The sequence below is a fragment of the Anarhichas minor genome, unplaced genomic scaffold (genome assembly GCF_050575085.1).
Source record: "Anarhichas minor isolate MPS153535 unplaced genomic scaffold, ASM5057508v1 ptg000026l, whole genome shotgun sequence".
NCBI lineage: Eukaryota > Metazoa > Chordata > Actinopteri > Perciformes > Anarhichadidae > Anarhichas > Anarhichas minor.
Genome location: NW_027466472.1, coordinates 5,208,363 through 5,280,451, shown reverse-complemented (window position 1 = coordinate 5,280,451; position 72,089 = coordinate 5,208,363). Strand labels below are relative to the sequence as shown.

At 41.8% G+C, this 72,089-nt stretch overlaps 1 protein-coding gene across 1 annotated transcript; it reads right to left on the bottom strand.

The window, feature by feature from the left end:
• Window positions 1–29,241: 29,241 nt before the first annotated feature.
• LOC142959305 (uncharacterized) lies at window positions 29,242–58,318 on the bottom strand. Its single transcript, XM_076100550.1, has 5 exons — window positions 58,264–58,318; window positions 56,901–57,004; window positions 39,813–40,342; window positions 31,563–31,640; window positions 29,242–29,434 (listed from the first exon to the last, which is right to left on the bottom strand). Exons 1-5 carry the CDS (start codon window positions 58,316–58,318, stop codon window positions 29,242–29,244), a joined length of 960 nt encoding a protein of 319 aa, XP_075956665.1.
• Window positions 58,319–72,089: the final 13,771 nt, after the last annotated feature.

Here is a 72,089-nt window from a genome sequence, read left to right as displayed (position 1 = left end):
CATTTCAACCATCTGCTGACTGATAACAGACTTGTATTTTATGCATCCCAAAATGGTTGGGTAACAAATGCAAATACTAGAATTTAACAGATACTTTAACGAAAGAATCGAGCAGATTCCTGTTGGCAGTCTAATATAATGTACGCCGCGCAAATCACAAGTCATTAGCTCACACATTCGGCACGTGTTTTTTTTTAAAACAACACTGTGGCTGCCGTTTAGCAAGTGATAATTAGAGGTATGGTAATGGTAAATGCTAAAACATAGTTACAGTAGCTCAAGTAGAATATTTATAGAGTCAATGAACTGACTTAGCAATGCCAGTTATACAGCAATATCTTTTTTTAAGTTTGTTGACAATAGCCACCATAAGTAAAATTATTGATAAATTGAAGTAACTGTTACTAAAACTACAAGACAACATCCATTTACAAACTGTGACACAACTCGTACAGTATAATCCAAGTCGTATACTCAAGTCGTGAGTCAGTAAACATGGCCTATATTTTCTTCAACATGAAGGCTTGCGAGAAAAACAAAGTTTGCTTCAAAAATTCTACGTAACACAGGGTGAGTGATTCATATGCAAAAGATCACTTTGGGGTTGAAGTGTTCCTTTTAAGGGATGACATATAGCTCTACCATCTCTGTGTGTACATATCTAAATCTGGTCCTGGCTGCTCTGTGAGGGGAATCCCCAAATATGAAAGACATGTAGAAATTGTGTGTATACTCTCTTTTTACGATCATACTTTGGGTATGGTTTTCTTTTTATGGGTCTATAATTGTCAACACATGCGTATGTGTTAATAGGTGCCTATATGCCTCAATATCCATGTGCGGTGTGTCACGCCTTATGCCATTGTCTGCAATTACTGTCAGTGTGACAGTTTGCACATACGTGTTTGGCCGCTTCCTTTCTCTGTGTGTATGCAAGACTTGTAGTGTGAGTCTTCTTCCTCTCTGTTTATATGCCGGCATGTGTTACATCCTGCGTGTGTGCATGCGTGTGATGTCTTGCATGCCAGTCTAGCGGTAGAGAGAGAGACAGCCACCATTAGGGGCTCCTAGTGAGAGCAGGATTACAGGGCTATTAGATGGAAGTCACACGCAGGCCCACAGAGCCCTTGCTTTTAATCTAACACTGTAAACCACATTCCAGCGGCAACACACACACACGCACGCACACACGTGTGTTGTGTGACCACAGTGAGAGGTTACAGGTCAGGCGTCTTTTCCCCCAGACACAGTGACCTTTTCCTCTTGTCCTGGTCCAACTGCAATCAGGCCAGAGAGGGAGGGGAGGGGGTGGGAGACAAGACAGGCAGGGGGAGACAGAGACAGAGAGAGAGAGAAACAAAATAAAGAAAGAAAGACAAAGTGAAAGAGTTTGGGAGGGAGCGGACAGAAAATACAAAGCAGGGGAGGGAGGGGAGGGATTGAATGGGGCACCACCAGAATGTGTTTGGGTGTGTGTTCTTGTGTGTGCCCATGTGCACAATTACACACCGAAGCTTTACTAATTTCTAATCACATCTCCATACTGTATCAGCCATTGAATGACAATATTATAAATAAACTTCTTTTGGAGATAATGTTTGCGCTGGAGAGATAGATTGTAAACGTTTGGAACAAAACACAGTAGCAGCGAGCTCAAAAAACAGAAAACAAATGTGCAAATAATCATTTAAACATATCATACACTTTTTTTGTAAATAAAGTCACTGGTAGGCCTGAAAAAACACATTCACACACTTGTATTCCTCTAAGGAAGAGGACACAGGACTTGGCTTTTCAATCATGACTGCATTGATGAACTAGAAGAGCACTTGGAGAGCCAAGGCAAATCTGCTCCATAATTTAATGGGTTGTTTCTTTGGCCACCTACACCCTTTCACCAAGTTTCATGGAAATCGGGTCTGTAATCCCGCTAACAAACAGACAAAAAAACCAAAATGAAAACAGTCCTTGGCAGACGTAATTATGAGAAGTATTGTTAAAGATTGTACAGCATAATACGGCACGACTCGACACGACTCGCTTTGGATTCTTATTATTCATTCTTAAATAGCCAAGCTACCTTCAATTGCGGCAGCTATTTTTGTAATTCACTATCTGCAGTGGAAAACGAACGAGAAAAGTACCTGGTACCAAAAGTGAGTCGAGTCGTACCATGCAGTTGAAATTCTGCATTCGTGGTGACTGGTGTGCTGATTTATTGGATACGACTAGAAATAGGAGCCACATAAGGTCATCAGGTTCAGCATTTGTTGGTAGAGGCGCCCAATGAGATAGAAAGTTTATAGAAAAGTGTGGAAAAAATTGGTAAATATGTCTTTAAATGCTTAAAGTAGTTCTGATTTTTCTTTGTTTGTTTTTTTTGTTCAGTTTTTGTGAAAATTAAATAGACTCTCAGGTCTGATTGCTGTCCTGAAATGACTTTTTCAGTCATGCATCTTTAAAATCGACTGGTTAAAAGGTCACACACATGCTCTAACACTTCATGATGAAAATGGCTCAACAGTGCAACGGTATCTGGGCAACAGAGCGATATCACAAGGTCATGATCAAAACCTGATTATCTCTAACCAACACACACATACAAACATCTAAAGATCAATACAACTATTCTAAAGAACAGGATGATAGAAGCTAGGGTTTGAATTAGATAAGAACTGAGAGGGATCATTAGAGACAGAACTGAAGGACAGTGTTAAAAGGCTGGAAAGAAAGGAAAAAAGAAATAAAAATCAAAGGTCATCTAAAAGGGATTATACTGATTGATCTGCTCTAAAACTACAGACACAGCACAGTAAAAATGGCCCCTTTAAATTAGATGAGAAAGAACAGAAAGAAAAGGGTGGTTGGGGGAAGGAGCTGCTGTGCTGAAGGTCCATGAATGACATAAAAGAGCATGTCAGCTGTGAAATTGGCATCAGGGCACCTTGAACCGGCTGAACCTATCTGGACAGGCAGTCTGAGAGGGAGGCGGTTAAAGAGACAGTGGCTGTTAGAGGGCTGTCTGACTGCAGCAGGACAAAGCTGAGCTAAATGAGAGAGTGAGGTGGAGAAGAAGGAAAGGAGGCGATGAAGAAGTGCTGAGAAGAGAATAGGAGACAGTGAATTGACTTAGTGACCTTTCTAGACTTCGGATGGATGCTTTTATTGATGGGTTTTCTCTGATATTGATTGCCTTGTATATTACCGAATCATCCACCTTCGACGAAGCATCCTATCCTATATAAATGAATAGAAAGACCCAGTGTTCGCAGCCTTCAATGAATCCTCTGTTGTTGCGTACAATGGACAGTATAGTCACTTTTGTGCACCATGATACGAACAACTGTTAAGGATGAAATGCAAAATAAATTATTCAGTGGGATCTTTGCCCCGTCGTTTATAATTCAACTGGGATTGTTTAAGTTTTCTACATAAGATTTGCTCTTACCCACGCGCAAATGTATATGGTGGTGGGCTGACAGCTGACAGTCAACACTGTTGGCTCTGTCAGCACTTTTGCCGTAGTTTACACCGTTTGTGCGGTTAGCTTGCTGTCGAGAGGCAATCGAAATGTTACCCGGAACTTGCGCCTTTAGACATACAAGGTACATTCTAAGAGAAATTAGATTTAAAGTTGAGCTGGAAGGCAAGTGTTTGCTTGTGTGGGATTGTGTTTGTTTGTGTATGTGACTGTATGCATGCTCACTCACTTCCTTTTGCTGTGACCACACTCACAACACACACCGACTAAATGTAATCCAAATCTGTTTGAATAGAATTGGCACAGAAACACACCGATATAATATTTTAAATCAAATCTCATTTTGTTTTTACATTATTTTCTGTATTTCTTATTCTTGTGTGGACAATTGAACACCACACAATGGCGAAACATTGGTAACACACATGCACAGACAATGACACACACCTCTTCTTGAAGTTCAGCATTCCTCTTAGTCACCAGCTGTAGTCCAGCCTTAGCTTGGCTCAGCTGTAGGGCCTCTTGCTGTTGGGAGCGCTGCAGCTCCTGACGTACCTCCTCCTCACTCCTCCTCTCCTCCACCCTGCTTCTCCTCTCTTCCTGCAGCTTGTCTTGCAGTCCTCGTAGCACCTGCTCTCTCTCCTCCAGCTGGAGAAGAATAAACAGTGGATTCCAATTTGTGGATCTTTACATTTTCATTGAATTACGACTATTTAACTGTTATGTTTTGTCAAATGGATATAAACATCAAAGAAACCAACGTTTTTGGATTTGCTCTTTGCTCATTAATTCATGAATTTCATTCATCGTATGTATGTGCATATGTGATTATCTCAAATACCAAAAGAAATGATGCTTTTCAGCATTCTGCTCTTACACTGACTCACCCAAATCTGCAGCAAAGATTACATGGAAATCAAGCTGACATGAATGTTAATAGGTTCTGTGCCATTTGTTGGATGCAACATGTTTTCTGTTACCCAGTTTAGATTCTGCACAGGAAGTGGGTAGATGGGGAATGTGCAGTGCCAGGCACAGTGGAAGCTTAAGGGGTAGTTTCGGTTTTACTACACTACGGAAATTCATGACTGTCACTACATGCCATATTAGTAAATGTAGGTATATTGACACGTCCTCGTGTTTTGGTTGTTACTCATACTGTGCTGTGGGCGGGTATTTATTTCAGTGTGTGGTAACAATAGGAAGCCAGCTCACCTAATGTGTCATTGTTTTCTGTTGTCTCACCCCCACTGTCTAGATTTGATGCTGTCTTTCTTCCTTCTTTATCCGCTCAGTACTTACGAAGACTAACCACAGGGTCATTCACACTGTGTGTGTGTGTGTGTGTGTCACTAGTCTGTAGAGCGTGTGTTCATAATGTTGTTTCCAATAATATGGAAGGCATGTAAGGGAATTAATGACACATATGAAACATAAACAGAAATACAGACAATAGCATAGGCTCATCAGACAAGCATTACACGCAAAAACAAAATTAAAAATCCTGGTCTTAAATTCCTGTAAGGTAGAAAGTCACAGAGAGGAAATGGATAAAGAAGGTGAAGGCAAGAAAAATAAAAAGTTAAAAAAGTCAATAACCTGAGTGACACATGGTCTGTCATAGGCTCTGCAACCACAGGATAATCTATCTTCATGTCATCTTTTTTGATTTCTTCTCAAAATATGGTGATTGAAAGAAGTGAAGAAAGGGGACAGGACAGGAAAGCTGGAGATGAGGGCATAGAAAGAAACATTTTTAATTAAAGAAGCTTTATATGCTAAACATAAAAAATAGAAGCTGCCTGTTACAAGTGCATGTCAATGATATATTACTGCAATGTAATATTGTGTAGTGTTCACTGTCATTTTTATTTTCATTTACAATTAACATGTATGCACCTTCTCCTGAAGCTGTGTGCTGTCCCGCTGGTATTGTAGTAGCAGCAGTTGGTTCTTCTCCCTGTGAATTGTCAGCTCTAACTCCACCTCCCTGCGGGACTCCTCCATCTGCTCCCACAGGTGCAATGCATTCTGGGTTCTCTGCTCTTCCAGGGCGGCAGCGAGCTTCAAAATCAAAGAGGAAGACAAAGGATACATTGACACACCAGTTTAGGAGTGCGTGTTCTTTCTCACACACAGTAATGACAACATTAGGTATTTGACCATTTAAGATACTCCAAAAAACTCCAAGTAGATCCTAAGGCCTGTCTCTGATTCAAAGTCTAAAAGGGGCAGTGAAGTGCTGACTTCTTCATGATTTAAACAGGAAGGACAGTCACACCAAGCTTCTACACAGGGTTTAATAAGAAGCTTGAAACACTCATACACCCTGAAAATGTGTCTGATATGAGACATTGGTTGTATTACAGTTCTAAATACAAACAATGTCTGAACTCTTTTAATAGTATATGAGGGGCACTGTGGTTATGCAAAGCTTTGTCACAAAGTGTGACAATGACAGCTGTGTGACTGGCCTTGTCATCAAACACTGGCAGTGAAAAATGTAATTGTCAGGGACATGAAACACCCGATTTGGCTGTTGACAGAGTGGGGCTAAAGTTGCATGCGACATATTTTTAGTGAGGCTTTGCCAGAGCTACCTTCTTTTCTAGAAGATCAAACAAACTGAGCGTCAGTGCCATGGGCTTAGGTCATGGTTGTGTGTGTGTGCATGTATGCTTGCAAGTGTGCAAAAAGAAAAATAATGCACGAGGGTGTCAGAGGAAAAAAAAGACAGATTGGCGTGTGAAAGCCGGTGTGCGTGTGTATTATGCTTGTGGTTTGAGAGACTGTATGAGAGACGAAGATTGCGTGTGCAAGATCAAATGAGAAAACACCACTTCCTCTTTGCTTGGTGAGCGTGCGTGTGGGAATGGTTTGTGGGTGTGTATCCTTTTGTGTGTGTGTGTGTGTGTGTGTGTATGTGTGCATGTACACAGCTGGCATTTGTATTCAAAAAGTGATCACTTCCTTTCCATGCCAGGAATTAGCCAGGAAGCCCATAATGAACAATAACTTGTATGAACATGTGTCTGGAAACCGTCCTGGTGCAAATATTACACCCATAGAGTGCAAGACTCAAGGGGTGACGTATTTGAGAAGTGATTTATTCAAAATTCTAAATGGAAACTGATCAGTGAGTTAGCTGAAATACAATATACAGTTTTCATATAAAATCATAAAATATAATATCAAAATCACAATATACAGACACAGAGGTGCATACTCACTCACAGACGCACGCAAACACATGCAAGCAATCGCATGATTCTCCTGAGATGATAATAACAAATATAAGTAAGCGGTTAGTTACATATTAATATCCGTGTTTAGATGTGCAGTATGTGCTTTAATGTAGGCCTGTGTGTATATCTGTCAGATGGTACTGCTTGTGGCATTTCTGGATGGGCCGCTGCAAACCGAGGCCTGCTCGAGTCTGTCACTGAAGCTGCTGACTGATGAAGTTACATCATTGGCTGGTAGAGTGTTGGTGTTTCCTCACTGGTCGCTGCTCTTTCAAAGTGAATATGGCACGACAGTATTGCCGCTGGAAACGACTTTGCCTCTGCGATCAATCATGTGATCCACTTCCTCAATACATGCATGGTTGATGTTGCCGAACAATTCTATATTTGTAGGATGTTGACTCAGTTTTATGAGCAATAGCTCAGTGCGTAGAGTGAGCTAATCCACAATTTAAAGGCGGTACGTTATTCAAAGTCACTGCAATTTCCACAACACTGTTCTGCAAGTATTTCAGGAAAAAACAAACATGTGTTAACAAATGTTACCATTTCTTATGCAAAGTGTGTCATGACTGGACAGAATTAAAATGAGTCATTTTAACAATAAAAATTGGTTGAATTTTATTATGATTTCAAAAGGTAAAACATTATACTCTCCTGTTCTATTCACAAAAATTGCATTCAACTGATTCTGTTTGATTGTTTTACGTATAATCTGACAACTGGAGCAATTGTCCTCATCCTCCAATATCATGGTCTTCAATTGTAAAACCAGTAATCGGATCCTGATCCTAAGAAAACGCAGAGCGCTGTTCGATGTAAAGCAACAATGTTGTTCTACTAAGAAGAATTTGTAAAGAAAAAATTGAGTTAACAAGACAAAATACCAACATGAGACAGCAGTGATTTAATGCTAATCTTTTCTCTTTTTTTGGGGCGAAATGTCCTTTTTGTTTAGACATTCAACTAAACCTCAGTCACTGTTGCAGCCAGAGAGGCAGACACTACACTCACTGTTTTACTAATAAAAGACAGATTGATTTTGTGTGTTTGTGTATGTGTGTGCATGTTTTCAGTTTATCTGGTGTCAAACAGACTGGTGGTCTTGGAGCCTCATAATCTTATCCAGATTGCGTGTGTTAGGATCCTCCCTGTTAAACTCCTCTGAACTGTGACAATGGCTTGGATGCCGTCCTAGACTCTATTTTACTTCAACAGACTGGAACTAAATGTTTGCCAGTCATGAACTGATACACCCAAAGTCACTGAGCGTATGAGTAATGTTTGGATCTATTTAAGTTCATCAAACATAATTATGTTACATCTATAGACCGTGTAATCAATATCCAGAAACAATTGTGTTTCCCCTTTTTTTTAAAGGAGCCAAATGTTTTTTATAGAGCAGATACTGTCCATAAAATAAAACGCCTGGATCAGCACAGATACTAAACCTACAAACTGGCTTGGGGCAAACCTACTGTTTGTTTGTCAGTGTATAGTACTGTGGTTATACGTAATCAGCAGGGGAAATAATTACCTTTGAGTGCATCTGCTGTCTGCAGTCTTCTTCCATCTTGGTCAGGGCTCTGCCATGGGACTCTCTCAATATCTCCCTGTAAACACACACACACAAGGAAAATATATGAATACTCAGGGCAGCATACACATATACTGCAGCATTCAGTCATTGGGATATCTCGCTTTGCAATGAAAGTAATGTCCTGTACTTATAACTTAAAGGAAAGCCATTTAATGGCATTTAGCTCGGTTAGGTTGCAGATTGCAACCAACTAACTACCCTTAAGATCACCTCTCTCTTTCCAAGCGCATTGAAAACCTACAATGGCCTCCCGGTAACGTAATAAAAACGTGACAGGCCCCCTCTAGAGCCAGTGTTTGGTTTGTCCATTCCGAGCTACTAGAAACATGCAGTTGCAGCATGGCGGACTCCATGAGAAAGGACCCGCTCTCTACAGTATGTAGATATGAAATGCTCATTCTAAGCTGACAAAAACATGCTTCTTAGTTTCAGGTGATATACAGTACAGAATTTATTTTTGAATATTAGACTCCATTTCTGCCATTAAATCCCCCTAAATCCGACACACTGGACCCTTACATTTCCTCAAAAAATGTACAATCAAAACTGAATCTGACAACATATATATATGAATGTAGCATCAGCCAACAGCAACATCTGAAACCATGTTCAAAGAGTAATTGCCCTAATAACTCCTTCCCTTACGTGACACAGCAGCGGCCAGTCTTCCATCCGTTTCTAAAACCATTACCGCTCTGCTGTTAATGCCTTAAGATTCCCATATGAGAGCAAAATAGCATGCTAGTCACTGGCAGCTTTATCTACTGGGGTTTTACAAATACCCTTTCAGATGGAGGACATTCAACAACAACAACAAAACATAACAAATGCATACATTCTGACACCAATGTCAAAAGTCAGAGAAACAAACCTGCACACCTTTTAAAAGATAGCATGCAGTGACACAGGCAGATATGACAGTCAGTGAGTGAAGGAAGTGTAAAATGCTCTCACTCATACACAAACCACACACGCAGGATTGCATTAACCATTTTGTCCGTGCAGCACTTTCTGCAGTTGAATAGATAAGTGAGCCAACATCACATCTATATCGTCACAATCCAAAAAGCTCTGATAATATTTGCACATGCTTATTTTTTGATGATCCTCTCAGCATGTCTGGTTGCATAAATCATTTTTTTTAACAAGAGCACTCCCAACAGTCTCTGGGGGAAAAAGAGAGAGGGAGATGATGAAGGAAAAGAAACATCTGCAAAAGAAAGAGAGACAGAGTTGACATAGCAGGGGGAATTTTCATTGATTTGCGGATCCAAATCCAAACATAATGTGTAATTTCAGCAGCTGGTCTGGCTGATAAGATGTGAAGCTGCATGGATCTTAATCCAGCCCCAAGTTAAGACATTACGTTTACTACCAATATTTAAACAGTTAGAGTTGGCTGCAAAGGCGGATGACATGAGAACATTTCTATATATGTGCAAATTCCTATGTCATACAGCCACTGCGTTACAGCCCTTTGTGTGAGTAAGTGGGCCCATCTGTATAAGAAAAGTGTGTGTGTGTGTGTGTGTGTGTGTGTGTGTGTGTGTGTGTGTGTGTGTGTGTGTGTACAAGCACACTTGACTCTGTGTATATCTGATAGTGGAGTGGATGATCTGCTGTATAATGAAGAGCAGCAGCTACATTCCATCTCTTCATACTCGGGGCAGACACAATATTATTCACTCCAGTGGCTTTGGCTAATCACATCAGCCTACTCACCACACACACACACACGCACACACACGCCCATGCACACGCACGCACGCACACACACAAGCACACAAATAGATTCAGACAGACAGCCATGCATGAATGCTCCCCAAGAGTTGCAGGTTTGATGCCAAGATCTGACTCCTGAAGCTCATTTAAATGTGTCCCAGCCTTGTTAAAGATGAGATATAAGCTTTAAACATTTTTTGCTGTTAGACAAGCATTATGAAACTATCCACCAGTATAATAACATTTCTGATAGATAGGTTTGAGATAGTTATGTGGCACGATACTTCTACACTGGGGATGTTTTTGGGTCAGCCCCAGATACAGATACTTAGGAACGGCTCGGGACATTTCTACTTTACACGGCCGAGATAATGTCGATTTTTGTCCTTTTTTTGTGTCCAAAGCACAGACTCTTTAAGGGTTTTGCAGTTAAATCGTAGCTGGTGAAAAACCTCTGGAAGTGAGGATTTGATGTTTTATGAAGCTGTAGCTTTTTTAATGTATAACAAACTGCTGATGCATGCGTGTTTGTATCCCGCTGTCATATATAATTCTGCTTCCCTGATTATCAAAAAAGCAGCCCCCTGCGAGGGTAGAAGTTTTAAAATCAACTTTAAGCCTGCATGTGCACATGTGTGTGGTTGTTGGCATGTGTGTCTATGCGTGTGTGCGACCCCCCGGGGAGCGTGAGCGTGCAAATTCAGCCCTCAGAAGGAGGTCTGGGGGGATTACAGGGAGGAATGATGGGAAAATCTGGGAGCACTCTCTCATTCACTCACACGCCAGGCTGCTTTTAAGGACAGGCGAGTGTGTATATGCACAGTGTGTGGGTGCGTGTGCAGTGTGAGCGGCTGCTACCTCATCAAAAGGCACATTCCATTTTCCCACTTTATGCGGATACAATCTGCATCTGCACACGCACGCACACAAAAAGCTGACTCTACTCCATATAACATCCGATTCTTACAGCAAAGCTCAAGGGCAATTTTAAACATTTTTTTAATTGTGTTTGAATCAACAACGTAGATCAACAGGAATCTTCCCTGACATCATCTCATACAGCCTCGATGCTTTTTTTTCAGGGACATAAACTCTCCACCTGGAAAGATGATTAAGAAGTCAAGAATCTTCTCACACTCACCACGCTTTCAAGGCAGGAACGGACTGCCTTGTAAAAATTTGGCATATGAATTCACAGCAAATGACAATTTATGACAAGTGATCAAAAAGGACAAAGCCACAATAAAAGTAAAAACCCAGACAAGTATGATATAATACTTTCCACTACAGAAAACAGAAGAGAGAACAAAGAGCTGTTTGAAAGGGGTAAACTGAAGGAGGTATTCTATAGATGTGCTGCTGACATTAATCTTTTATTAGCCTAATTGTGTAAAGCCTAAGGCATTAAACCACTGCTCTGTATGGGGAAAGACAGACGGGAGAGTTTTTTAGGGATCATAATTTCTGTCATGAAAACATTTCTCCGCTGCTTGAAACCACTTGAAACAAGTCCTCTCACATTTAACAGATGGATGAGGAACTGCACAGATACTCCTGACCTCTCTTGACTTTTAAATCTTTTACTCTCTCCACTTTTTGCCACTTTCATTATTTTTTCCGCCTCTCCCTCCTCTCTTCCTCTCTCGCTCTGTCTCTCTGTTTCTAACTTTGTGTCAGTTATACCGAATCAAGGGCAAGCTGTCATGTTTCATATGTGTGCGTCGATTGTGTGCAGCCCCTGTGACCCAGGCTGTGTGCATGCGACAGCCAGACAGTGTGTGAAGTAACCACTGCAACCACAGTCATGGTCTCCATCCCTCCTCCCTACAACAATCCCTCAACCCCTTGCCTCCAACCCTCTCTCTCAGCCTCCTTCCTTCCTTCCTTCCTTTCCTTCCTCCCTTCATGCGCCTCACTATCCTCCTCCCTGTCCATCATTCTTTTCTCTTTGCCTCCCTCTATTCCTTCCTTCATCCCTTTCCACTCATATGTCTTTCATTCACTTTATTCCCACCCCACAATAACACTGCTCTGCCCTGGGGAGACCATTGTCTGCTGGTAACTTGTCTTTTCAATGTCACTTCACAACTGGTTTTCATCAACATCTGCATTGGTCCACATTATAAGATTCAAAACTGCAGCCAATATAGAGACAATGGGGGAAATTATAATGTGACTGAGTGACTTTCTTCAGTAGCAGTAAATTAGCTTTGATTTAAATTTGTTTTGACTTTAGTATTATACAAATACCTCTCATTGGAAAAGACATCAGTTTTGGATGACAGATTTTGCTCATAACTGAGTGCAAAATAAATCACAATATTTCATTCTGCATGTAATCTTTTTATTTAATACGGTTTATATTTCAAAAGGTAAGATAATTTCTTTCCTTTCATTATATTAAATATTACATTTTAAATCATAGTCACTTGACAACTGATTACAGCTAAATTAAACATTATGAGCAAAATTAAACATTATGACGGGTATGAAGGGGGAATAACGCTATATGTTCAATCTCCGCAGCCTCCTAGAGATAAACACGTTTTAAGTCCTAAACCCTAAAGCCTAAACCCCTATTAACCGGCAAAATGCCTATTACACAAGTGATGTACAGTATGTATTTTAAATCTACAGAACAATCTACCACATTTATAAACATATCGCATAAACGGGTCCCGGGGGTGGAGAGATGACGCTTGTTTCTGGTTAGATCATGCAACAGAAGTGTTGGCACTGTGCGATGTGCAGTGACAGTTTGCCGTTGCACAAAGGGTGGAGTCAGTGTGTGTGTGTGTGTGTGTGTGTGTGTGTGTGTGTGTGTGTGTGTTTATGTGCGAATGAGATAACAGGGGTTAGAAGGGGACAAAGATGGAATTGGATGGGATTAATATTGGAGACATGGCAAGAGGAAGCACGGGAGCATAAAGTGTATAAATGTAGTATAAATCTGTGTGTGAGTGTGCAAGGAAGACCCTTTAAGGGAACAGCGTGTCCTTTTTCATGGGTCACTGGAGGACAGTGGAAGTGGTCAAATCCCTTGACTTTATAACGAAGGCAAAGAAAAGTCTTGGAATGTGTGCGCGTGTTCATGTGTGCGTATGTGTGAGTACTTGTGGTCAGGACATAAAGTGAGTACAATCAAGTCAGTGATTCAGCCTTTTCCTCTGAGCCTCTCTGAACATCTGAAGAAAGAACATTTAGACACACACACACCACACACACACACACACACACACACACACACACACACACACACACACACACACACACACACACACACACACACACACACACACACACACACACACACACACACACACACACACACACACACACACACACACACACACACACACACACACCATTAGATCTCAAACAATGATAATGCCGCAGACAAACAGGCTTGGGTGTCTCTTTGTGTCCAACCACGCCATTAATGTTCATTCAAATATTCATATCGAACTAGAACAGATGAAGGATATAGTTTAATTATATGCATCATATATTGATGTTACTTCACTGTAACTTATGAGCCCCAGCATGGAGATGACCTCTCAGGTCCTGCATGGAAAGACACACGCATATACTCACTCCAACATTTAGCATAAAAGGGTCTTGATATTCCCTTTATTTATCTTTATGCGTTATCTAGACAAAACCAGAAGATATGTTAGGTGTATCTTTTGGGGGGAAATATAATAGTAGTTGCACCAAGCTGAGAACAGTTTTCCTCAGCTCTTAAACGAGTATAAGATAATGGAGATAATGTTGTTTTTATCCCATCTTATCTAGAAAAATGTTACTTTTCAATAGTTCGACTTAAAGTTTTTGACAAGAGAAAATGAGGCACGATATAACACCCCTGAGTTTTGTCAACTGTCCAACTTTATCTCCAAATAGTGCCGCAAGGGACATGGAGTCCAAAAAAATAAAAGGTATTGACATGGATAAACAGCTGTAAATGCCAGGTTATTGAGCAGTATGCTGGGCAGAGTGAGCTGACCACACAGGGAGAGGTAACACCTTACATAAGAGAGTGGGCACAGCTCCCACCACTCTATTAGATCAACCCATTCTGCACTTGGAGAAAGACGTGGGCCTTTGGTTTTGCAATGACAACAGCACATACACAGGATTCCTGTACTCACCCCATGTGCTCTCAGACACAAACAGGTTGTAAATATTTAACATTAGAACAAAACAGTTCATTGCCCAAAAAGGGATATAGCACAGCCACCAGTCTGTGTTGTAATGTCACTGTTAAAAAAAGCAAAGCGCAGCCACGCACTGAAGCTGGCGCTCAGCGAGCTGCAATTGGCCAACACTAGCAGCCAATTTTTTACACTGCGGTGACACAAATCCCAAATGCGTTTAATCAAAGTCCACATAGGGAAGAGGTCAGGTCAGTTTACAAACATCAAAAGCGCGATGAGCAGTTAAAAAAACGTAGAAATGTTGATATGAAACATATTTTTTGGTTTAGAAACGACGAGATTCAACGTATCAGTGGTTTGCAGAAACTTACAATGTCAACATTTTATTTCTGACAACTGTGTTGTCAGACGGTACCGACTTTATAGGAGACGGGGTTCTGACTAGCTTTGAGAGGGACCAGTACAAGTCAACTCATTATACACATTTCAAGGTTCAAAATGTGTTTCTGAATTTTTTAGGTCATACTTGAAGATTCAGAATTGGATGTATAAGATATTTGTGAATGGAACAGACTGCAATAGTTAACGGTCGTGAGAGTCTCTGATGCGAGAGGAAACAGAGCGGGACAGGACAGATAACACAATCGTGACCTTTCTCTCCTCAGCTCTCTCGTTTCCTGCTGGACCTTCTCCAGAGCTTCCCTCCGTCGTGTCACTTCCTCTTCAGCTGCGCAGTATGACGACAGCTGCTCCTGCATGATGTCACACCTGCGTTGGCATGACAACCACCTCTCGTGTTTCTCCTCCAACTCCTCTTTTAACCTGTTGAAGGGATGGAGAAGATGAGCACAAACACACATAGCTGCTGTTATGTATTTTCTAGGAGGACACATTTTCATCTGCATGTTTATACAGTGTGTCTGTGCATGTTTTGAATAACAATACAAACAAACAAACCGTATCAGGCTACTTTTAGCCTTGACACACAAACACACCAAAGCACGGTCAAACCCTAAATTCAAACACCTTTTCTGTTTTTCAGTGTATTAAAACACACAGAAAAGCTTTTCTACACAGCTCAAGGCCCAAACATTGTAGTATTATTCTGACAGTGAACTTTGGCAAGTCAAGCAGTAGGCCTACTGGGAATAAGCCCTTATGCACTAATACTTTACTGTACATTTAATTATTAATTAAAAGACGAAGGAGACAATAATGGACACATGAAGACGTGTTTTCTCAGCTAATCTCTCCTCCTTAGTCAGAGGAAAGCTTGGCAATATAAATGACAATCAGTTGTAACGATCAATTAAGTTAATGACAATCAGTTAATGAAAAGCCATTTCAACAAATTTGAACTAAGTGAAACTGGACATATTAACAACACCCATTCAACATAAAACAGCAACTACTAGATAGCATCTAGTTATTGATTTCTCTGCAGAAACCAAAGCTAGTTGGCCACATAAACATTATCCTTAGGCACCGGTGGTCTCCAATCTTGGACAATTTGGTGAATTGTTGTCTCCTGTTACATTTCCTCTGCGCTATGGGGGGGGGGGGGGCGCCCTCCCTACCCCCAACCTCCCATCCCTACTGAAATAGCAGAGTGCTATTATGTGTTGAGCTGTATAGGAGCCAGAGGGTGAGATCACAGACTGCTGTGTGGGAAGGGAAATAAATTGACAGTGTAATTGAACACACCAGGCTGCCGATGGCTTAGAAAAAGAATAGCAGCAGATACCATGTGAAAAAATACACACCCCACATACATCTAACGCCTGCACGGAAAGATGAGAGGCTCCATGTGTATATGTCTGTCTGTGGGTGGACGCATGTGGGTTGGGTGTGTGCACACATGTGTCTGCCTGCGTATTAGTGTGATGCAGTCCGATAGAAGTGTCTCTGCATATCTATAATATGTGCATGCCTCTGTGCACAGATGATAGTGTGTGTGCGTGTGTGTAAGAAACATGACTCCACGCCAACTCAGGAGTGCTTCCATCTGTTTCACCATCCTCACACGAGGCTCTCTGCAGTGTCACTGGCACTTTATGGAGCCTAAGATCTCCTTAACTGACCCAAGAGCAGATCGCAGCTGACACTAATATCCCCACCTCTCTCCGGAAGGAAGGAGATGGAGGAAGAGAAATGAAGCAGAGGAAGAGGATGATTTGGAGGACAATGAGTGGGATAAGTACAGGGATTGTGGGAAAGTTGGAGAAGGGAAAAGACGGGCATTTATCACGTGGTAAAGCAAAAGTACAGAGAAAAAGAAAGAAGAGAGCTCAGCATACCGGAGTAGTTTTTCCTTGTGCTGGTTCTCAGAGTCTTTCTGTTGGGACAGCTTCTCCTCACTCTGTCTCCTCTGCTCCCTTTTGACACAAAGTGGAAAGCATGGTCACTCAATCTTTCCCATTTGTTGAATCAGAACGTTTAAGACCAAGGTAGACTGACATAGCTGGAAATACAATAATCCTCTCCTCTTTTAATGTAATTCATGTTAATTGTACCCACATTTTACAATCAGGTAGGTGGAAATATAATATGTACTCCCAGGGTAATATTTTACATTTTCAAGTGCCATTGAAAAGATAACGAATCCATACAACTCCTATTCTTTCCACTCCTACGCTTGAATCTCTGTGCGGAAGAAGCTTGACTTTGAATTCTCCCTCTGGGATCATCAAAAGTTCAAGAAAGTACATCACCACTCTTTTTGGCTTACAAAATGGTTGCCATTTTACAACTGAGCAGCTTTCCACAAGTCATTTAGATTTTATTGTTGTTAAATTCAAATAAGCTGTGAGCATGTGTGCGGCTGTGTTTTTGAAATCACCTCGTCCTCCATGTGCAGCTGCTGCCTCGTTCTTGAGAAAGTAAATTGGAAATCAGTTTTAATTCTAATTCTGCGTGCCATGACAGTATGTGGTACTCCCGCCTCCTGTGCACGCACACAAATACACACACATGCACACACACACAAACAAATACACACATACATATACACACACAGAGACTTTACCCTAACCCTCCCAACCCTGTCAGCTTCCCAGCCTAATCCCCTCTCTGGCGGCATGATCAGTTAATGTGTTTGTGTTTGTGTGTGTGTGTGTGTGTGTGTAGCTGGCTGTCTAGCCCTGTGACCTTGCAGCCACACGCAATGAGGATACAGACTGAGAGGGCTCTCACGTCTGAGCTCACAGGCAGACAGCCTGTTTTCACTGCCAATCTACGACGGACATTTCTGGGCAACTGTGTGGAATTATTTGTACATTTGACTAAAATGAATTCAGTAAAGCATCCAGTGCAGCTCGTCACTCCATCAATAATTGATCATATCTGCATCACACCAGATATCGGTAGGCTGGTTGGCTTTTGTTCCTTTAAAGTGTATAACTAAACAACATGATGCTGAAAGCTACTGTACATATAAGGATATTTGGAAGTATTATTTTTCCAAAACGAATAGTGCAATAGCCGCAGACAGACATAAGCACACACAAACACAATCAGGGTAATACACTCACAGCTGTCTGGCACCAGTTGTCAGCCTCTCTTTGTACCTCTCATCACACATCTCCATGTGCATTTCATCTCTCTCTCTCTTGTTCTATTTTTTTTTAAACCCTCTTTTCGTCCCGTGCTGTCACAGCTACTGGTGATTTAGAGCAGCCCCCTGAGTGCTCCTACATTCTGCCTGTTTGTAACCCTCGTCTTTCTCTGTCTCAACCCTCTTTCTGTCTTCACGTTCAGAGACCACATGATATCTGACTTCTGGGTGCTGTTTCCAATACTCATTATCCGCTGGTCTCCTGTTCCTGACTTGAGAAGGAAGTTCAGAGAAAGAGAACTGTAAAACAGGAGGTGTTGTTTTTGTGAATTACTGTAAGGTGCAGGGTTCAAAGTGCAGTCAAGTACACAGTGCACCGAAGGAGTAGCGGAGCACATTGGGTATAATCTGGCTGCAGGCATGAAGTGTACCCGGTGTGCACATGGAAACAAGGTGAGATTAAGAAGAATCTATTGTCATACATTATCAGTGGGCATTTCGGGGGCAAGTTACAATCACAGCATGTAGGTTCCTGAGAGGTTGTAAGTGTAAAATCGGCTGAGTCAAATGTTTCCTTGCACGTCAGCTGGATTCTCTTAGTGTCACAAGGTCCAAGAGAATCACGGGATCACATATCACACGATAGGCCAGTGACCAGATCACTCGGTATCCTGTGAGGAGCTCCTGGCAGCTACGGGCGTGGCTTAGGTGTATGCGAGACAACGTGGAAAGGCCACTGTTTGTTCTAAACAACAATGGCGGCTCCTAAAGAGGTTAGCCTAGATGCTACAATAGCATCAGTTAAATCAGAAGTGGAGAGTGTGTCTTAGTTGAAAGACAAGCACTGAATGCTTTTCTCTATGACAAAGATGTTTTTGCTTTTCTTCCAACTGACTTTGGTAAGAGTTTGATTGACAGATGGTTCATCCAATTACCTGCCACGTATTTTTTGAAAGTGTCTGCCCTTTTCCAAACAGTTTATAATGACGGTCTTAGATGGTTCTGTGTAACAAACCATCTGGCGTGTCAGGTTATGTTCAATATGACCTGAGGACTCCACCGTCTCCACTTGTAATAGCTTGCACAGCATAAACTAAGAAACTATGTGGACTTATGAATCATAAACAGTCAGAGTTATGTGTTGAAGGAGGGGAAAAAAGTTAGCTGGTTTCGTAAGACCACAGTGGACAGTATGACAACACACTTTTCTCAAATTACAGACTGCAGATGGAACGCATACCTGCCGCCTACAGCTGGCTGTGGAGAGTTAAATAGGTGTTGTGGATGACAGATGCTGATAATAATCAAACATTATCTTCACTCTGCCTTCTTGGTCATTTTCAGAATAAAAATATATAAATTTTATGTAATTAGATATGCCAGCTGGTCAAACAAAGTATCATTAAAAAGTAAAACAGACAAGCAAAACATGAGGGTGTGCCTCCACAAATTAAAGTGAAAAAAACTGAGCATAGTTTGCTGTGATCTAGTCTGAGCAGACGGGTGGCAGACGGGTGGTGACGGGTGGCAGACGACAAAAAACATGGTGAATCTTGACACTGAAATTGTACTGCACCCGTGACACCCTGATGAGTCTCTCCTCCCACCGTGGTGAATGGCAAGTCACCAAAAAACCACATGAGAGGGAAAAGCCTCTTTGCATTTCAGGAAAATACCATTTATTGTGGGGCATGTGCTCACATGATAACAGAGCCCAGAGGGGAAAAAGAGAGAGAGAGAGAGAGAGAGAGAGAGAGAGAGAGAGAGAAACAAACAAGAGGGATGAGTTGGGTTTTTTCCTCTGAGAAAAAAAAGAGGGAAAAGGCATCCCCCTTCCTTAAAGGCTGTGATTGATTTTATCTAATATGTGATAAACAGTAGACCGAGGCGACGGAGTGAGAGAAAAGTGTCAGTGTGTGTGGGTCAGGCAAATGGCAGAGCAAGATCTTGTAGGAAATGAGGTCCTTGGATACACCCTGGGATCAATAGTTATTTTACTGCCAACAGTCAGACAGGCACAGAACCACAAGGTGCACACACACACACACACACACACACACACACACACACACGCACACGCACTTTAACATACTCGTTCGCCCTGCGCGTGCATCCGCCTTATGAAAACAAGCTGTATCACATCAATCACATGAATCCTTTGCTCTTTCTCTCTTGACCTTCACTCATTCCATCATCCACTCTTTCATCTCTCCTCCCTTGCTCAGCGCATCCATCCCGTCTTTCATCTATTCCTCTCTTCCCTCTAATCCATCCTTTCAACCTGGCCTGCTTTCTGTGTTGGATGATCCATGTGTTCATCCTCTGATGAAAGGATGAGCTCAACGTCTCCTGCCAATCTGGATGCAGCAGGAAGCTTCCCAAACACCTTTGACATACGTGTCACCCAGACGTTACAGGAGGGGGTTTGCGGCGCTCTCTGTGATCCTATTTGACAAACGCTGTCAAAGTGCCCGAGGGGGAAACTGCACACTGTAACTGCACATCATTTCTATGGACTTGTTCAGTGGCCAATGGTATGAGTTGGAAGTCAGGTAAGCTGATCACCACATCATTACAAGCATGACAACCAGCACTATTCACATGCCAAGGAAGTCCATGCACAGATAGTGTGAGTGCAGGAACATTCAGAAGATTGAGAAGAAGCTAGAAGATCCTGAAGCGTGTAAATAGTCAAACACTCTGCCCTCGAGAGTCTCTCTGGCGTGCTGATCAGATTGCATGCTAGGATCACAAGGATTCCACAGCCTCTCACTGTCCTCATACCGCCCCTGAAATATATGTGTAAGTGAGTTTCCAAGGCAATGCAGCTGGCGCCAGAGAAACCTAACACTGATGTTTGATGGAGGAGGGGTCAAGGGTTGGGCAGTTGTCATGGCAACACCTCTAGCACATAAACAAGCTGGTACTTTTTGTTCTTGGATCTCAAGTGAGCATCACGGGTTTGTGAAGCTCTGGAGCTGATATGATGCATGGTGAGACATAAAGGACACACACACACACACACACACACACACACACACACACACACACACACACACACACACACACACACACACACACACACACACACACACACACACACACACACACACACACACACACACACACGGAAGAGGGTGTTTGAACAGGAAACCAATCGGCATCAACAGGAGAGTGAAAGGAGGCTTTAGCCAATCAACTCAGACGTCCCATGTGGACCTAAGTCCAGACCTCGCATGACTGTCAACACATAGAACAAAAAGAGAAATCATTGGGTTGTGTTTATATTGTGTTAGTGATGGATTTTAACTTCTTACTTCTAATCCACTACGTTACGTTACAAATAAATATTTTACTTACAAAACATATGATGACCTTGTAAAATATGATATATTGTTTAAACTGCCCAACAATATATATACAGATTAGCTTCACACTTGCCGGGGCCAGTATTCTAAATTCAGTACTTTTTGCTAATAATATTTAATTAACAATTCAATGTTTTATCTCTGATCTGAAAACTTTCCCCACCACTGCAATTTGTGATTGGCATAATTCATAACTACTATTTGCTGGAAAATCCTTAATTTACTAGACCAAATATTTACTCATTATACTCATTACACCTTTTATGTACCTTAAATTGTAATTATGTTCCTCATACCATTGCTACTTGTGTCTACTTTTTAAAATTCATATCAGAAGAAATTGAGGTTGTCATGTTGTTTAAGACACAAACATGTTGTGACTTTATGCTATACAGATTAAATTGACATGACTCAAATTAAACCGCTTTTTGACTGATTACCCTTACAATAAGGTTTGTAAAAATATGAATTGAGAAATTGTTAAAAATATGAACAATAAGGTACATGATAGGCCTAACTATTGCTCTACATTTGGCAAAAACGTTGGCCTACAGTTTAGGTTAAATATTGTACGCAGTACTGAAGTGTACACATTAAGCAGCAGAGTTGAGTTGCTCAGATAGAGGTGAGCCCCCATTTTCGACTGCAAACATCCCCTCCATCCTGTCTGTCTCAGCCCTGATCCCTGTATTGCATCCCTGACGTGCACATTCCATAAACACATAACCATACACACATAACCATACACACGCGCACACAAAGTCATATTTGTGTTGGATACATGCACGAAGTGGCATGGACAATTTGTGTGGCATGAGATAGTTTTTCCCATAACTGAGCACTTTAAATTGACATTTCTAAAGGTCAAAAACATAGATTCTTGACAAAAAACATTTGGGAGAGAGCGAGACAGAGACCGATGAGGTTATAGAAGGAGGAGGAGGAAACATTAGAGAGCAAATGAGTGCTTCATCTGCAGTCTGTCAGGTCAAGTAGTCCTTTAATGTGCTGATATTCAGATAGCAGCAACATTTAACATTTACTCCCTGTGTGTAAAGGGGGATGTTTGTGTTTTTGTCTACTTTTGCGAGTGTTTCTGTGGGCGTTTGCCCATGTGTGTGTGCCTGTGTGTGTGCCTGTGTGTGCACTTTCAAAGTGAATCATTTGTCAAATATTATGAAAGTCACTAACAAGATCAAAATGCATCCACTGCTGCTTAAAAATAACACTCGAACTCAGAATGTGGGACGTGCACAAACACTTGTAAAAGTCGCCACAGTTCTGTGCAACCTAGAGTCAGGAGATGACCAAATATGGAATAATTTATCTATTTGGAATTCTTGTAGAGTGAAAAAAGACGAAGTTTTTTGATGGACGGCAAAACTACACCTAAACAGTGATCGTTTTATGGTGCTTATGATAACAGTAGATGCTACAAGGAAAACACTGCATACAGTGTCCATGGAGTAAGTACTTCTGTGGTTAAGAGGTACATTGGCCACAATGAAAATGCAAACAGGCTGATGTTTAGCAGGTATAATGTTTACCATGTTCTTAGTTTTGCTCTTTAGCATTTCTAATGTTTGCTAATCTGGTAGGACCAAACAAAGTACAGCTGAGACAATGGGAATGTCATTCGTTTTGATGGTATTTAGTCATAAACCAAACCATTAGACAAATTACACATTGTGTGTGTGTGTGTGTGTGTGTGTCTGCAGGTCCAGGTAAAAAGGGAAAACAACAAATGTCAAAAGAGCAGCAAATTGTTTGAACTGATAGAGCTTCGTCATCAGCATATTTTCAAAAGCCACAGGGGCATATTTTTTTCTGAAGTCCTAAACCCCTGACTAGACCTTTGTGTGAGTGTATACAAGTAAAATCCTCTGTTGTTGCAGCTTAGCAGGCCCGGTATGTGGAACGTGAGCATTTCCTGGTTTGGGCGGTGCAAGTAGGGCTGTTTAGAAGGTTTTGATTGGTCGAAGAAAGTTATACAGCGCCAAGCCCTGCGATGACCTTCTCTTCACCCGGCACATTCCACATACCAAAATCCACCTGCGTCCCCATCTGTGCATGTGCATGCTTTTATCACATACGTGTAGACACTTACATCAGCTGCTGAGTTAGGAGCTCTTTCTCTTCTCTCATTTTCTGTAACTCCGCACTGGAATGCTTTAGCTCCTCTCTGAGCACTGTACAAACAAACAAACAAACACACACACACACACACAGGGATTAAAAAGCTTGTCTACATAGAACGCCGTCTCAAAGCTTGTCACCAGAGGCTGTTACACTGTATGATTTACAGAAAGAGAAAGACAGGTACAGTAGAGTTTTCTATCACACTGTTACTACACCAAATTAATCTATCTAAGAGAGTGACAAGATTGGAAGGAGAAACAAAACAAGAGCTGGAGGAGGGGGAACAAAAGAAAGACAGAAGTTCCAGACAGAAACATGAGAGTACCTCAAACAAGAGGTGAGGAGGAAGGGTGAGAAATGCAGTATTGAAAAGAAAACCAAGGTGGTAAATTGAGACACAAAGAAGCAGTTGAAAATGGGAAAGATGGGGGGAGTAGAAGGAGGGGACAGTGTGGGACAGTGTTGAGAAGAAGGGAGTACGAGGGAGTTTGTGTTCAAGGGAAACCATGAAACTGTACACCAAAGTCTGGCAGTCTTTGTTGTTGTGTGTCTGACACAAAGTAGCTGCTGTATTGCTACTGTTTCCTCCCTTCACTGTCTGTCCATACTCACCTTGTCAGTTATGATACAATGCGTATACAGCAATGACGTACAATACAAAATAAATACAAAATAAAAGAATTAGAAAGCTAGTTGCAAATAAATATTTAATAAATATAGTAGGACTCTAGTAGAACATGAATTCTTGGAAACATTTTGAATAAGGAGACACCTGATCTGAGTGAGCATGTTGTAGGCTGTATATGGCTAATTTCTATGTGCTTGAATCTGAACCTGCTGTGATCCTGCAAAGGTAGGGAGTGTCATTCTGCTCGGCAAATTCAAATTTACATAACAACTTCCAGGCCGGTGGATGCATTTATAAAAAAAAAAAAAGAATAGACCTGGAAGAAATGCTTAACTGCAATATTTAGGCCAGCAGCTCAAGGCAGCAGTGGATATCACGCAAGAGAAAAGCACTTAAGCTCCAAGTCTGAGTGGCGAATAACTCGAGGCACGTCACTGTTTTCTGAAAAAAAACACCACTTTTGCTGTGCACACAACTGTCTTCAGTAGAAATATTTGCATACTGGCTTCAAGTAGAAGTGAGAAACATAAAATGAGAACAATTACGATCGGCATATTCAGTGTCTGATAACCAATGATGCACGGCTGCACTATAGTTCTGTGGAGAGAAAGGTGCTTCTTCTGTAGTTTTAATGGATCACTCCGCGTGCAGACATATTTGACTACAAACATGCATAAAACAAAACAAACCTTTTGAGAAATGCTTTTTATTCCAGCAAACGTGACTTTGAGGAACGTCTGTAAGTCATGACACAATTCTGTGTGTGTGTGGGGCGGGGGGGGGCCCCTAAAGGTGTGACAATGGAACTGTGATGCTTTATAGACACACGCCCATGCTGCCTTGTAACCAAGAGGTTCAAGCGCTCCTCAGGTCATGGTGGTCCTGCATGCACTGCAGGTTGAGTCCTTGCTGTTTTATAAAGCAAAAAAAGCAGCCAAAAAAAAAAGCTAACAGACAAAAGCTCTGTGTGGGTGTCTGACTAGCTGTTTGTATGGCCGATAGGCTAGTAGTGGAGTGTGTCAAAGAAGCGTTATGTGTTTGTATTTGCGAGTGTGTGTGTCCAATCTATATTGAGAGAGTTGCCTGTGAGGGTCCATTTGAGCGTAACGCAGGGAAAAGTGGCTGTGACTCTGGACAGCCCTCAAACTGATCCAGCAATGTCAGCCTGACATTTTCCTCCTCCAAGTCTTTGTTTTCCTAACATTCTCTCTCTCTCTCTCTCTCTCACCGTTTTTCTCTCCTTCATCCATCTCTTCGCTGTCTCTCTCCTCTCTTTCTGTGGCTTTGTTTTTATTCCTTCTCTCTTGGCCTCGCTCCCTCTCTGCAGGAAGAGGGAAGTGTAGGAGGTCCTCCTCAAAGCGGCAATACACCGATAATTGCTTTCTGGTCACTGTGACATGACAAGGTTCGCCAGGGTAAAGCAACACACACACACACACACACACACAAACACAGATACACAAACACAGATACACTCAGAAACTTACACAGACTCACAATAATAATACTGAACACACAATAATTGACGGGAAAAGAGCCACTTGCAGAAAGACACACAAGCAGCACAAAAACAAACAGTAATGGACACATCCAAACAGAAATGGTTGTATACTTGATGGAGCAGAAAGACTTTGCAATGAAAGCAAACAGGCCTGACTGACTTTGTCTGCAGTGCTTCTATTGTGTGTCACAGTGCTCACACACAGACACACACAGTGTAACTAGATGTGGTAACCGTTTTACAGTATTGTTAGCGGGCAGGTTGTTGCAGTGTTGCAGTAGACGGCGGAAATGACAAACTAGATAAAAAACTAGTTGTACAAACACTAGTACTTTCCTCCTCTTTGACATATTGACCAGTCCTCATAGAAATCCTTTCTGAGTAACTTCAACACCATTAAGGCCAGGGAAGGTTTGGAGTTAAGAGAAGCTTCAGATATTTATGGCAAATCATCCACACAAACAACTGAATTTTTCGATTAGACATTTACACAGCTAGGTTTCGAAAAACGTAAATGTTCCCTCGATTCTTCCAATATTAAAGTCAGAATGTTTGTAAGATATGTGGCTTGTGAAAATGGCTCCAATATTTACTTTAGTGACTATGGCCTATAGATATGGTGCTCATGGGTTTCTGTAATATAAATACTGCTGGCTCTGTGGTGTTGGCATTTCAAACCGGATGCCTGCAGTGCGCCATAGCAGCATCAATCTGCCTCAATTGATGCGTCATTTATTGCTTTCAGTGCGAACACAACTGGAAGAAGAAAAGGTCACTGTATGAGCAATCTACAAGAAAACTTGATGTAGGTGATACTGAAAGTGAAATTATCTCAGAATTACATAAAATGTGAAAAGAACAGGCAGTGTCAAGACTTATCAGTTGTTTTTTTATCTGCACAACTTCGTAAAATTAGAAAAAAAGATTCTCTAATATCATTGGCCAGTTTTTCATGGATAACGATATTACTGTAAATAGATTTAAAGTAAGGGAGAAACACAGTACCACACAACTCATACATATATTCACTCACAAATACTGTGTTCTGCAATAACATAGACTATAAATTTACAAATGTCAACATGAAATAATTGCAATTCACAATAATTGATCCCATATTCTCTCTCCAACCAACAAAAGCACACAGACACACCCAGCACCTCCAGATATGCTGGTATTGACAGTGTATGAGGCCATTTATAAGGCGTGAAGTATAGATAAGGACCATGTGATACTACAGGGTCCTGTTAATCACACCTTTACAGTTACCTATTAACACACAAGCAGCTAGACATTGGAGGTCTACATAACTATAATATCACATTCTTAAGTGGTTGGGTACCGCTAACATTGTTGGGAGTCTGCAGAGTTTATTATGTGTAATAAAAGCAATACCGGCTTCTAAACCACGAACTGTATTCCAGCTGATGCTTGTATTTCAGGGAATGAGTTTATTTCTAATGCAGTGCATACGTCTTTTAATGATTTAGGCATGTTGCAACAGATAGATTTCTTAATCGAACATTCACGTAATAGCTCTCTTGACAACAGTATATATGGTATGACATAGTACAGTCATACTACATGGCTAACAGACAGTAAAACACAGACGGTAACAGACAGATGTGGAGACAGTGCTGGACGGGGAGGAGATGGAAACATTGCTGAGAACATATTTGATGTTTTTATATTGCTGCTGTCACTATCAACACACACACACACACAAAGTTTCCTAGGAAATAGACACCATATAGTCTAAGGATAGCCCAGGGTGTTGGCAGATGGCTGCGGTTCAGGGATCGGTCATACAAACACACGCGCACACACACACACACACACACACACACACACACACACACACACACACACACACACACACACACACACACACACACACACACACATTGCTTTTTAACCTTGATTTCCCTGTCAACCCATTATCCTCTTTTCCAGCGTGTTGAATAAAAACTCCCACACTTTCAAAATTCTCTGTCAGTCAGCTTCAAATCAAGTTGTCAGTAAAGTCAGCTGCTGACATCTGCACAAAATGATCACGGATGAATTATGTTTTCATCTCCCTCTGTCCTCGTCTTTGTCGTGCTCTCTGTAAAATTCCACATCGCTTGAGGTTGTTCTCTCGTTTCCACCCTCTTCTTCTCCACCAAACCATAAACCACATTCGTCTGTTCACATTAGGCAACCTCCTTATGTTTCTCACCGTCTTTCAGACTTTCCTTGTTTTTTCTTCTGCTGTTTGAGGCTAACCACAGAACGCTGACAGACAGGTGTTTAACTGTGAGCTAACGCCCATATCAGTCTGGACTCTCATGTGTGCTTTGTAGAGGTCTTCTTACAAATTCTGGCAAAGTTCAGGCTCATTTCCACGGACATATGGCTCATTAATACAACTATTAAAGGCAACTTTGTTCATCTTGAGTATCTAGCAAGAGTACGCTAGATTTTGAAAATGAACCAACTGACAAATCCAGCCCAGTGTCAACTCTTTTCCAATGAAAGTAGCCAACAGTACTATCTCCAAAAGTCCCTTCGGGCCTCCCTCCAAAGACACTCCCCCAAAATTATCATAACAATTATTACAGTCCTGGGACAGCGACAAATACCAGATGTTTTACATTTGTTTTGTCAGAGCATTTGATTTATTGATTGCTTAATTGATTTATTCAGACATCAATTCATATATTGATAATTGTATTTAAATCAACTTTGTAATTTTTTATATTTATGGTAAATTAAAGATTTGCTCTTTTTTGGAGTTGAGAAGCGCCACAAACTTGCGCGCATCCAGGCAAGTTTCTACAAAAACATCCTTTTCTTTTACCTAGGTAATAAAAGGGTAGATCTTTATACCATTCACATCATCATCTGCATTTTGTTTGCCTGTGCAACAAATAGTTATTTTGGGAGACAAGACACACTATACAAGACAACTAAATGTAGAACACTGCACAGCATACAACAAGATAAAGTTTGATATGACCCCTAATTTACTGTAAGTTTCTGAGTGTGCGTGTCTGAATGTGATGATTAGTTTGGGAGAAAATGTAGGTTTCTGTGATAATTTGTATTGTGTGCATGTTTGCTTACATGCATGCGTATGTGTGTGTTTGTGTGCGCATTCCTGGGTGTGTATTTTATTGCATTTGTTGGTTCGTGCAGCAGCTGCCTTTCATGCTCACGTCACTGAACAAACACATACTCACACGGCATCAATACCGACAGCAGACTGTTTTCTTTATCTTCCTCTTCCTCTATCAAATTCTCCCTTGTTCCCTCCCTCTGTCCCTCTGAAACACACACACACACACACATCCTTGGCAGCTGTTGGGAACATGCAGAAAAGAGAAAAAGACCCACCCATGAGGTGAGCCGGAGGTTAGCTCTCCTTCGGGTATTTACTGTCAACGATAAACACAAACACACAAATGCACTCTGCAGTTCTGCTTTTCTCTTTAAAATGTATGGTAAGAGTTTCAGCAGTTTACAGCATTTACACACATATACCCATAAACACGCACACATTCCTTCCCTCCTAAATTATCTTTAAGTTTGAGTAGTGACTGTAAACACACATAAACACATTAGTCATCCACTGTGGGTGCTGCCATCAGAACTAAAAGAGTCCATACCACAGTTAAACTAATATTAACTCCCCCTGAGAGATTATTTGCTCAACCCTTTTTTCCAATATTTCTCTTTTATGTCCGCTCCAGCTCTGTATTAATATACACTCTGTTTTGCTGTGCTACCCTCATACATCATCTAAATCGCTGTTTCTCACTCTATCTGTTCATACTCTCTTCAAATGAGAAGCTTTAGTTGGTGTGTCTCAGTGCGTCAATGTGTATATGTGTTTACCTGAGAACACCTGTGCGCTGTGCTGCAGTATCTGAGATCTGAAGGCCTGCCAGACCCCTGTCAGCTGGCTGAGGAAACCCCGTACATCTGTGAGATCGCTGCCAGAGGATCGGAGCACGGAGAGAGTCGCTCGCAGGGCCTGCTGCTGCCGCACAAATGCTCCTCTGACACACACAAACACAGAGCATTTAACCATTCTGTCTCCATAAATTGACAGTACTTCATTGCTATGTCACAGATGCCAAAAAATGTCTGAACATTTTGTGGGAGTTGTCACATAAATATTTAGACAGTACAACTAATAGCTACCTAGGGATCTGTTTACAAGTGCTGTTAAAATGACGAGTGTGTGAATAAGACAAAATTAGCCATTAAAGGTGTGGTTCAGAAAGACTGTAGAAAAGACTGAAATTCTTCAAGCCAATCTCTCTCCGTCCTGAACAAAATACTTTGACACTTAAATCCCCATATGCTCCAGTCAAGTTTAGTAGCGCGTAAGAGCAGGAGACTGTGGTTACTGCTCCCTGGTGCGAATATGTGTAACTGTGGGCTTTTGAAGCAGAGCATTTCTGAAAAAGAGCACGCTGAGCGTTCGGTGGCAACACTCCCGAGATATATCATGACGTTTGCCTCTCAGCCATGTACTGTATGGAAAAAAAGCTTGCATTTTAAAGTAAAGATTAAGCAGCTAAATTATTATTTTTAAATGATTTTGAAAATGTAGTTCTGCTATTACAAATGTGCGGCTGAACACTCTCAAATGACTCTCAGACTAAACAGCGCTTGAATTGTTTTGAGTTATTTTGTAATTTATAGACTTCCACAGATGCAGGGAATGAATGACGAGAAGAAAGAAAAAAATATAATTAATATACAGAAAAGGAATGCAGGACATACAGTAAAATAAATTAAATAGGTGACTTAAAGAGACGGAGAGAGGGAAACGGAGGACTGATGTAAACACCATGTCCTTAAAAAAGGGCACAGCCATGTTTTACAGCACCCTCTCTCTCCTCCCTCTCTCTGACTCTCAAGGATATATGCTCAGACGAAAAGCACTTTGAGCAACAAGAAAGATCACTAGCTCAGCTCACACACACACATACATATACACACACACATGCATATACACACACGCATGTTCAATCAAGTCACAAACCCATGCAAAGCGTGGATGTGGGAAACTAGAGTGCTGGAATAGAACATTCTGTTATTCCAAGAACACGTGCGCGAGAGCACACTGAACAGTTTCCTATTTTCTTCACACACACACACACACACACACACACACACACACACACACACACACACACACACACACACACACACACACACACACACACACACACACACACACACACACACACACACACACACACACACACACACACACGAGGCCCATGGATACCTTGCAGGCACAGTTACACACACACACACCTGCAGAAACACACACAAGCCTGTAGACACAGTCATGGACAAACGCTATGAACATGGCTGGGTCTTGTGGGCAAAGTGACGTGATGGCTTTTGAGAGCTCAGCGGGGTTGAGTGGTTGTTGTTTTTCTCATTCAGAGTTTGTGGCTTAAGGTGATCAAAAATGAACGGAGTCCAACACGAGACGGGATGAGAGGGAAGACTTCGAGCTCCTTCCTGGTGCCTGAGTGTGTGTGTGCAGAGTGGAAGAGAGCACAGGCACTGCTTGTCACGAGAGCCCGTTTTATAATGTCAGATGACATAAATCATAAGGCTGACAGCACCAAATGGAGGAACAGATATGAGCCAGATCTGTCAACGATGATAAGGCTAAGATAGTGAAAAAAAGGAGAGCATTGCACGCGTTTCCTCACCCGATGGTTTAGTCATTTAGCAGCTTTCAATGTCAGTGGCCTGATTGAAAACATTTTTTTTTCCCTGACTCCTCATCTTCTCCTCCACTCCTGTCACGTCATTTTTCAATCTCTCTCTTTATTTCCAGGAAATAACCGGAGGGTCAGCTGAATTGACTTTCTCTCCTCTGTTTTTCCATTCCCTCTTTTGTTGTTTCCCTCTCTATCATCTCACACAGTTGTTTCCCATCTGCCCTGGCCTTCCTGCCATGCATCTGGTCATGGAGCTGACAGCCAATCATGGTGATGCAGACCAATACTTTTTATTTTTTTTTTTCATCTTTTGTTTTTGTGATTTATTTCCATCCTACTTTGGCTTTACCAAACATTATCGCGTCACCATTCCCCCACTTTCTCATGTCACTGCATCTTTCTTTGTCTCTTTTCACTCTGGTTGTTTCCTTACCTGAGAATTTCACCTTGCCTCCTCTCTTCTTCGAGTAACTGTTCTGCCTCCTCCTTCGTGCAAGCCTCTTTTGCCAGTCTGTCGAGGAAGAAGAAGATAGTTGAAGAATGAGGATGAAGAGCCAAGAGCCGTGAGCAATATTCACTCATTGGATAACCTAAGCCTATGTAATGGAACTGCCCTCCCATGGGGTTAAATGAGCTTATAGATGATGCAACTTTAATGAGCAGAGGATGATCGTGATGAAATGGAATGAGATGAAAAATTGAAATGTTCCTCAGAGGTAATTGATATAAAGAGAGAGGCCCTCCCCGCTTATGTTATGTAGTTTCAGATAATTCAATACATAATAAATTATGATTTGAATGAGTAGAGTAAGCAATGCATAAAGGCAAATAATTAATAGAATTGAGATGCAAATTAGATAAAGAAGAGGAAAGTGGATTACTCTCAAAGTGCTACAGATTTTGAGGGTAGTGTAGAGGTACTTAAATAAAATCTGAATAGAGTTAGGGACTCAGTGCTTAACAGTCGCAGTGTTAAGCACTGAAGTGCATATTCATGAGTCGCAGAAGTAGCCCACACCTGAAAATTAGTAACACGCAGCACATTTAACCCACGCTAGCATCCCTGATTCAATAAGGTCTCCTGTACCACCCCAGTCCAGTCGTTGGCCGCAACGTGTCCATGAGATATGGCCAACAATAATCTAAGGACATGAAGAAGTTCAAGTTTATGCTCCTGACCACTCGCAAATACCGCAAGTAGGGGTATTGCGACGCACCCCGTACTCTGCATTGCCTTTCAGCCTGATTGATTCCAGACAGGAGCCATCAAATCTGACAGACAAATTCCAGCAATCAAACCAGAGACATAAACAGAAAACAACACATCCTGTTCTTTCCTAAAACACCACAAATAAGCACTGACAGCCAGACAGAGAGAGGAATAAACACGCTAGCAGGCTAGACAAATGGAGACTAAAACCAGACAGGTAACAATCATGACCGTCACAGTTTAATCAAGAAGTGTATAATTTGAATGAGATGCAGTGATCCTGCCGGGGGGGGGGGGGGGGGGGGGGGGGGGGGTTCTGCTTATTGGCAAGACTTTAGAAACAAATGTGAGGTAAAGTTATTCGGAGGCCCTGTGCGAGGAAAATATCCGGTAACATAACATTCTCTTCCAGACCGACGGCGCTATTGTTTGTATAACGATGGGAAGAAACATCTTTTTGCTACAATTACGAGGTTAAACTTTCTCAGTACATATTGTCTAGTACTAGTTTTCTAAGCGGTGGTACAATCATCCTCTCTGCCAATAATGTGCTTATTGCACTATTCATTACCATCGTATTGGGAGTGGCTGTTGTGATGTGGGTATATTGTATTGTTCCTAACGGTTAATCTGTCTGTAAGAACTGCATGTACAGAGGGACGGTTGAGAGCCGTGTGGGGTGAGAATGGGCTGAGCATTTTGTGTGTGTGTGTGTGTGTGTGTGTGAATTTCGTGTGTATTTTGTGTCTGAATCTGTGTGTGATTGAGACAGACCAAGTTAGACTATTCCGTGAGCATTTTAGTCTGTTTATATGTATGCCACTTTGTTACCAAGTCAGGGCGATCCTGTGCGTGCGAGAGAGTGTGTGTGTGTGTATGTGTATTTGTGCATGCATGCCTTTGCTTTTTGAGACATGGCAGCCCAGACTCCCACTGTTCATCCATCTGTCCCCACCAGTCCCAAAGCGAGATCAGAAAGAACATTGCCTCGAGAGGGGTGTGTTTGTGTGAATGTGTGTGTGAATTTCGTGTGTATATTGTATCTGAATCTGTGTGTGGTTTGTGAGCGTGAGCTTGAGCTCCTGTTCCCAGGGCGGTGGCTGTCAGTGGAATAACTAGGTAGCGTAGTGCCAGTGAGTGCGTGCCGGATTAGAGTACCCCCTACCAGCAGCCCAAATCAACTGCCTCATCAGGACATGTCATACGCGCACACGCACACACACACACACACACACACGCGCACACGCAAAGCCATGCGCTCACAACAACAACACTGATCTGCCAGCCACAGTGTTATTCTGACCTACCGAGTCAAATGTTTTCTCTTCTGGGGTGTGTATGTGTCAAAGGGTTTACCAGTTTTGTGCTCCTTCGTATTTTCAGAGATTTGGACTGAAGGTCAATGTGACAAAGCTAGAAGGCTTATTTTCAGCCTACGGTTGTGTACAAAATGTCCTGTTACATTGTGCTTGTTTTTCCACATTATGCTTGTTTATCCTGGTTTTAGTACCGTCCTATAATAATAGCTTTAAGGCCCCTTTTTGCTTTACTGGCTTTAATTATATGTGACATTCTTTTGCTTAAATTGTTTCACTAGTTTACTGTATGAGTATCAATTTGTACAACAACATTTTGCTGCTTCATCTGTTATCATTTTTCTAGAAGCACAACCACACTGGGAATCATCAGTGGTGCCTTCAAAAACATCCAAAACAAATTTGGTGCAATTCCTTGTTCAGCCACAAGAGACCATCTCTCAACACTGATCACACATTGGAGCTGTAACACAAGTTTATGTCAAACATGTACTGTTCTCGGCCCTTTGGCATTGGTTGATATATATATCTATTACTATTTCTATTACGTAAGTGATAACGTATGAGTGCATGTCAGTGTAAATGTGCTCGCATACTCATACGAGTGTGTATTTGTGCTGGCATTTCCTGTCAGCATTAGAAGTGACATAAAAGATTACCCATAATTACCCGTATCAAAGTGTCATCTGTTCCCCCACTGTGTGTGCGTGCATGTGTGTGAGTTAAAAGACTGTTTTGATCAAGAATATGGCAGAGATGGCAAAGCTAAAAAACATTTTACTGTGACCATAAAGGACCACAAATAGAACGTGATACACCGACGCACACACATACACACACACACACACACACACACACACGCACACACACAAGCTCATAAACAGTGTATGTACATCTTCCAAATGTTTGTAAAAATTAAAAAGCTGAAAACACACGTTGGGCTTGTTAAGGACTTGTAAAATGTTTTGATGAAAACTTTAAGAAGTTTGATCAGTCAAAGCCTCATTAATAACCATAATCCTTTAGAGCAAGTGTTCTGTGCGTGTGTAGTGCGACACCTGTGTGTATATATTTGTATTCAAGTTATCTGGTAACCATGTCAGGGATGCCATAACAATGATAGTGATCATCAAAACAGCATACCGGCATACACAAAGTACAGGCAGTAACAATGATATCATATTATGGCTAACTGAATAAACTCGAAGGATATGAGAGTGCATCTGTGCTCCAGCTTGTCAATTGTAATTAAAATTCGGAAAAGCGTATTTGTGTGTCATTTGTGTGGCTGGGTTGCTATGCTACGGCTCCGACATGTTGATTACCAAATAAACTTTGTCATATTGTGTGTCTGTGTGTGTGTGTGTTCTTGACACACACTCATTAATAACATTGTTTTTGTTTATCTTGTTGTCATGAGCTCTTCAGTAACATTGAATGAATAGAGGTCATCCTCTGTCAGGGAGCGTTCTCCTCCAGTGTAGCTGAAATGGGGACACGTTTGATGTGGTAATGTGAACTTAAAGTTGGATCTGTGCTAATACCTCACATGCTGGCTTTGACGGCTGTTTGACCCTGCTAGACTTTACATATTACATAACACACACACACACACAGAGAGCGAGAGAGAATATGGTGATTTGTGTATTGTTTCCGCGGTTGCTCATGGAAACCAGATATTAAAATAAACCCACATCAGTACAAAACTAATTTGCCATAAAGCACTTGCTTGTTACAAATGGATGCCTTTCTATTTGTCATCCATTTGTGTCTACTTCACTCCCACTCTCACACCTGCAAGTCTTCTTATCACCGTTACAATCCAGCCCCAGGTCAGGTGTGTGTGTATGGGCGTGTGTGTGTGCTCTCACACATTTCTGATTTATTCTTCATAACTGCCAGGTATAATTTGTTTTACTGTGCATGCACACTCCCACAAATGAATATGCATTACACACACAGACAGTCGGGTACAGACGCAAACAGACTCACACCCAGAGTAACAGTTTGGATCCAGACTGAGACCAGCTGCCAAGGAGAGCAAACAGAGTGTATTAAATTCCCAGACATGTCTCTCAATGCGATAAGATGTGCACAAGTTGCATGATATGTTTCAACCTGTCTCCAGTTAGATGAACTCTCTGTCCTGTTTGTCAATGTCTTCTAGGGGCTGACATTACCCAACAACTAATCTAAACAGAGAGACAGAGAGAGAACGCGTACCAAATGGGTGTATTTAGGAAGGCTCAAACTGTGATGACAAGCCGGGATTAAACCTTGACAAGTGTATGCCGAATCCAGTATAGAATCCACTCATCAAAGTCTGAATAAAATTAATTTAGATTTAGCTTTTTAACGATTACGAGTAACTACACTTTGTAATCACGTTTTATTGGCTGAGAGGGCAAAAACTGTTTTGAGTGGCAGCCTAATTAATGTTCACAGCCTGTAGCAACAACTAGAAAATGAGGTGAACAGCATATGACATGAAATGCTGATCAAATGCGTCTGACACCTTGAAATAACAGGTGTATCATAGTGTGGCAAGAGCAGCACATCGCCAGTGGAACTGCAGCAGCGTCAGTCCTGTATTGATTCAAATAAAAGCATATTTGTGGTGGACAACAGAATTAAGTGTTCTGTGTAAACAGGGTGTGCTTTGCGCAGGAATCTGGGAGTAGTCGACATAGACTGTGACCTAAAGAAAACCTCTTGTCTACAGCTGACCTAGAAAAAAAACTAATACGTGCCTTCATCACCAGGCAGTTAGATTGCTTTTATGGTCTAGTTCCTGGTTTAATCCCCAAGGAAAAAAGTCCTGCAATTGTTCAGAAGCTGCTGCTTAAAAAGATAAAGCGAGTAAAACACATGATATATTACTGACCTGCTTGTACAATATGAAACAGCTCTTAGATCCTCTGGAAAACATTTGTTGGCTTAAAACCCTCTTATTGTCCGCTGCCTTCTAATGTTGTGTTTATCACTTCTATTTCCTTATTTCCATTTTAGCATTTGCTCCAAATTTTGACCAATGCCAGTGTTCCTATTTGTGAATGTGCGTAGTTCACACCCTGGTTGAATAGTAATGTTGAGTTTTGCACATGTGAGGGCAAATAATAGTGTTCATTTACCAGTTAGTAGTCGCATCGCATTACTATCTCTGTGTTATTATTTTGATTGATGGACAACGTGAGACAATCTCGTCTATTTGCCTCTGACAAACTTTGGCATCAAGTTGAATGCCATATCAAAGTCAAAATAACGACTGGGAGGCTGACGTAAACGGCATTTACAAAAACTGGCAAACTCTAATATGACGTGACTATGTCTATTTCTCTCATCACTCTCTCCTTCCCTTCACCTTTCTTTCTCTTCAGCAGATCAACATATCTCCTGCTCATCTGTGTTTGAACTTGTCTAGCAGGTGGCATTTTAAAATCAGGCTTAATTGCACTCTGCACATTACTACCCTTCTCCCCTTGCTATCTTCTGTCATAAACCCGTCATCCACACAAAAACACTCGCAACACGCTGTCTGACACGTGACATTTTAATCAGGTTTGGTTTGTATGTTGAGTGTGTTGTTATCGAGCTACCAGTCAGGCTCTCCCACTGCACCCACACACACACACACACACCCACACACACACACACCACAACCACTCCTCTCATCCTGTCAGACAAACACAGGATCAAACAGCTAACTCAGAAGAAAGCAGGACAACCTGTGTGTGTGTGGGGGTTTTGTTGTAGTTGTATGTCCGGGTGTAGGTCATTATCAGGCTCTCTAAAGAACTGGTACAAGTCCAAAAACAGCATCAGAAAAAAGTATCCTGCTGGCTAGAAACCTTAACGTTCCTCATTTAATAAAATCTATTGTTCTTTTATGGTAAATTACATAATCTCCCAACAAAAGCTCTATTAAGTCTCGCAGAAAGGAAGGGGGGGGGGGGGGTGGACTGTCAATCATAAAGGCATCTCACATAACAAAGTCACACTCCTGCTGTGTAGCCAGCCATTCAGAACATCCTCATTAACTCCCACTCGCATGCTATCTTTCTCCTTGTCTCTCCCTCACTCTTTTAATCTGTTCATTACCACCTGTGTGGGTGAAGGTGCACATTTGCAGCAAAGCTATGGCAAATCATAAGATGGATACATTCAAATAAAATAAAAAGAAATGCTGCATATTTGAAAGTAAATGAGCATTGAGATATATGCAGAGATGGCAGATCAGAGACGGAACATTAAAGAAAGAATAAAAGAAATGAAAGAAGAAGAAGGAAATGAAAAATAAACGAATGAAGAGCAGAAGAGCAGGAGAGGGAGTCCACTGCTGTTAGTCCATGCTGGCCTCTCACACCTCATTGTGTCGTGCATCGTTATCTGACTGAACTGTGACCTCCTGACCCACGCTTAGCCCCAAGGTTCCAGAGCACAACTGAGTGCAGTGTGTGTGTGTGTGTGTGTGTGTGTGTGTGTGTGTGTGTGTGTGTGTGTGTGTGTGTGTTTGCGTGTGTTTTGGGCTCAATAAAGAGGGAGTGAGAGATAATCAGCTTACATTAGAGCAGATAGTGGATTGGCTCACCAGTCTACCATACACATAGCAACATACGGACAACCTGAAACCCCCAGCTAGCCATATGAGCATACCGGCTGTGGCCTGTACAGTACACGCAAACAGAAAACAAGTCATCCTTCACATGCCTTTGTACTTTCCTCCCAAACATTGGGCTCGTGGCTGAGAACCTACTATATAGTACATGTATACATACTGAATATCTAACTTATCTCCTTTCATCATCCTGTGATCATGTCATATGTTACCATTTTGTATTGGTTTTTTTTTGGAAAATGTTTTTCTTTGATGAATAAGACATTGGGTTGATATAATATAATTTTGAAATATGTGGAAAACTTTGACTACAATCACGTTTCACAACATTTTTTGTGTCACTGTAATTAAATGATATCACTGGCGACCAGCTCCAGGCGCTGCGGCTAGGTCGGCTGTTCATGAGTCTTTAAATTAGTTCACAGGTGTTCACAGGCATGAGACCAAAAAAATGTACTTTCTTAAAAAGTAGTATCACCACCGACACCTGCAGTTACCTATTATGCCTTGGGTGAAAACCCTGCAACAACCAGGATTGCATTGCACACGATGCCATCTAAGACCACTCCCAGGCTGCTACTATTATGAGAGCTTTTAACAAGGGCTACCACTAGAGGTGCGTCTACAAACGGCAAGCAGCTAACGCACATCTGCAGAAGAACTACCGGCTTAGCAGAAACAAGTTAGCATTTATTAGCATTGCAGTGCTTTTTAACAAAAGCTTTTGTTCAGTCACAAAATATTTTTGTACTCATCATGGAGTCCAGTAACATTGTATGAGTAAATAAAAAAACAGCACAATGAAGCAAGATATCAAATTTTTAAGTCTGGCATGTAGAGTGTTGCAAACAAACTAAATTAGCATCCACCTACAAGATATACTTTCTTGTTTCATTGTGAAACTTTTGTCGATCCTCTGCCCCCTCATGTATCATTTCTGGACATTGATTGATAGTGAAAATGCAGCAATGTGGTCTAGTTTTGCTGCAGTTCTACTAAATATAAGCAACAAAGATATTTTCAATTCTCTGATAATATGAGGAGGATGTTTGTCAAACATTGTGTTCACTAACACACTATTTCCTCCCATAATCAGTCAGGCCCTGCTTACAACAGTGTGCATGTGCCTGTGTTGTTGAGCAAAACAATTCAAGCAAACAAGCCTATTAAATATTGTAAAACAGTCTTGTTTACCAGAAATCAAATTGAATCACTTGGGATTTAATCAGTACTAAAGTAGTAAAGTTTACTCAAATAACTCACTTCCTTAGACGTTTTACCAAGCCCCATATATCTATTTCTCCTTTTCTAGGTACTGGATGACAGAGGCGTTGAAGATGACAGTGGAACATATAATTAGACAGCAAGGTCTGTGTCAGAGAGTTCCATACACACACCAGCTGGATATATCTCGGATTTGTCTGAGAGTGTGTTTTTGTGTTAGCAGCGTGACTCACAGGATAATTGCCCACATGAAGCCTGGCATTAGAGATCATTTCACACCAGGGACGCGAAGTACAGACAAACGCATACAAACCTCACCTCTCTTCCAGCTGTTGGAGATATTTTCTTAATTCCTCTAAGTTTTTATTGGCCTTTTGAAGTGCGTCACTCAGAACTTTCTCTCTCTCCTCAGTCGTCCTCTCCAGCTCTTGTCGCTGCTTCCTCAGTGTCTCCGTCTGTAGCTCTCCCAGCTCTCTTCTAAGTCGGCTCTCTTTTTCTTCACAGATGTTCTGACACTCGTCTTTTATCTTTTGCCTCTCCACATCGCACGTTCGTTCAAACTCCTCTCTCAGAGCTCTCTCTGCGTCTTTGTGCCTCTCTTCCAGCTCTTCTCTTGTGCTTTTCTCTTTCTCCACTGTCTGTCGCTGCACCTCCAGGTGAAATGCTTTCTCCCACTCCAACCGGCCCAGCTCCAGTGCCTCTCGCTGGGCCTTCTCTCTCTGGGTGCTCTCTCTCAGTCCCTGGAGCTCTTCCTCCAGCTGAGCCAGTCGGGTGTGGAGCTGATGGAACTCGTGGAAGATGAGGTAGCTCACACCACAGTAACGACACACCGTCTCACTGCGCTCCATCTGAGGGGAAAATACACACACTTTGATTAAAATGATAACAATATTATTTGAACTTAACTACAGAAGTACAACTATTAACTAACAAAACGTCTAAAATGTAAAGACTCTGACTCAATTGTTGCAACATTTCGACTGGGGTGTGGAACTATTTGAAATCACCTTTTTCCAAATCTTTATTTCTTATAGTTAAAAGATGATTGAAAAAGTTTTTAGGAAATTTAAAACAAATCGCTAGCCAAAATAAGGTAGAAAACCCCTCATTTTTAAAAAGTCAAAGCCCATTAGTTAGCTGATTAGAGAAAATGGACATAAAACTGAATGGACTAAAATAGGCTATATTGTCGCACAACAGACTAAAACGGAGTTTGATATATGCAAGTAAAAATGTACCTTCTCTTAGTGTATGATTGGTTACTAATCAAGTCTTCAAACCTTTACCACAGCATGTTGGTCAGCACGCTATAAACCTTTTTTATGAGCCAGTGCGCAAAATACCAGGACCCTGGAAATGGCTCACCTCAATGGAATGCAGTTTTTTCCTTATGTTATGAATTGTACCTGTATACTTGACAAGCCAAAAATGTTTAAGAACCCCTAAGTAAGAAGCTATTAATTAAATAAATAAACCACCAATAGTGTAAAATAAGTCGATGAATGGTAAAGACAGAGTGATTATTGTCATGTTTGTAACAAGGCATTAACTGCATGCAACAAGTGCAAATGAGGGTAGTCTAGACTTATACAAAGAAAATAAATTTGAAAAAAAAAATCATCACAAAAAACATGTACTGTAAATCTTGTGCGCTAGTCTGATTGGATATCCCCATCCTCCATAATCCCCAGAAAACATCTCAGGCAAGTATTATTGCATATTCAAATATGGGACACAATGATGAGCCTTTCTCTAGCATAATATAATATATTACCTTTATAATCAAAAACTAATTTCAAGTGTGCTTTATATTATATAAATCAATGTAGAAATAAACATACAGCTACAGTATATCGTGATTTTTTTTCAGGGAATGAAAATGAGTCTAGAAATAGCATTCACTTTTGCATGGCTTATTGTATGGGGCCTTTACAACTGTAGTATCAAAGCTGTCTATAAAAACATTTAGAGTGACAACTACAGGCCCCATTATCCATCACAATCTGTTGCAACCACTGGTGTCAAAAACATCTTTTCATCCCTCGGCAGTTCAACACACAGGAACACAGATACTCTAATCCTCCTTCAGATATTGTTTTTACTGCTGTCTGTTAGAAAAAAAAACATCTCCCAAAATTATCTTTCTTTCTCTGTGCGTGTCAGTGGATTCTCTCCAAGCTGTTCTTTTAGGCTTATGAGGGATAAGATCACATCCCCGAGCTTTCATCTTCATGATGATATGTGGCAGAGAGGCAGCTGATAGTTGGATGACATGCTGACAGCTCCCCTGACAGAAAGCTCCGAAATAGATTGTTCCATGATGTAAACAAGGTGAAGGAAACAGAAACAAAGCTGACATTGATGGGAAGACAACGAACAGAACAGATCATTGAATTATTGCTGTTAAGGAACAGAGGCCATATGATTGCCTTTGTCCATTTGGCCATCCACTTAGTGTGAGTGTGATGAAAACATCTAAAAAACTAACGACCAGAGTGAAAGCTAAAGCTTTTCATTCTGCTATGGCCCTCTCCCCAGTGTCACATTCAGACCAGACTTGCCCAGTTTATAATGAGCATATCTCTTAAACAGACATCCATGTGAACATTCATGCTTTGAAAATGAACTAACTAATCATCCCTCTTTCTCTCGGCCTCTCTTGTGTCCTTCTTCTATATGGTAAGAGATAATTCAAAGAGAATGACAGTGTGGGAGAAGAGAACGACAGATAAAATACACAGCAACACTTGAAAGTGCTTTTGACGTGACAAATGACTGACAGGTGACGCCAAGACTTTGTCTTTTCCGACCTATCACAGCGCCTTCTTGATTGGTGTTAGCATCTTGTCTATCCATGTCAGGTCAAGGTGCAGATTATGTCTGTCTCATGTCTTCGGGACAACGGGAGTCTGTCTTCTCGCAGCCTTGACAGACAGAAAGACAGCAAGAATAAGACTTCACAAGAAGAGCACTGCTCTTCTAAATGAGGTACTTCGATGCAATGCAAGCAAATAATAACAAGAGTAACGGTCTCCAGCAATGCTAGCAGTAATATTTACAATGTTAATTTGCCGATTAGCACAGTGCTAATCAAGAACCGAGCCGCGGCTTGTTAGCGTGAGCCACCTAGCTGCTAAGTTAGCACCCCGGTAGCTGTTTGGCTAGAAAGACACGATAACTAACCATAGTATGTCTTTCACTACATTTATGATCAAATTGACACATGTTCTATTCCACAGACTGGTGACGGTTATGGAAAATTTAAATGACATCTCACTCGTACAATTCCCGGGCTTACGGCTCAGCGACCACTTCGCTCGGAGCAGCTGTCAATCACAGCTGTCAATCACGATGTCTCACAACATTTTTATAGCATCAAATAATAACGAATTTACACCAAACTTACAGGAAAAAATGAACACTTGAACATACATCTGCATGATAAGAACTACCTAAAATGACAGAAACTATTTTTGGGACAACCTTTTTTGAAGTGTACTTTCACTTTTTAGTTTGGCCCATGTCCCCTCTACTAACATGGAGGGAACAGGATTAATGACCTATACTGCAGCCAGACACCAGAGGGTGATTGAGATGTCACTTTGAGCTGTCATGTCGTCCATCTTCATATACAGTCTATGGTCTGGATCAAAGTGGCAGACCGACCATCTGACCAACCAATTGATCCAACACCTTATCAAAGGCTCAAAACGTGCAAGTCTGTCATGCAGGTAGACATGGGAAATGCAAACCAAAACGTTTTTTTCAACAAAAGTCCAAAAACTCAATGTAAAAACAGTCAATAAGGAAGTACTGGACAAGAAAATAATGTTAAAAGTGCAGAACCTGCAACCCTCAAATATATCAACACCAAAATCCATATTTGACACACTCAGATTTCACTCCTGAATGCCTTTTGTACAGTTTTATGCTCATGTCTTTCCAATATGTATTTGGATGCCTGTACAAAAAAGCAAAGATGTGCTCCTAATGACCTCCCTGAAGGTGTTGGATTCCCCCGTGCCAGACATTTATGCCCTGACAAAGGTCTAGAGATGGACAGAAGAAAAAATGGGACAGAGAGGTCGGAGAGGGAGTGTATTAGTGTGGGTGGGGAAAAGACTCCAGACCAGAGCACAACAATGTATTACATTGTGTTGCCACATAATGAACTCTGGAGAATATGGGCTATTATCTGTTTGCAGTGTGAGTATGTACATGTGTGAGTGAGTGAGAGACACAGACAGAGAGAGCCAGAAAGAGCATAAGTGCGTGCAAGTCTGAGCAATATTTGGGACAGGGGCTCAGGGGGATTTAGTGTTTACTGTGCAGATGTCCTCATGGTTCCTGCAGGCACAGATACAGCTAAAACTACTAAGTGTGTGTGTGTGCTTGTGAGTGGGGGTTGAATTTTATCCCAAAATGCTTATGCATGTAAATTTGGGTGTGCACGTTCTTTATGTGAGAGATGTAGTCTTGAAGACAGACAAACAAGGGGGCAATAGACAATGTTAAAGTGGCCTGAGGGCTGAATCGTGCATTAGTATGGCTTAACACATACACGCACACGCAAACACACACAAAGAGGCAAGCTTTCTCACACTCATACAAACAAGCACCAACAGTCAAAAGCACAGTTTGCATACATGGGCAGATGAAAGGCACAGACACACACACACCCAAAGACGTACCGAGCGACAAACAGATACACTCACATTAAAACCCACATTCATGCAAGTGCCAACATGTACGCGGGCACAAACAAAAGAAATAGACGTAGACAGACACATACAAAGGCAAATTTACTCACATAGGCATCTTGAGACAGACAGGAGACTCACACAATCGCTCACTCTCAACTCACACACATACCCTGAGGGCAGATGGTCTGTGCCACCAGTGGATGTGTGCTCCCGTCACTGAGTTCGGACCCTTGGGGAGACCCCTTGCCCTGGGCACTGACACGTTCACTTAGCACTCAAACCACAAAACTAACCCCTCCACCCGCTCACACACACACACACACACACACACACACACACACACACACACACACACACACACACACACACACACACACACACACACACACACACACACACACACACACACACACACACACACACACACACACTACTACTACTACTACTACTACTACACGCATGCTTGCAAAAAATACCTGAGAGGAGAGAGACAAGGATGGTTTGAATGAAACATGGAGGTGACAGAAAAAGAGAGACAGACTGAGGGAGAGGAGGACAAATCTTGTTGTCCTTTAAATGTTTCATGCCAGCAGCCAATAGATGCTTCTCTCCTACACACAAAAACCTCTTTGTCCTCTAGTGCACACAACACTTCTATGGCTCCCCTTGTGTCTCTCTTATCTCTCTTTCATTCTGTCTCTTGATTGACTCCATTAGCATGCTGGTCTGTTGCCATAAGCGGTTTACAAATATTAAGACACACACAGCTTTTACTCAAACCACATTCATCTGGTAATGATTATTATTATTTATATAGAGTTAATAAATATACATATACATATACATATATACAGTATATACTGTATATATATTACAAAATAGTTCATTATGAAGTCAACATGCTGTATGTAAATATGCAAAACATGAAGAACGCCTCAGGGTACATCAGTGACGTAGACGTCATTAACCACAGAGCGCCGACACTGAATCATCCACCTCTTACTGTAACTGAACCTGAGTGAGTGTGCATTTTGTGACTCGGACCCCCTCAACAGTCCATGTTATCGCCACATTGCCTCCATCAATTAAACATGGGGCTATTACCTCTCGCCTGATGTGAAACATTTAGGAGGGGTGGAGTGGTGCAGGGGGTGCATGTGGGGGCGACAGGGTGGGGGCATTCTGTGGGTGGCTGGTGTCTTGCCAGGACGAGAAACATAATTAATTTACGTGATGCCTTTTTAACTCCCTGACTGTCTGCGTGTGTGTCTGTGTGAAAATGTCTGCGCTCATTGTCTCATGTACTGAGAGTGGAGACAAGGCTGGCATGCAGACAAGACGTATTAAAAGGATAAAGAAATTACCCAACTTTCTTCCGCTACGTTCGTGTTGGTATGTTATGAAATGCAGACATTTTGGGAGAAGCTAGAAGAGCTATATTATGAGCAGTTTCTTTCTTGACAACAAAATCAGGCACTAAAGGCAAATAAAAAGGCTATGATTGTGAGTTTTTCGTTCCACAAGCAGATTCATTTGTCTCACTTTTCTGCATCAAGCAGCTCCTCTTCCCCTTTTCCTTTGTGTTACAACTTACAAGGCCGACAATATTTCCGGTGTTTCTTTGTGGATTTAAAAACGACCTCGTATCACATTTCTTTGGCTTCTGTACTGCAAGTTTTTGGTACTTATCGGCCAACAGATCAGTCATTATATCAGCCTAGCCAAAATCTGACAACAAAAAAATACAAAATCATATTAGTCTCTTAATTGCATTTAAAAGATAGGAACTCTTTTAATAAAGGAGGGACATCATGCAGGCTATACAAAGCAGGCAGAAACTGAGTATTGTAGACAGCAGGCCCCAACAGATCTCCACAAACAGACTAAACTATTTATTTTCTCTCATCCTCAGTATCTGAAAAACCCTCGAGTCATTTTGGAAAGCATGCAGGCTAGAAAAACTACAGCCCACGCTTACAAAACACAGTCACAGAAATACTGTATAGAGGCACAATCCAGTGCACACTAATATCTATTGAGAGATGTTATGGAGGGGTAAAAGGCACTTAGGCATTTTTCTTTTTTTGGTGCTTGGAGGATTAGAGGCATTAGGATTAGGTTTAATCAAGTGATATGATGATGGGAGGCAGATTTAGAAAGAAAAAAACAAAGGCAGGAGTGCTGCCTCGCATCATATCTGGATCCTTCTAAACTCGTTCTCTTTCAAATTCTTTCTCCCTCCCAATTTCAATCTAACAAATGCTTTCTCCTTTCCATCTGTTCAGCTCGCACTTCATCCCGCTTCTCTCTCTGTCTGTGACATCACAGATGCGATAGATCACGCAAGCATTTAAGAAGGGATTAAGTTGTTCAGGGATTTATCCTTGTTTTTCCCCTAATTTTCCTAAATTATTTTCTTTTTTTCGGACTGCGACAGTGCGTGAGAGATTGTGGAGTGTGTGTGTGTCCACTGAGAACATTGTCCAGCTGTGCTCTTGTCTTTGCGTGTCAAAATGAGAATGTTTTTGTGAGCTTTTGTCACTTCCTGTGACTGTATTTTTTATTTATTTTTTTTTGCTTTTTTTGTGTTTTGCCTGTGTGTGCGTGATGTCTGAGCGCATGTTCGCACATAGTACGTGTGCACACATTCTCGCGTGTGTGTGTGTGTGCGTGTGTGTGTGCTCGTGTTTGTGTGTGTGATCGAGACAGCGCTTCGTGACTGTGGCTTTGTTGATTTTTGCGACGATAAAGACCCCCTGTGGTGCTCAGTGTAGCGAGAGCCAACACTGAGATTCCACTCATCTGGACCCCATGGCGCACTACACATCACATGACAAGTGTGTGTTTGTGAGCGAGTGCTTGAGTGTAGATGTGGGCATGCGTGTGAATATCGTGTGTTTGTATAAGTTCCTTGACCACGGCACGGTGCGAGTGTCTTCTACGCCTGTTCATCTGGGTGTGCATGTGTGTGTATCTGGGTGTGTGTGTGGAGGAGGAAATAGGGAGGGGTAGTAGCGGTCACAAGGGATAAAGGGAAGTGCAAGAGGGGGGGGCAGAGGCGTGCGAGTATGCAGAGAGGACAGGAGGGAGGGGGCAGACAGATCAGGGGCATACTGTACTGTTGAGTGGATGAATCAAAGTGTGTGAGATGGCCCGTTTCTGGGTTGTGTGTGACTGAATGAAAGAGTAGCATAGAGGAATCCACAGTCAATCACTCGCACACAACACATGTGTGCATGCAGACAGCAGAGGTTGAAGTGATCAGCCACTGTTGCACAAAAGTCAGGACAAAGTCAGCAGAGCAGACAAAATGTAGGAAGGAGGGGCGGTTGAGTCATGGGGGTAGTAATGGAAATTTGGGAGTATAATAAAGTAAGGGTTCATACCCCCCGTATAATCCAGGGTTGCATGTTTGCCGGCTGACTGGCTGTCTTCCCGTTACATTATCCTCTCTTTCCTTCCCCGTCTACCTCACTTGCTCCTTTGCGTGGAAGCGGGGAAAGGGCAGTGGTAGGGAAAGAATCACCTATGGCTGCCTCGACCAGCACTTGGCCACGCATCACATCACATTCAAACACAGGGCGAGGCACGGCACGGCATAGCACGGCACGGCACGGCACGGCACGGCACGGCACGGCACGGCACACACAACAACAAACAACTAGCCTGGAGGGAAGCAGGCAGAAGACTGACTGTGTCCATTTTCTTGTGCGTGTGTGATGGGGTTTGGTCATGTGGGAGTCAACTAATCAGCCCTCTTGCCGTAATCTAATTTCTTAAAGTTAGCGTTATACGTCTTCAGAGCTGACTACCGACTTCGCCCACGGCAGCCAGGTAGCTTTTTACAGTTATTATCAGGGGCACTGGAAAGTCAGGCCTAATTTATCTGCCAAGAGCAACACCGAAAATACCGCAGTGTCGCCTCAGACACCAAATTCATAATACTGCAAATACGTAAATGTTCCTACGGGGATAGATAGTGACTCAACAGATTTTAAAAGAAAATCTTCAAGAATGCCACCTCAACAATCTATATAAATTGCTATTTTGAGATGCTGTGATGCCTTGAAATGTGCATGAGACTTAATCATAAAACCTGCTTGAATTTTATTAATTTATTTTATTTATTACTACTAAATACTTACACCTAACTGCCATAAATCCCTGCTGCATAGCTAACTGAACTAACTGACAAAACTGACAGCTTGCTAATATATGACCTGTTTAGATGAAAGAGTAAAAAAAGGGGAATATGCAATATGGTCGACATATCTGACCTCGCATCTAAATGCAATGTAATCTGGGAAGACTTTGAATTACATTTCACAAAAAGTACACAACATACCTTAAATGACAAAACGTTATGCCAGTAACTTTAGACTAAATGACCCTCATTCTAAACTGCATGATTACTGTTTCCTCCATGTATACAGTTACTCCTTCTGCACTGTATGCCCCCTTAACTGGGCGTATAATGTTACCATAGCTCCTCAACAGCTCCTCAACAGACTCTTTGGCATTACTGTCCTGAGCCCTGCAATAACGTTTTGTACCATTTCAGGCTATATTGTTTACAAAGCACTATATATACCGACAAAACGAGAGAGGAACTGAATTATAATTTAATGACTCTCTCGCCTCTTAGGGCACAGGATTGAAACACAGACTAAGTGCAGACATACATGTAAGAGGTGAAGCCAGGACAGCAGGGCGGCCAGTGAAAAAAAAATAAGCCAGAGAGAGAAGGGGGAGTATAGCCTGTTACATTAATCAGAGTTAGCAGACAACACATGTGCTTCCGTTAACCTCACTAGACCACGCATCACAACACACGGCTCGGCACGACACGGCACGGAACAGTAAGCCCGGAGAGGTCAGAGGAGGTAACACTGGCAGAAATCTGTGTGTGTGCGCGTCTGTCTGTCTGCCTGCCTGTCTGCCTGTCTATCTGGGTGTGTTGTGTGTTTTTTCGCCGCTGTCAAGCTTGTCAGTGAACCAATACCTTCTCAACATTTATCCTACTTTTGTGTTCTTCATTTGCAGCTTAAACCAGGTGGAATGACATTCTGTCTGACTAGATGACAATCAGCGGAGCGAAGTAAAAGGCAACCTCATTTAACCCTCTTAAGCAAGAGAAAACAAGTGCCGTCGCCTGCAGTGTTTAACTCTGTGCTCAAGTGCATTAGGCAAAGAAGCTTCAGACGCTTATTAATGAGTAAAAACAGAGACGATCGTATTCACTTTCATTGTGCAAATATCTCAAGCTGTACGACACAGAAGGCCACCTTTTAAATGTGAGGCAGTTATTTTAATTTAATCTTTACAAGAAAATCCTGTCCTCTTGCACTGTTGGGTATAAGATCATTTCTTAAGTGGTGTATTACCTTTCCATTGTACCCACTTTCCCTCAACCTCTACATCACCTATTGAGGTTTTCCTTGAATGACTTTTAAAAGCGCCCACCAAACATGCCGAGACTAGTTGTATTGAGCTCTGAAAATGTACAAGGGGTGAAAGCTGTAAGAAATGATAGTAGTACATTTATTTTCAAAAAGAGATAGTTGCACCTCCTGCTGAAAACACAATACATCTTTGTGAATGTCACGGATAATGGTCCATTGAGGAGATTCTTTGCCTCTTCACTATGAGTTTCTTTCTCTGTGACTTGTTTAGCATCAGAACAACATACTGAGTTTTCCCTGTTCAACGCTGGAGATACTTTTTCTGCGATCAAACTCAGTCGTAACCTGAGGTATCTTGACATGACCTTAGCACGATGAGGGCAGCAAACAACAAACATTGACAATCATTTTCTGTCTGGGATTGAATGTCCGAACACTTGATTACCTTTTTCAAAAACAACTGCCACAATGGTTGGCATGGCAACAGCTTCGTGACAGCAACAGGGACCTTGCAATGACCCTTTTGGATTACCGTGTAATATTGTCACTTCGTAATTCCAGGCTCCAGACAACACCCGACAATATTGCACAATAATCCCCCCCCCCCCCCCGCTGTCTCTCAGTCATTAACGCAGATCAGCAATCACCTGATGACCTCGCTCCCTCTCTCTCTTAATCGGATATCGTTATCGGGATCAAATATATTGTAGTAGAAGCTTTTTGCCACATCGCCCAGCCCTGCTGAAAAGGTGCAGAACATGTGAGAAAGACAATGAAAAGAGAGAAGGAGAAAGGGAACAAGTCTGAGATAAAGATGTGCGACCATTATCCATCAACCTTCTGAGGTCTTCTGTTTCAAGAAAACAAAGGGAAGGAGGGTGTCTGGTTTAAGACGAGCCATTATTCAAGGAAAGGAGAACTGAGGGAACGATATAGAAAGAAGGCGAGACAGACAGCGAGAGAAGAGACAGAGGAGAAAAGGAGCGATGTGTAGCTCACTGGGACATGTGGCTTGTCTCTAGTCTCCTCTTGTCCTCCAGAAGACTTGCCATGCTCACATTAAAAATGGATGGCCGGAGAAGGAGAGCAAGAGCAGTTGAGAGCCATCGCTTGGACAGTCAACAGTCAGAGGCACGGAAAGACACCAAAGAGGCAAGTCAGGACATTGATTTACACCTTTACATTGATAAACAGTGAGAGAAGTTGCTGCAGTCATCATTTTAAGTGTCAGGTTTTAGTAAGAACAAAAACAAAGAAACAACAAACCACACTGGTGATGGGAGAGTTTCAATGTTGTAACTTCAACAACCGAATCTCCCGTGAGTCGTCCGAAAGAACACACTGTACTACCGTATATAGTAGACTGCAGATTACATGAAGACATCTCAAATGTCTATATACTGCTGCCCTGCAATATTGTTCTGTTCTTACAATAAATGCTTTAAAAAGTTCCAATCTCTTCTCAAATAAGCCTTTATTGATCCCCTGAGGGAACTTCAGGATGTACCAGGAAAGGGATTCAACTTTTTTCTATTAAGTTACAAGGGACTGTATAACTCGAGTGAGTGAAGAATGACTTTAGTTCAAGTGTATTTGTATAAAACAATCTACACTGTACATCAGAGAGGCAGATGCAGGGCAAATGTGTACGGTCCAACAAAACGGCAGATTTTAGAAAATAACACACACTGTAAGGGACCACTCCACAGCGGATACCGACAGCGGTGCATTTTCTAACATATTTGGGTCCACACATACACCCTCGCGAGTTTTACCACATACACCACATGAGGTTTGTTTTAGATATTCTGCAAGACAGCTTGAATCAAGCAGATTTTATTACGTCCTTGTAAAAAAAGAATGATTACACAGAGAGGCTCAGCAAGCCAAAAGGTCTGACGGATGTAACATCTTATCAACAACAGAGAACGTTTTAGAAAATTAAACTAAAAAAAACCCAAAAAACCATCAGGAGCTAATTAGAAGTTTGATTTTAATTTGTAAACTAATAGAACAAAAATCAGCAGTCACACAGGTGCAGCGGTTGGATAAAGAGATGACGGGCATTTTACAGTGGTCAAAACTCAATTGCATCAAGTTGAATGATGATGAGTGAGGCCTTGAACCTTTTGTGCCTGTGCTACCAACATACAGAGGGCAGTGTGGTCAAAGCATGAGCTCTGCTGATCAGATCAACAGGTCTGTCTCTATACACCAGTTATCCTCCATGTGAAACGGTGACCGGTGCATTTATTAAAACAAGTCAGATGTGATGGCGTGTCTGCCTTCAGTGCAGGAAAAGGTAAACATTTAACTGTAAAAGTGAAGCGTGCAGAGCAAAGGACATACCACTGTCTGATCCACATTTATTGTTTGAGTGTGATAAAATGAAATTGCTTTTCTAATTAATTAATTTTTGTTTATTACTTCATATCCTGCTGTTAACCAATGCACCCGCATCCCCCCCTAAACTCAATCTAAACAGAATATCAAAGGCTTGTTTACACAGCAGGTGTTTTCAGCCATGCATCTCATGCGCCTGCACAGCTGTCTGTATACAAAGGCCTCATAAGAGGCTAGCGTTTTGCTTGTGCACGTGCTTCAAGTCTTTTTTCTGCTGTTTTAGGGCCCAACTACAGTGATGAAGTGCCGGGCTCTGAGCGCTGCCAGAGCGCATGCTACCTGCACTCAGTGCTGTGCCTGCACACATCCTGTGTAGACGCAGATGAAGGACTGGAGCTGCTGCTGCTCTACTAACGTGCTGCTTTCGCAATGCCGATACATTGAGTCTTTGAGGTGACTACCGGCTTAAACGTTCTCCTATTACACTACAAAAATGTCCTCACTGTCCTATGGTGACACATCCAGTGCACTCTCGGTGCAGAGCTATGCAGTGCTATACTGCATATAGAAAGAGAGAGTGAGATGGAAGGAAAAGTACCAAGTTGCTGAGACACTGTAGTAGGGATGGCAGCCTCGGGCTGAAATGTGAATGCACTGGCTAACCAAACTCGGCACCTCAATTATGAATGAAAGTAGAGTCAGACAGGTAGTGAATGCGTGCCATGACGTGCAGCGCGTGTGCACGTGTATGTGTGGAGAGGGGTAGGTAAACACGGCCCTTTTTAGATACCAATGTTTTGTCTAAAATCTCCTGTTGTGTTGGTAATGTGAATGTCTGGTGTTATGAAATGAAACAAAAAGATAAATAGCATAAAGGAGAGAGCTGGATGCGTTCGTTTGCTTGCATGTGTATTTCTATGAATGTGTGTGTGTGATGGAAAGTGTCTTCATTTTTGGTCTCTCTGGTCTTATTCTCTCCATTGATTCTTTCCCTCGGATGGAAATGAAACAGGAAAGTCACATATCTCTCCTGCACACGCATTGAGATGCTCCCTGTTCTCTTCCTGTCTCCCGCGCTCTGCACTCGTTCTCCAATTATCTCGAAAGTGAACGTCTTGTCCCGTTGCATTGTGTTTCGGAGCTCTTCACAGACCATAACATTTGAGAAGTTAACAGAGGGTATTGTCCCTCTTGTCTCCGTCTTTCTCTATTTGCTATTCTTGCTTCCTCTCCCTGTGCTTCCCTCGCTCTTGGAGGTGAACGTCTTGTCCTGTTCCACTGTGTGTTTGAGCTCCTCAGACTGTGACACTTGAGAAGTGAATAGGTGGTTTCAGGGCCTTGCAGAGAACAAGAGGTGCTCAGCTGCTGAATAAAAAGACTGCGGTGTACTCTGCTCGGCGCTGCGCTGAAAACAACTCATCCTTGAGCCACAATTGGACTTAGAACACTGCTAGCAAAAGTGTCACTTTGACAACTTGGGAGAAAAAAGGAAGGGGTAAACAGTGTTGTTTGAGTTTTGGTGGTGGCAACAGAACTTTCTAATTAATGGATGTTTTAATCAAACTGGATCATATTCCATCTTCCACTGGTACCTGTAGCAACACGCCAACGCAGCCTTTTCTCTTTTTTGCTTTAATGCAGTGCTATTTTTAGTCTGACCACCTGCTTTGACCTCAGGTTTGAGTTGATTTTCAATTCAAAGACAATCAAGTGAAAGGAAGGAGTCACGCTCTCTGGTCCCTGAATAATGAGTGATAATGTGCCCTTGAGAAAGATAGAGACTGGGACTGAGGGGAAGCGGACACAGGGTGAAACTGAAAAACACCATCTCAGCATATTTACAATAAAATATAATACTGCATTACTTTCAGTTCCCTTGCAAAAACTGGTACGTGGCAGAGAGTGATTTATTTAGCTCTGCAGAAATATGTAACAAAAGAATGAAACCATTCCCTACTCTCCCTTGAACCTCACTAAAAATAACTAAGCCAGAAGACAGTGGAGAAGTGTTTACTTCCTGTCAGCTTATGTCATTCACATACACTGCAACAGGAAACAAACTGGGACATATGCTTATATTTACAATGTGAAATGTGGAACAATGGATGTCACTGTCAAGTTTCAAACTAATCTACGTGAAACACCTCGAGAGTGGGGAGTTACTAATGATGCGTTGATAATAACGCATTATAACGGTATTTTGGGAATACAAAGAACGTAGCAACAAGTCAACAGATTGAATTTGGACAGTACTTATGATTTAATGAGACACAAATAAGACAGACACGCTAATAAACAGCATGCGAGGAGCAGCCATCTTGGATTTGGAGGTCAGGGACGGTGGGGTTAGAACGACTTTCAGAAATCTGACTTTCTGAAATCCGACTTTCAAAAATCCGACTTCAGGCGGTTCCAAATTCTGACTTCCCAGTTCAAATGGGATGCAGCATAAATAGGATTAACTGTCCCAGCATGCACTGGACAAAAGGGAGATGCCATGGACAGACTGCCAGACCAGATGCTGCATGTCCAAAACAGATTCATACACAACAGGAAATCTGTTTTTCAATCAACCCAACTTGCATGTTTTTTTAAATGTGAGAGAAAACACGAATAAAAAGGAAACTCATGTAGGTAGTGGATGGTGTCACTTCCTGTCTAACGTCATTTACTTCACTGTCCTGTAATGTATGAGTTGGTGTATTTTTGTGTGTGTGTGTACCTGTAGCTGTATCTGAGCTGCATCCCCGTGTTTGTATACACAACAAACATACTCTCGGCAGGAAAGTTCAGTGCAAGTATGTGTGTTTCTGTTCCCGAGTGTGTGGGTGGGAGGCATGGTGTTTGTGTGTAACCGCAGCGCTCTCCTTCTCAGCAGCCCACCATTAAACCTTGGTGCCAGCCCTCTCCCAGCACACCAGGATTAACAGCACTTAAATGGGCCTGTTAGTACACCACCTCCTCTTTGCCTCCCACGCCGACTAGTGCACATGGTGCTGCCCACAGCTTTGCGCCTGCAACGCACACTGCCTCTGTTGTTTTTTGTTCTCCGCTCGCCGCAGCCACCTAAGCCTCCTCCAATAAATGGTGCTGAAGTGTACTCAGCGGGGGGCTAAGCCCAGAACATCCTCTATTTTATGGACCTATTGGAATCTGAGTGGATGACAGGGGGAGGAAAAGGAGGGAGGGAGGGTAGATCCCGTGACTGAACCAGATGGGCTATGATCAAAATGTCTCCCTCCCTCTCTTGTTCTTTGTTATTGTCTCTCTCTCTCTCTCTCTCTCTCTCTTTCCTGTGCTCTGTGTCTGGTTATCACATGCCCCTTGTGACAAGTCACAAACAGAAGCACTGAAACGGATGCACACACACACTCTGGGGAGAGATGGATGGCCACCACAGAAATCAATAAATAAAATGGATTCCCATGTGAGTCTGTTAGCCATGGCGCAGCAGGCAGAGAGATAGATGGACAAATGGGGGAATGGACTGTGTGTGTGTGTGTGTGTGCACTGTGATGTGTTTGTAGGAGACATTCAGGGAAGGCTGGGGGGGATTTCTGTAGGTGAGCATGGAAAGGCCACCCTCAGATAATACCAGGGGGTGTATTGTTCACGGCCATCTACTGGCCTCAATGAGAAATTCCACAAATTACTCGAGAGCGACAGACACGGGAACCGAGAGGGACAGGAAGAGAGTGCAGAGCACAGAGAGCAGCCTCATTGATCCATTGAGTAATCTTACCCTTGTGAACTTGCTGCACTATGTCATGCTATGTTGACTTGGTCACAAAAGACCAAATGTAATTGATATTGTACAGTATAGCTGAGCAAAGGATACATCCAGATTATTATTATTGGTTATGATACCATTGTGTTTCTGTAAATAGTGAGAGCTGGGAAAAGACATTGCCACAGCAAAGTCTGACAGCACAAGCAACGTGGAGTGGAAAGAGTGTAAAAGCCTTCCAAGCCTTTTGGAGAGCTACAGGTAAAGCAATCACAGAGGTCCCTCTCATACCCAGCCAGCTGCTCCGTTTGTTTATCCTGCAGGTCTAATGTGGAAGAGATGATATATACAAAGGTACTGTTGTAAGTGATGCCATGTTGGCTGGGTTCCCCAAAGACATGAGAAATTAAATAACTTTGTTAAGGACCACGGTAGAAAATACTCTAAACTCGTTTAGTGACAGTCAGAATGGGAAGATAAACTACTGGTTACAACTATTGGCCAAACCATTTTCTTAGTCTAATTACTTTGCTTTGTGTGTGCTCAGAACATTTTCTTATGTCAGGGCATATAAAAAGAACCTTTTCAAAATAGTTTCATGTGAAAAATGATTTTGCGTCAGCGTGGAAAAAAAAGAGGAAAACGTGGTCTTTGGAGATATAGTTTCCTTTGACAAACAGAGAATACACTGCTTTAGAGACCCTGTATGCTTTCTGTTCAAAGGAAGCCATATTCCCTGCTAATTTATATTCATACCATATGGTATATCATATGGCAATATGTAACTGCCACCTGACATTGACAAGCATATAAAGCAACACGCCATCATTGCCATGTTACTGCCTAAGTGCTTTATCTTAAAACAGATGGAAGATTGAAAGAGGAGACATTGTCCCATTTCTTGTTCAAATCATATGGATTACTGCAGCATAATGAGAGAGAGCAGTGTTGAAACGCTCATCAGGATGTAACATATGCATTTGTATTTCTGGGTTGTAAAAAATCCCATTTGTTAACGACATATGTTGTGGCAATATGGTCTTTCATCAACATGCATGCTTTGAAAGGTAACAGTACGGTTCCAAAGTGAATGAGGGTGTGTGTATGTGTGCTGAACATGATTTTATGTGTATATGTTCCACTGGGAGGAGAGTCTTGGTGTTCAGATATAACTTCAAATAAAAAATATACAAGTACCTGCCAGGGGTTTTCAGAAACATGAACTGCCTACCTTTTTTATCTCTTCAGGCAGTGGGTAGATCGGAGGACACTGACGAACCATCTTCATTTCCTTCTCTCCCTCCTGCTCCGCCTCCATAGATCTTTCCTCGTCTCCTGGACACAAGAAAACCAGCAGGATTAGTTACACTGGAAATGGTATTTGGTGTGTGTTATGCATATTTTGAATGCTGATTAATCTGTCTTTTTAGCTTTTTAATGAATGGAATAATAATTGTGTCTATACAAAGTCAGAAATGTGAACAAAACTTCACAAATTCCCAAAGCCTGGGAGACAGCACAAAATAATCAATTTACGATGAAGATCTATATGATTGAATGTTTGGAATTTTCTGCTTTATAAATGATTAATTGATAATGAATTAAACATCAAACTTGGCATTAGTTGATCATCAAGTAGTTGATATATTGACTAAATTGTTTTGGCTCTATTGCAAACTAATGTAGAAACATTAAAGTCCCAGTGAAACGGAGCTTAGAGCATCTTTAGCTTCGGTACTGTGACGTATTCCCATAAAGGAATATTTGAACGGTGTACAGTTACAAGAAGGAATTAATTCAAATTATATAATTGGTTGAAAGTGGCCAGTATTGGCAAAAGTAAACACACGTCATATTTTGTTTTACAGAAAGATTGGATTTAGATTTTTTGCATTGATTGTTGAAGTTAGTTAAAAAGCCTTTTTTTTTTATTTCATCCCGACTTTAAGCTTTTAAGGGAGAAACACGATCTTGTTTCAGAGGTATTATTTTCTTCTATCTGTTAGTTCTTAAACTGAGCTCTTGTGGGGTGATTCCCTGTGTTTTCTCTTTTCTCTGTAATTAACTTCCAGATTCTTGTACAAAATGCAGCCCCTTTCAAGTCAGAACACAATGACTAACAGTAGCAGCCTCAGGACCAAATGTGTGTAAAAAGAAAACATGCCTCCTAATCACTCTAAAATAAATATAATCCTGATACCAAAGTATTTCTACAACCATCCTAAGACAATGTGTTCTTCCCAATATTACCCAGGACAATTTGACTCTTTTCATGATATAAGTGGGTGGCACTTTTAAACTGATGAATAGCACTTAGCCTCTGAGGTAATGTAAGGGCAAATCCCTTAGCGTGATGTCCACCATATTAAACCCATTTGCTGTACAATCTATTCAATAGATTAATCAGTCAAGCTCATGGCATTAAGCTTATAGACTGTAGATTATTGCATTTTACAGCTAAGGGTATTTTGACGTACGCCATATATTAGCTTGTCTTCCACTGCAGGGCGACGCAAGGACTGATTCAACCTTCAAGTGTGTTAAATATCCACAAAATCAGTCAAACAGGACAAGAACATTTTTTATTTGTGTACCCTGTGCTGTGCTCAGCCTCTTAGTTGCAAACCAAGGAAAGTCCAGCTCTCCCATGTTGTGCAATAGTGGCCAGTGAGGTCGTGCGAGGAGAACAGTGCGAGCCTAACGCAGCCTCTGTCTGTCTATAGCTGTGTGTGCAAGCTCTCAGGGCGTTTATCTATCAGTGCACCATTAGTGAGGGGAAAAGCATCACGCCAACTCAACACTTGACCTCAGATTAAATACCTCTGGCCAACGGTCTCTCCTATCAGATGGTTCCCTGTGCACGCCTGCATGCCAGACAGTAAATGCCCTCACAGGCCATGCGAGGGAAATAGAGTGAGAGAACACGCAGGGAAATGTACAGCACAAACACACAAGGATTTGGCCACACAGCACACAGACAGATGCACATCCAATCTAAGAACTCATGCAAAGTCAAGCAGGTTTAATTTGACACACAAACCAATAATTCAAGAACTAGCATGTAAACAAGCACGTGTACTCCCTCGGTCTCTTCCACACTCACACACCAGTGCAGATATATAAAACCCTGCCTAGTCAAAGAGCTTCATGCTCACGCACACCAATAGCCTGATTGCCCCCCTACTGTCTCTAGGCTCTGCATTTAAAACACGGCGGAGATCCTCAATGGCTGGCTCACACAACACAGATAAATTAGTAACGCCCTGTGACAGCATTAAGCAGGCCTATCCTTTTGGATGGCCGCAGATATAAAGAGCTGATTTTGCACGACAACTGTTCCCCCGTGACATTTTGTCCGTTTTAGCCCTGATTGAACTATTAATCAGTCTAATGTGAGAGAGGCAAGCTGTTCATAAACTCATCTATTCTGCATGGACGCATGCCTAAGTCATGAGAGGAAACATGCACGAACATATAGACTCATAAGGGCCCGTAGTTCAGTAGCACTGAAGGGGGAAAAAAACATTCGGCTACTCTGGAAGGGAGGACACAAGATGGAGAAATGTCCCCAACCGACCCCACCCTGAAGGAAGCAGATGGGGTTGAAATAGTTAGATGTCATTGATCCACAAGACAATTGTTTATTTATGGTGAGCAGCATGAAGCTTTGTTATAGTGTTATCTAACAACTAGAAGAATATGAAGAATAACTATTATATTTATCCCCGGACACAGAGAATTACATTTTTTTTTTTTTCAATCGTCATTTCCAAATACATGGATAACATTGAAAACTGTGTGTGAATGGCGTGTAGGCCTATACATACATCCTTAGAAAGCAGATTTAAGTTTCTTAATATAAGCTACATTGCAGAGATTACATATCATCTATGTTACAATGGAGTTGAATAGTTACATATACTCATTATTAAATGACAGACACATTGTTATGAAGTCCCTACATTAGTTTAATTGCGATGTGCATTGTGTCAAAAGTGCAGGTTTGCGCACACGCAGGCACAGTAAACATTATGTATCAAACACTCTGCATTGCTGTAGGGTTGTTTAATAAAAGAGGGACAAACAAATAAAAGAAACTGAGTCGGAAATGAAATGACGCTATTCTCAAAAACTGTAAACGAATCAGTGCGGACTCTCGCGTAAAGTAGCGTTTACCACCACAATTACGCACGAATGAAGCTTTTTGTTTGGACTTGTATCGATGCGTAAACAGAACAAACCTTTACCTACCCATAGTCAACAGTCTCTTACGGAGTGAAGTAGGAAACAAATCATTGAATTACTAAAATGTTTGACTGATTTTTTCCTGACACGACCCGTGTGCTTTGGCTGTTGTTATGGCTATGACGCAGTCTAGCCACGCAGTGCGGAACGTTCAGTGTCAAGTCAGCGGGATTTAGCACAGGAAGTTTATTTTCCTACCAAAATAAAAGCATTATAATGAATTTAATATGAGCATTGGTTTGTGTCTCGTGCACAAATAACCACATACAATATGTTGCTAAATTATTCAATTCAGTTTGTTATAGCAAATAAAAACGATATCCCATTAGAGGAGGATATGGCTGCCACTCAGAGGGGAAATACCCTAAGATTCCCTAACAGGCCATCTTAACCCTGGACCATCTTTAGACCTCAGAAACTTTTCTATTTTCATCAACCATTGGTGAGGAAGTTGGCATCTTGAGTAAGTTAAGCCTTGCCACCACCTCAACCAGTCAGTCCTAGGGGATGGAATCATCAGTTGGTAATGCTCATCACTTCAATTGTATGCTTTGGCAGCCAGAGACATAGCATGGCAGGAAGGGGCCTGATTGACATGAACAGGCAACTGGCATTCCTGTGGCAACATGACTTGCAACAACAGAGTTAACAGCTGAGATGTGGGGAGTCATTACAGTAAGCTACAAGAAGATGAAACTGATATTGATCGTCTCACGTAATTTAATATATTTATGATGTAGTTCTATGTAAATGGCTGACAAGTGTAATTTCTAAAATGTCAGAGCCTTCCCAGAAGCGCACACAAAAAAAGCTGACTCAAATACAATTTGTGAGAATAAGTTTGCCTTTAAAGTACACATCATTATTTTTGTTTGTAATAATAGAGAATGAATAAGCAATTGTGTACAACACGCAGGCAGACAACACCTTGAAGTCAAATCAGCTGAGCTCTGCCTGCTTGCATGCATAGGTCACACTGCATGCTCTGTTTGGGCTGTGTGCATTTAATTCATTGCCTCAGAAGTAATTTGAAATAACGGCCAGACATTCCCGCAGGGCCGGCGGGGTTGGTTTGTAAATGTCTTTGGACAGACATTTTTGCCTTTTTATATGATATAATTGCCCTCATTTCTCTGTGGCTGACCAAAGCAAACCTGTGTCTTAATCTGGGCTAATGTCACCCCCCCACCATTACAGAGAGGGAGAGAGAACTCTTTGCTATGATTACATTTGTGATGCATGTTCATGCTATTTCTGGACCCGTCACTGAATCGTGCAGACTCAGTTGCTCTGATGCAAATTGCACTCGCCCACTCAAGTCTAGCCTACCTTCCGTGCTTGTTTATCTGCCTCCACAGCACAAAAAAGAAATTGGTGAACGTGACAAAAGGGGGAAAAATGGATTCAGGCAGAGACAGTAATCAAGCCTTGCACCACACTGTGCCAAAGAGGGGGAAGACAAGCCCTCTCTCTGTATCCCCCTGCCTCCACTCCCCCTCCTCTTTCTGTCTCACTCCCCTCTCTGAAACCGGTCATATCCTCAAATACCCCTTGTGATAAGGGCATAGGAAAAAGAGCAGTAGCAGGCATTTACTGTAATGCAGCGCCGTACACAAAGCAGTACTGAACTGGACCACAATGGACAATAGACAATAGAATAATTTCGGCATGTGTAAAGTTCATCAGAGCTCTCTTTGTGACATATACATTACTGAATGTTTTTTTTTAAACGTCTAACCTACTTTCAGAATAGTCTGATTGCATATACAGTATCTACATCAGTGTTATCATAACATTTTGATTGTCGTGATTTTAATAGCTCATATATATTTCCCTTTAGCTGGTCTGATTATTGAACAGCCAGGTTAATAGTTGATGGGAGCTGAAATTTCCCCCCAAAACAATCTAATTATTTCTCCATCACAATGGTTTGTGGGACCACTAGACTGTACTTTGGGCATTCTCTGTGGCAAAAGCGAATTAACCTAATTTGGGAAGGTGCATCCAGTGTTTTAGGGGCACTGAGCCTGCAGGGACCGGGAGCTTGGCATCTATTGAGTCTGTTTCCGGCACGCTATGCTGTGTGGGCAAGTGTATAATGAAGCATGCTGAGTGTGTGCTTGCGTGTGTGTGTAAGAGAGAGAGAGAGAGAGAGGGGAAGGAGGAGGAGGGGAAGGGGAGGGGCGAGAGGCGAAAGTGCGTGTGTGTCTGTGTGTGCATGCACGGATTTGAGAGGGAGAGGAGGGGTGAATATGACCCACTATTCTTTTTTTGGCATGCAATGACTAATATTGTCACGCTTGACATATTTGGGCTAGGCTATGCGGGACAAATCCAATGGCCAACCATGCAGGTTTAACTCACCAAAATCCCCACAAGATAGTGCAGCACCAGCACAGACACAACTGTGACCGTCGATACAAAGGGAGAACGCAAGCACTCAGAACACACAAACACACACTTTGGAATTAAAAGGTCTTATTTTTTTCTGTATTATGATATCATTTTTGTGACACAAGCACTTCTACAGTCACTCATCCAGTTACCCCAAACAGTCCAACCCACCCACCGCTTTCCCTGCGCTCGTCGGATGTGAGCTGCTTTCCTTGGTATTTCATTTGGTGACACCAAATGATCCTATTGTGCACGCCATGCTCCACTTACAAGCCCTGTCCACTCCATCTGAATCTAAGTCTCGTCCACCTGTTATGTTGCATCACTGTGTGTAACCTCCTGATCCTAATTCACAAAGAATTTGTAGACCACTGATTTGTTCATTCACACAGATGCCAGCCAATTTGTCACTGGAATGCCCAATCAATTTAAGAGCAGCCTCTCATGCGGAAACACAAAAATCTGAAAAATCTGATATTTGTACCTATTAAGCAACAACATCTAAAATAATAACATCAAATAATAAGTGCAAATAACTTGAATCTATAAGAAACCACTCAAAACATGTTACCTTTAAAACTTTATTGTCACATCCATGTCTTGTAACCATTAACACCGCCTTGATCCTTAGCTAGCTCTGTTTGAATTCACAGGTTTCATTTTATATTAAAAATGGCCAACAAACTGTTCTAAGTCTTATCTCTGGTTTTATACATAGTGCAGTGCACCCAGAAGAAGGCAGTGTAATAAACAAAGGAAATGGATGCCTCTATGTAACTAATCCCCACATTTGAACCCTGACCTTTTAACCTCCCGTCAGTAGCTGATCCTCTCTATACTACCTCCACCTGCATCGAAGTTTTCAAATTCAAACAGTTAGCCTCTTGCTACCATTTGGGGCCACTAATAGTCCGACTCACCAGATTTAGACTATGGGTATTAGTCTGCCATTGTCGCGTATTTCACATGGCATTCTCCTCCCCTTTCTCTATCTCACCTATCTATTTTGCATGGGCGTGGCTGCTTCATCCTGTGGCTTAGCTGCGCTTACTACGTTTGTGATTGGTTTAAAGAAATACAAACAAGCACATCCACCTTTTTCCCCTTATGCCAGAATGAAATTTGTGGGGCCAGCACAGTGGAGATAGATCTGACTCTGCGAGACCAGCCCACTATTAAGTGGAGTAGCTCAGGATAACTGTCAATTTCATAATGTTTTATTATTATTTGCTGTCCGTCTGTCTTTGAGTTTGTTCGGCTCTCTGCCCAATGGTTTTACTGTCCACTCGTCTCTCTCTGCTTGAATCTCTACATGGCTCTCTGCATGCCTGCCTGTCTGTCTCTCTGTCTTTTTGCTTATCTGCAGGACCATTAAGTGTGTGTGCGTGTGTGTCTGTGAGTGTGTGTGTGTGTGCGCGTGTGTGTGCTGAATGGATTTGCATGAGAGCCAGTGGGGTGACCCTGCTCTTGTCACGCTTGACATATTTGGGCTAGGCTATGCGGGACAAATCCAATGGCCAACCATGCAGGTTTAACTCACCAAAATCCCCACAAGATAGTGCAGCACCAGCACAGACACAACTGTGACCGTCGATACAAAGGGAGAACGCAAGCACTCAGAACACACAAACACACACTTTGGAATTAAAAGGTCTTATTTTTTTCTGTATTATGATATCATTTTTGTGACACAAGCACTTCTACAGTCACTCATCCAGTTACCCCAAACAGTCCAACCCACCCACCGCTTTCCCTGCGCTCGTCGGATGTGAGCTGCTTTCCTTGGTATTTCATTTGGTGACACCAAATGATCCTATTGTGCACGCCATGCTCCACTTACAAGCCCTGTCCACTCCATCTGAATCTAAGTCTCGTCCACCTGTTATGTTGCATCACTGTGTGTAACCTCCTGATCCTAATTCACAAAGAATTTGTAGACCACTGATTTGTTCATTCACACAGATGCCAGCCAATTTGTCACTGGAATGCCCAATCAATTTAAGAGCAGCCTCTCATGCGGAAACACAAAAATCTGAAAAATCTGATATTTGTACCTATTAAGCAACAACATCTAAAATAATAACATCAAATAATAAGTGCAAATAACTTGAATCTATAAGAAACCACTCAAAACATGTTACCTTTAAAACTTTATTGTCACATCCATGTCTTGTAACCATTAACACCGCCTTGATCCTTAGCTAGCTCTGTTTGAATTCACAGGTTTCATTTTATATTAAAAATGGCCAACAAACTGTTCTAAGTCTTATCTCTGGTTTTATACATAGTGCAGTGCACCCAGAAGAAGGCAGTGTAATAAACAAAGGAAATGGATGCCTCTATGTAACTAATCCCCACATTTGAACCCTGACCTTTTAACCTCCCGTCAGTAGCTGATCCTCTCTATACTACCTCCACCTGCATCGAAGTTTTCAAATTCAAACAGTTAGCCTCTTGCTACCATTTGGGGCCACTAATAGTCCGACTCACCAGATTTAGACTATGGGTATTAGTCTGCCATTGTCGCGTATTTCACATGGCATTCTCCTCCCCTTTCTCTATCTCACCTATCTATTTTGCATGGGCGTGGCTGCTTCATCCTGTGGCTTAGCTGCGCTTACTACGTTTGTGATTGGTTTAAAGAAATACAAACAAGCACATCCACCTTTTTCCCCTTATGCCAGAATGAAATTTGTGGGGCCAGCACAGTGGAGATAGATCTGACTCTGCGAGACCAGCCCACTATTAAGTGGAGTAGCTCAGGATAACTGTCAATTTCATAATGTTTTATTATTATTTGCTGTCCGTCTGTCTTTGAGTTTGTTCGGCTCTCTGCCCAATGGTTTTACTGTCCACTCGTCTCTCTCTGCTTGAATCTCTACATGGCTCTCTGCATGCCTGCCTGTCTGTCTCTCTGTCTTTTTGCTTATCTGCAGGACCATTAAGTGTGTGTGCGTGTGTGTCTGTGAGTGTGTGTGTGTGTGCGCGTGTGTGTGCTGAATGGATTTGCATGAGAGCCAGTGGGGTGACCCTGCTCTCTCACGCCAAGGCTTCTGTGGAACAAATAGGACTAGTCGGATGTCGTGACAGCACTCATATCAGTTTAAATAAGAGCGCTGTGCTGCAGCCGTGTGTGTGTGCGTCTGTGTGTGAGTGTGTGTGTGTGTGTTTAAGCAAGCAGTCAGGCACGCACTTAGTCAGAAAAGCTTTGCGAGGCTTTGTGTTTGCGTATATGTGTGTGTGTGTGTGTGTGTGTGTATGTGCAGTGCTGTGTGTCACAGCCATTGAGCATGCAATATCTTGTGAGATTTCAGGTTTTGTGAAGAGGAAGACAGCGATATTAACAGTTTAATGAGCTCAGTGGGGTTCACACACTCTGACATACAGGCCGAAGGCCCCACAAAGAAAAGAAACAGGTTTGTCCTGTAAGGCCAACCTGCCTTCTGAATAAATTACTGTGGGTTGAATAGAGTTCACTTCAACATACATCACTGCAATTTAAATGAGTGCCGACCACAATTCAGAATAACTCTTCATTATGCCTGAGGATTTAAATATATGTGCTTTAATAGAAGGTGCATTCAGGGACAGTCGATTGTTTGATCAAATTAACTCAATTATTTTCTACCTAATTTTATTCATTGTTTACCTAAACACTGGTTCATTTTATGTTTTGATTCCCTCATTTAGAATTATATTACTTTTCATTTTTCTTTGACCTACACCATGATCACCGCTGTTTAAACACAACTGAAAATGTATTTTACAAACTTCCATGAAAAGACTTCCACATGACAATAAAGTCAGAAAGGCGACATGTTTTTGATAGATTATTTTATGGAGGAGTGTCAGTGTCAACGACAGTGAGCAGAATGTAATGTAAAGCAGAATCTGATATGAAAACACTTTATTAAATAACAACTAAATAAAACTGGCATAACCATATTAAGCTTTTCATTTTATTTAACATGTTTAATGCTGTACAGCAAAAATGAACCTGTGCCTTGCAACTGAGTGAAAAGCGTCACACAAATGTGAACTTACATACTCAATGGTGATTACAGTGGTAGTGTAACTATTTTCTAGTTTTAGATTTATTGTTCAATGAAACTGTATTTTTTGTTTCAAAACCAAAGATAAACATTTTATGTGTTCACATAACAAGGAGTCATGCAGAGGGAGTGGTTTAAGAGTGTTGTGTGAAAACAATAAGGATGTAAATTGCAGGCTCAGCTGTTGAGCATCAAATGAACCCCATGGTCATTATTTTTTATTATGATGATAATTTCCTACTATTATGCAGAAACGCTAGGGTAATGTGTAATAATATAATGAGTGCTACACAGTGGAGACAATAGGAGAAAGAAAGAGAAATAGGGACATAGGAAAGTAACTAATAAAACATATTCATCTGGCATTACAATTCTGAGTTTAGGATCGTTCTGGTTCATACCAGCGTGGGTCTCTTCTTCACAGGACTGGACATTTTTCTTTGTTTTAACGAAAATAATTGTTGAGATATAGTCTTCCAGGGAAAGAAACTGGAGCAGTTAGATGATCAGACAAGCCAACAATTTAGTCAGATTATCTAAAGTAATATATTTGGAGGTAAAGCATGATGGATGTTTACAGTTTGGGTAATAATTAATTTCTGTTTTCTCTTCCAAAATCAGTTCTGGGGATTTGTGTCCAACCTGTATGATCGTCTGACTGCTCATGTTTCTTGCCCTATTTTACCTTCTTTAGTGATGTTGTTGTGAGATTTCCAGATCTCAGTCATTAATTTGGTGAGTATAATGTTCCTACCTATAGGAAAGATGGCTAAAACAGCAGTTCTTCTTTAAGAGTTCAACCAATCATTGGATCACTCAGTGTTTGCAGCCCATAACATTTTTTTTATATCTTAACAACAGTCCCCAAAGTGTGTGTCAAAAGAATATTACAGCAAGGGCTTCCCCCTAAACTGAACCTTCATTAACCTGGTCAGGTAGTCTGGATTTAGGATGCCCACACATCTTCTGCATCACCACACACCCCGCGGCGTGGCTGCTGATAAAGCACAAGGAAGATATGTGTCACAGTGGCAGGACGGGGGAGATGGGTGTGATGTGTGCAGCGGATGACTCTCGCAGTGGAAACCCCTTTTACTATATGGCAAGTCACGAAGGCATTTGAGTCTGTTTTTTTTTCTCCCTGAAGCTGTGAAGGGAGTCCTTTGAGCTGTGTGTTGGCAGTGTAGTAGCCCCATTGCATCGGTAACACTGTGTCATACACACACACACACATGCACTGATAGCCATCCTGAGGTGACCAGAGAAAAAGAGAGAAAGAGAGGGAAAACGGAGAAGGCGTCAAGGAGACAGGGAGTCAATGTATGTGTGTGACTGTGAGTGAGCTGGCTGTGAGACATAATTAAGGCAGATTAGTGAAGCCACACTGAGAACCTGAGTCGGAGCCGTCTGGACCCAGAGACAATGACCTCGGATAGAGCCTCTCACACGTCACACACACTCACACACACAAGCATGGAAAGATACTCACGGATAGGCTTAAGTACAGAGTATCTACATGCCTATCCCCTGCTTGTAAATTCTAATCTGAGCTGCATGTTTTTAGTCTGTCAGCAGGATCGGCGGTTTCTGCTCCACTGTCTTGACTTTGAATATGCAAACTGGTGCACAATACCCTCAAAAATCAAGACCCCTAAAAAGTTAATGTTCAATGGCCAGGAGGGAAAGTGCAGTAAATTGTAATTGGTTTCAAAATTCTCAGATCATCAAGTGAGAAATGTAGAAGTGTTGTCTGCGTAGCAGTGGAAACTACGTTTATGGATGAAAACAAAGGGTGCCCAGGTCTGAACCTTGGGGCACACCAGAAATATTTACTCTTCCTGAACAGAAAATGTTTTAAATGTACTTGCATTTATATTTATATAGCAACCTTCTAGTCTTCCGACCCCTCAAAGCGCTGTACATAACATGTCAACATTCACCCATTCACACACTGAAGGCAGAGACTACCATGCAAGGTCTAAACTAATGCACATTCACGCACACTCGCACACAGATGGCAAAGCCTTTGGGAGCAATTTGGGTTTCAGCATCTTGCCCAAGGAGACTTCAACATGCGGAGGAACCAGGGATTGAACGCCAATCTTCCAATTAGAAGAGGACCTGCTCTACCTCTGAGCAACAGCCGCCTCATCAGTAACATGTCAATCTGTTCAACCTAAACCAGTCTAGAATTGTGCCAGATATTCCAACCCAAATCCAATCATAAGTAAAATTAGCCCCTTTTACAACATGAAGTGTTTTTCTTCTTTAAGATAAAGTATAATCAACTGTAAAAGATACACTGAGGATAAGCTAAAGGACATTTGTTGCAGGTTCACCAAACTAGTTCTGGGAAGTTGACGTGTTTGTTTGATAGAACAAAGAACTTCCAGCCTTCTGTTTTCACTCACTTCTTTTTCTCAAACTAGACAAACAAAAATGCTGATTTTTTTTCTTTTCTTTCTAGAGAATGCCTTTTTAATTTCCTCCTCATTACTTTGTGTGTGTGTGTGTGCGTGTGTGTGCGTGTGTGTGTGTGTGTGTGTGTGTGTGTGCGTGTGTGTGCGCGTGTGTGTGTGTGTGTGTGTGTGTGTGTGTGTGTGTGCGTGTGTGTGTTTCTGGGCAGCTCTCCAGTCTGTCATCTCAATCTGATCTCTATCACCCACGGCTGTCTGGCTGGGGTTATCTAGCCAGAGGACCACCCCTGCTGAAGGGAAGAGATGTGCAACACAGGAGCACCACTTGTCCTACCCACATTTTTACATCCTCTTTCCCACGTCCTCTTTTACTTCTTCTCTTTCACTTGTCATTCATTAAAGGTGCTCACAATGGAATTCAGAGAATATATCCTAACAGTGCTAACAGCAATAACAGCAACAGTGCAAACAATGGAAACAGTTCTAACAGAGCTAAAAGTGTGAACCTGGGGGGGAAACGATGGGTCTTACCTGTAGTGCTATTTATCAATCTAGATTTGCATTTAAGTCATACAGTAATGATTCCATATTATGTAATAGATTATGCACTTTATGTCAGACAAAGATGTGAGTTTGCTGTATTCTGAAAATATAAAAGTAGGTAGAATTACTTTATTTTAGGTTTATTTTCCACCATATTCTGGCTTCAGCAGTAATACATGTGCAATACATGTGTTTTGGTATTCATGCATGCAATTTGAAGCCTGGTGAAGAAATAGTGTTTATAGCATTCATTGTTTGTTCCTTGCACGTAGTATAAATTCTGAGCAGATCCTTCTGTCATCACACATTTTGTATGTCGTAATGCTCAGTGTACAACCCCCCCCCCCCCCCCCCCCCCCCTTCCATTAGAATAATAAGACAAATTCTAGACTCCACAGTTAATGGGAAACTGCAAAAACCAAAACATGGCCGGCTCACATCGCAAGTGGCCCACCCTTTGTGTCAGTGTTGATGGTTCCTTCCTCACTTCCTTGCTGTAAGATAAGGAGTTGGTCAGGCCCTTTGGAGGGGTGTGTATCTTAATCAAGATTGTTCTGTGCAGAAACAGAAGCAGAGTGACCAAATTAGACTTGGCAGAGACCACGGGAGAGTTTATTAGGATTGGGATCTTGGAGGGCGTTAAGGGATTTGGCCGCCTGCTTATTTACAAAGTTACCCATTTTAATTTCGGTACTCATATTGTTTTGTCTGTTGTTGACCCTGGTGGGGATGCCAACATTCAGGCGTAGCATTTCCTCTCTTAATACATTACAGAAAAAAACTTAGAAGGGGTGAAAAAGACAAATTGCTTTTCTTATAAGCAAATAGGTTCAGGGTTTATTTCACCCTTCTGTTTCTCCGTATGTGCCTGTCTATACCTGCTTAATTCATTCTTTGTAGAACATCTAGCAAATGAATCCTAAATTCATCCCAGGCTGCGATCCAAAAATCAGATTGATCATTTAATCTGCAAGCGAGAGCTGAATTTGACAGCGTCAGTCTGATCTTCTGCATGGTTGAGCAAGGTGGTTGCATTCGAGCTGTTCCAGATCTATTTCCCCTTCGGTAATGCTCTCTGCATATCGTAGTTAATTAACACATACAGCGAGACACACGTAAGAAAAAAAAAGGCTGACTACACAGATGTGCACAATGGCTTTCACATGCACACACACAAAAACCCCTTAGTCAGCCATGTATATGCTTTCTCTGTACCAGATAGTGCACATTAACGCATCTTTCAAACCTGACATTTATATCACTCTCTCTCTGTTGACTCCCCATCTTCAAAAATGTTTGTTATATTGGCTGTGGTGTTGTTGGCTCCATTTGAATCCCCAGCTACTAATTAGGCATTTGTTTTGAGTCTTTCTCTTGATTTTGTCTGGTCGTTACTTTTCCCACATTTGCATGTGAAGCGTGGGCACGCCCAGCCATTAAAACTATCTCGGGGCTCTCGGGGGGGAGAACAACACATGAATGACACATGAGAAAGAAATAAAGACAAAAAGAGAGAGAACAGATTATCAAAGACACGTTCTTTAGAGGTTAAGAGGAGGCGCAACATAATGATAAACGCCTTGTTAGTTAGAATAGAAAGCATTGGTCATTCGAAAATCCTACAGTATAGTCTCAGGGAACTCATGAGAAACACACAAAGTTATCACGATGATCTCAATCGAATACTATTTTGAATGTAGACTAATACATCCTCTCCAAAGTCTGTTAAAGTAGGACACGAGCTGTGAGACTAAAGATACATCATTGTATAAATAAAGCTTGTAAGATGCTGCCAACTTTAGATTCCCACTCATCAGCGTCGTGAGAGTCGTGAGCGGCTCCTCAGCTCCAGCCTACAAACTCTCACTCGTGCTTTAAACAGAACTACGGTGACGTATTCACAGCACACGTCTCGAGCAAACTGCATCACCTGCATGCATGTGTGTGTGTGTGTGTCTCCTGTGTTGCCCTGACAACCTGCTGCCGTTTCTGTTTGCCCTTGGAGATGAGAGCGGACTCACACCAACGCAGGAGCAGAAATCGGAACAGAGGGAGGATGGAGAATGACATCGTCCTGGGCTTTTCATCTCACCTCTCGAGTGAACGACACCCACGGCTCCTCCCACCTGCTTTCACCTGTCAAGCAGCAAATGTAGGCTGATCGTGCCGATATGTCTCATCTGCGAGCTTCGTACTCTCAGGAAGTGGTTGAACTGTATGCTCACTATTGTCCAGGTTTGGGGCCAGATTTTGTATCTTGCTTTGGCTAAAAGTAATAATGTGATCATTTTAAAGGCACAGATCAACTTTGTGGGAAATACGTCCATTGACGAAACCAATCTATCCAGTAAATAGGCTATACCAATACAGGGAGCAGTTTAGGATAGCTTAGCTTAGCATGAAAGCTGGAACCTGGGTAAAGTACTAGCCTGGCTCTGTCTGAAGAACAAAGTCCACCTAACAGCCCCTCCAAAGCTCAATAAATAAGACATTACATCTTGCTTATTTTATTTCATACAAAAGACGTAATGTAAAAAGGACACGATGCAGTTTAAAGCGGTGGGGAACTATTTCTTTGCCAAGATCTGTTACTTCCTGAAGTCCCAGCTGGTTTCCTGGAAACACTTTTTGTTGTTGTGTGGATTAAACAAACACGATATAATATATATAGATATATATATATATATATATTTAATGGACAGATGTGGTGTTGATCTTCCCATCTAACTCTTGGAAAGAAAACCATTAATGACGTTTCTCAAAATGTCA

Excerpts from the sequence above, each read along its gene's own strand:
- LOC142959305 (XM_076100550.1), bottom strand. The coding sequence starts at position 58,318 with ATGGGAGAGCTGGACTTTCCTTGGTTTGCAACTAAGAGGCTGAGCACA. Across the intron at positions 40,343-56,900 it reads TGCCTGAAGAGATAAAAAAG|ATGGAGCGCAGTGAGACGGT; the intron begins GTAGGCAGTTCA and ends TTTTCCCCTCAG. Across the intron at positions 31,641-39,812 it reads CTCCAACAGCTGGAAGAGAG|ACTGGCAAAAGAGGCTTGCA; the intron begins GTGAGGTTTGTA and ends CTTCCTCGACAG.